Source organism: Hylobates moloch, unplaced genomic scaffold, assembly GCF_009828535.3.
Source record: "Hylobates moloch isolate HMO894 unplaced genomic scaffold, HMol_V3 SCAFFOLD_22, whole genome shotgun sequence".
Taxonomy (NCBI): Eukaryota; Metazoa; Chordata; class Mammalia; order Primates; family Hylobatidae; genus Hylobates; species Hylobates moloch.
In genome coordinates, this window is record NW_026652297.1 from 16,157,437 (window position 1) to 16,228,047 (window position 70,611).

The 70,611-nt window shown below is 49.8% G+C and overlaps 1 protein-coding gene and 1 pseudogene across 4 annotated transcripts; both read left to right on the forward strand.

Moving 5' to 3' along the window:
- The first annotated feature begins 22,437 nt into the window (after window positions 1–22,437).
- On the forward strand, window positions 22,438–41,020 carry AMOTL2 (angiomotin like 2). Of its 4 annotated transcripts, none has more exons than XM_032143638.2 (10): window positions 22,438–22,560; window positions 25,359–26,153; window positions 29,045–29,351; window positions 30,424–30,568; window positions 30,961–31,053; window positions 35,084–35,379; window positions 36,503–36,801; window positions 37,395–37,615; window positions 38,179–38,358; window positions 39,129–41,020. In XM_032143638.2, exons 2-10 carry the CDS (start codon window positions 25,420–25,422, stop codon window positions 39,185–39,187), a joined length of 2,334 nt encoding a protein of 777 aa, XP_031999529.1. In that variant the 5' UTR covers window positions 22,438–22,560; window positions 25,359–25,419; the 3' UTR covers window positions 39,188–41,020. The 4 variants fall into 4 exon arrangements, with proteins under 4 accessions (XP_031999529.1, XP_031999532.1, XP_031999530.1 ...); XM_032143641.2 differs by having other exon boundaries at window positions 38,182–38,358; XM_032143639.2 differs by lacking the exon at window positions 22,438–22,560 and adding an exon at window positions 23,119–23,218.
- A 3,783-nt stretch (window positions 41,021–44,803) lies between these two features.
- On the forward strand, window positions 44,804–45,282 carry LOC131382322 (putative ribosomal protein eL39-like 5; annotated as a pseudogene).
- The last annotated feature ends 25,329 nt before the right edge of the window (window positions 45,283–70,611 follow it).

Sequence of the window (70,611 nt, forward strand, 5' to 3'; positions counted from 1 at the left end):
CAGGCGTGAGCCACCGCGCCCGGCCAAGACTGTTTTGTTTTGTTTTGTTTTGTTTTGGAGACGAAGTCTCGCTCTGTCACCCAGGCTGGAATGCAGTGGCGCAATCTCGGCTCACTGCAAGCTCTGCCTCCTGTGTTCATGCCATTCTCATGCCTCAGTCTCCGGGGTAGCTGGGACTACAGGTGCCCACAACCAAGCCCGACTGATTTTTGTATTTTTAGTAGAGACGGTGTTTCACCGTGTTAACCAGAATGGTCTCGATCTCCTAACCATGTGATCCGACCGCATTTAAAAAATACCCAAGAGCACACAAGGGGTCAGTGGGGAAGCCAGGGTCCTTACCAGATCTCCAGAGCTCAGGAGCACAAGCTCAGGCCACGGTCATGGGCTGCCTCTCAGATGGCCAAAGTCTGTTGGCAGGGGCTGTGTGTGAAAACTATGGATGGAATAGCTGGAATTCTTTACATAAATGCCAGGAAATCCAGGGGCTTCTGGGTACCATATGAAAATATAGGAGAGAAAAAGAGGCTCATTTTGTGAGAAAAATGAAGGATACTTTGTGGGGTCATGGGACCATGGAAACAACCCTGCCAGCCCTTCTTCTTGGTGCTTGTTGGGGCTGGGTGGGTGTTGGGAAGAACAAACCCCAGTTCTGCCTGCCCTTTCCAGACAGGGTCTCACACAGAAGCAGTCCATGGTGCCCACTGAGGCTGGCAGGAGGGCTGCAGGGGAGAGGGGCCATCCATGGGCATCCAGGGAGATGAGGCTCAGGCTGCACAGAGGTGCAGGGCAGCAGAAGCCCCAAACTCAGAGACGTGGGAAGTTACACAGTTGGGCGGAGTCAGAGCAGGAGCACAGAGGTTCCCCTGAAGGAGGCCAGTGTCACCTGCAGCTTTCCCTAGTGCCCAAGCTGAGGTGAGGGTGTTCTCCACAAAAGCAAGCTATTCTTGGCAGGTAAAGACACACTCATACCTCACACAGCTACCCTGGCTGTGGGCATGGTAGCAAATTGACTGCTGGTTCTGCTAACCAGTTCAAACTCTGTCAGCAGAGCTCGTCACTTTGTAACCCGGCCTGGACCATATTATCTACTCCTTCCATTCAACGGATATTTATTGTGCCAGGCATTCTTGTAGTCTCTGGAAATCCTGGCCCCCGGAGCTAACATTCCAGCGAGGAGAACAGACCATGTGCAAGACAAATAAGTGAACATACAGTGTCTCAGGTGTCGGTAAAGCGTGGTGGAGAAAAATAGAGTTGGGACAGGAGACAAAGAGAAAGGAAGGGGTATGGACAGAGCTGGGAGGGACAGGGAAGGAAGTTGCACAGAAGTTCTAGTGTGACACTGCTCTTCTTTTGTCTCCTATGATGGTTTTCCCCTAATCTTGTAGCCGACAACAAAGAATCAGGGTGCACTTTGTTGCTCCCCTGCGGTATCCAAGAGCCCAGAGATGAGCTAATACCACCAGAAATGAGCACTTTCCTCATCTCCCTTCCAAAAGCCAGTCCTGCTAATCCTACCTCCTAACCTTAGAAAGGTCCTGTCCAGAAGTCTGTCATTATTCTACCTTCTGTGTATTCAGCTCTACTTCTCCACACATGATCATGCTTCAAAAATTCCCATGGCCCTGCTTCTTCTCCTGCGTTCCTCACCTATCATGCCCTCCTCCTAGTCAAACACTTCACACTCAAAGGTGAAACTCTAATCCAACCATTTCCAGAATCACTCCTTGCCCACATCAGCCCTGTGGACCTCTCTTCCTGATCTCTGATAGCACAGTATGTCTGAGCCCCATGATTGAGGCAGTGGTCTCCCGACTGTTGATTTTGTGCCTGCAGCCATCCTGGTTGTGCCTCTTGTGTTTTTATCTCTTCTGTGTCCCTGAAATGCAAGTTCATCTGAGCAAACAAAAGGTACACCACAGATATAGCTCATTTCTCCCCTAAAAACAAGGCTTTGCTTTGTCTAAATGTTCTCCTCTCCATCTGAGAAATGAAAAAGGTTTGGAAAATTCCAGCATGGGAGTGTTCAGCCTTATTTGAGTTGTGCAAGTGGGAAAAAATGTGCTTTTCCCAAAATTAAAAAAATTTCCCCAGCCTTTCCTCTGAAAGCAATTCACAAACCTCTGAGCCCAGTGTGTAAGCTTGCCAGTTTCTTCACCTCTCTGAGGAATGAATTGTCCTCCCACTTGTATGTCATGGGCATGCATGCATTTGTGGGCAAAAGAGGAGAATGGTGTCAGAGTGGAAGTTAACCAATCTTGAAAATGAAGCATGTGACAAGTGGAAAAGGCAAGCTCTTTGATGCCCAAGTCCCCTGGCTTTCCAGTGTACAAAAGAACTCACCACTCAACAGCAGTAACCCCTGACTGTTTCTATTCTTCCTCTCCATCTATCCCATTGTTTCTTCTTTCTGATGAAGGCAGCTGCCATGTTGTGAGTTGCCCTGTGGAGAAGCCCATGTGTCAAGAAACTGAGGGTGAGCTGGGCATGATGGCTCACACCTATAATCCTGGCACTTTGGGAGGCCGTGGCGGGTGGATCACTTGAGGTCAGGAGTCCAAAACCAGCCTGGCCAACATGATGAAACCCTGTCTCCACAAAAAAAAAATAATAATAATAATACAAAAATTAGCTGGGTATGGTGGTGCATGCCTGTAATCCCAGCTACTCGAGAGGCTGAGGCACGAGAATCACTTGAACCTGGGAGACGGAGTTGCAGTGAGCCAAGATCACACTGCACTCCAGCCTGGGTGACAGAGCAAGAATCCATCTCAAAAAAAAAAAAAAAGAAAAGAAAAGAAAAGAAAAGAAAACGAAAAGAAAAGAAACAGAGGGTGGCTTCTGGCCATTCAGTGAGGACCTGAGGCCCTCGGTCCAACAGCCTGCAAGAAACTGAATCCTGTCAACAACCATGTGAGCTTGGAAGCAGATACTCCCACATTTGAGTCTCCAGATGAGACTGTGGCTGCAGCCAGTGCTTTGCTGGTAACCTTGTGAGCGATGCTGAGCCGCAGGACCTAGCTAAGTGGCATCCACATTTCAGATCCATGGTAACTCTAAGTTAGTGAACATTGTTGTTTTAAGCCATTAAGGTTTGGGGTAATTTGTTATGAAGCAATAAATAACTCATATGCCAACTATGTGCCAGGCACTATTCTTGGCTCTGGGGACACAGCAGAGGACAGAACATACAGCATCTTTGTGCTCACATAGCCGACATCTAATGAAGGAAGGCAGATGATAAATACAGCATGTCGACCACTTTAGTGTCCCCCAGAATTCATGTATTGGAAACTTAGTCTCCAATACAACAGTACAGGGAGGTGGGGTCTAATGGGAGGTGTGTAAATCATGAGGGCTCCACCCTATGAGTGAATTATTGCTTGTAGGCTGGGCGCGGTGGCTCACGCCTGTAATCCCAGCACTTCGGGAGGCCGAGGCTGGCCGATCTCGAGACCATCCTGGCTAACATGGTGAAACCCCATCTCTACTAAAAATACAAAAAATTAGCTGGGCGTGGTGGCACGCGCCTGTAGTCCCGGCCACTAGGGAGGCTGAGGCAGGAGAATTGCTTGAACCCAGGAGGCAGAGGTTGCAGTGAGCTGAGATGGCGCCATTGCACTCCAGCCTGGGCTACAGAGTGAGACTTTGTTTCAAAAAAAAAAGGCTTGCTGATGTGGATTCACTCTCTCTCTTGCCCTTCTACCTTCCACCATATGAAGACATAGTAAGAAGACCCACACCGGAAGCCAGAGCCTTGATCTTGGACATCCCAGACACCAGAACTGTGAGATAGTAAATTTCTGTTCTTTATAAATTACCTAGTCTAAGGTATTCTGTTATAGCAGCACAAATAGAGTAAGATAGTGACAGAGAAAAATAAAGCAGTGAAGGGACCTGGGGAATTGCCAGGGTTTAAGGGTGAGTGGTGAGGTGGGGGTGATAGTGGTTGTAGCTTTAAATAGCGTGAAGAGGGAAGACCTCTCTGAGAAGGTAGCATTGAGCAGAGACCTGCAAGTGAAGGAGTGAGCCACAAGCTATCTAGGGAAAGAGTGTTACAGAGAGAAGAAACAGTCTAGAATGAGTTTTTGTTTTACTTAGCAAAAAAAAATTTAGAGAAGGAAACTGTCTTGGCTCCTCTGTTGAGCCTGTAGCAAAAAAATAACTAAGCACTAGCAGTTCACCAAAGATGCATTCTAACTTCCCTCCTGCCCACAGAAAGAGTCAGAAGTCAGACAGAGATAAGCTGTGTTTCTGTTTTCTTTCTTTCCTACGTCCTCAATACAGGCAGGACCTCTGTGATTTTGAGGTGGGGAAAGAAGCGTCTAATGCCTTCTTGTCCTACCATTTACCTTGGTGCGGTTTTCCTGCTTGAGTTGGAGTAGAGAATGTAGGGATCGGGGAGCTGGGGCCACAAGCTACAGGAATACCGGCAGGAGAAGCCTTGCATGGCCCAGCTCACTCTGGGATCCTTGGGTCCACCCATTCACATTGGGCCAGACCCCAAGAGGGGTCTAAGAAATCCAGCCAGGACCGCTGTGGCTGCCCAGACATGGTCGGAGCCAGGGACACTGATGACCACTCACTTCTATCCACACAGGCCTGAGGCTTATCTGAGGAATTCAAGGAGAGAACAGTTTCCAAATGAGTTGCCCTTTGAAAAACATAGGCCTAAGAAAGTTATTCTGTTGTGTAAGTGAGAAGGGAGAGTTTGGGTTGGCCCACTGGTCCTCCTTCTCCACACCACTGTGCTCAGAGTGAGGCTGGACATTGAGATTCTGACACCACAGCTGCCTAGGGGAAAATCTGATTTGTGAGAGCAACAGCCAAGAGCAGCTCCCCTTCAGAAACTGGACCAGAGCCAGATCTGACTCTCTGGCCTAAGTCAGAATCAAATAGCTGCCTGTGATTTCTGCCAAACACTGGCTTGACTTGACGCCTCTCAGGCCCAAGAGAAAAGGGATGTGAACATTCCATCCAGCTCACTTCCTCCAGCTCTTCACAGTGTCCTACCTTGGAACCCAGGATACTCTGCTTCTTTGCAAACAGCAGAGAAGGTTGCAATAAAGACCTTTCCCAGCCAACAAAAATGGGAAGCTTTTGTTACCATCTAGATACAGGAAACACTCACAGAGCAAAAGGGAAATGACCCCAAATGGAAGCACGGAGATGTAGGAAGGAATAGAAAGCAATAAAAAGGGTCAATAGATGAGAAATTCCAAATGATTTACTCATTATAATATGTAAAAGAACAGTAATAATATTTTGTGAGGTTTAAAATATATATAGAAGTAGGCCGGGCGCTGTGGCTCACACCTGTTATCCCAGCACTTTGGGAGGCCAAGGCTGGTGGATCACTTGAGGTCAGGATTTCAAGGCCAGCCTGGCCAACATAGCAAAACTGCATCTCCACTAAAAATACAAAAATTAGCCAGGCATGGTGGCGCACTTGTAATCCCAGCTACTTGGGAGGCTGAGGCAGAAGAATCGCTTGAACCTGGAAGGCAGAGGTTGCAGTAAGTCAAGATCATACCACTGCACTCCAGCCTGGGTAACAGAGAGCAAAACTCAGTCTCAAAATAAAATAAAATAAAATATATATGGAATTAAAATACATGACAAGAACAGAAAAGATGGGAGGGGAGTGAGTTAAAGGGTTCTCAAGTCTTTACATTGCCCTGGAATTGGCAAAAGTGTTAATTTACATTAGACTTTTTGTTGTTGTTGAGACAGGCTCTCTGTCTGTTGCCCTGGCTGGAGTGAAGTGGTACAATCACAGCTCGCTGCAGCCTCCACATCCAGAGCTCAAGCAATCCTCCCAATTAGCCTCCTGAGTAACTGGGACTATAGGCACGCACCACCACATCCAACTCATTTTTTATTTTTTGTAGAGACGAGGTCTCCCCGCGTATTGCCCAAGCTGGTCTCAAACTCCTGGGCTCAAGCAATCCTCCCTCTGTGGCCACTCAAAGTGCTGGGATTATAGGCGAAGACTTTAATAAGTCAAGGCTACATGTTGTAATCTCTAGAGTGACCATGGAAAAAAATAGGAAAACTATAACTAATAATCTAAGTGGGTTGGAATAGTAAAAATACTTAATCCACAAGAAAGCAAGAAAGAAGGAAAACAAAATATGTAAAATCAATAAAAGACAAACGGTAAGGTAGCGGATTGGAACCCTAGTATATTAATAATTCACTAAATATAAATGGGCTAAAAGTCCCAATTAAAATCAAAGATTGTCAGACTGGATCTTTTTTAAAGGAAACTAACTCAGGACACCCTTTTGCCTGCTCCGCTTAACCTTAGCCCTCTTACTGCTTGAAGGCTGATTTGATAGCTGGAAGTGCAGTGGTTATCTTACAACCATCAGGCTAAGTCTAGAAGCTGTGGGCGAAGAAAGGAGGAACAGAAAGACAAAAAGAGCCTGGGACACTAAAGATGCCATGGAGCTGCCACACCAGTCCCAGTACCCACCTGCAGACTTCATGCATTATGGGAGAAAAATGAATCCCCGACTTAAGTTTAGGCCACTCTTAGTGCGGTATCCAATACTCATGGCCAAACATGATTCCTACTATACAAGGCTTAGGACATTACATCTGCAAAACCCACTGATTGTTTGATACTAACCTTACTCCAATTAAATCAACCAGGTTGCGTTCCACCTACAACTGATAATAATCACCGTGTGACCACACTGCAAGAGATGAGACCACTGGACCAATCAGACCACAGAAGAGTTTAGCAGACTGGGACCAGCCGCACGCATATCCTGTGAGTGCCCACTTCTCAGACTCAGAGGGATATTGCTAGGGTACTTTATAAGCACCTTAAATGAGTTAGGGGGGAAAAGTGGCTTCCTGTAGGCAGCCACCAATCAAAAAGTTATATGGATCATCCCATGACAAAAACATCCAAGAGTTAATTTTACTCCTTCAGCAAATTTTTATAGAGCACTTACTATATGTCAAACATTGTTCTAGCCATCGGGGACACAGACACAAACAAAACAGGAAAAACTACTGTTTTTTTGTGTGTGCTGTTTACATTACAGTGGGGAAGACAAACAATAAAAACAACAATAAATAAGTGAGATAAATAATAATGTAGAATGGAAGTAAGTCAGTGGAGGAAAAAAAAATGGGAAAAAAGGACAGGGACTAGAGTATGTTATAATTTAAATAAGGTGATCAGGGAAGGTTGTGCTAAAGGATGATGTTGATAAAAGACCCAAGGGAGTGAATAATAGACAAAGACAGGGACAGAAAGCTTCAATCTTCTCATCCCAAAGCAAGAGGAGAGATTCCCAGAGAACATGACTCATCCTCATGAACACCTTTGGCAGAGGGTGCTGCTGGCTCAGAACTGCCCTTGAGTCTTAGTGAGGGAAACCTGGCACATGGGAGGTCCCACTGCGGTGGACAGAGGTGAGAATTTAAAGAACTGCTCCATGAGAAGGTAATTATTGAGCATGTGCTGGACACCATTAGATATACAACAACCTTATCTATGAGCTAAGTTCTACTACAATGCTTATTTTGCACAAGATGAGAGTGAGGCTCATCTTTTTGTTCTAGGTGGCAAAGCCAGTTAGAGAGGAGACAAGTTTTCCTGAGTTGTTGTTCTCAGCACCTTACAATCCCCCACCCTAGCCCCATCCCACCATCTCCAAGTGACTGCTTATCAGCCTAACATGCAGGCAATAGTAGGAATAGAAGAGAGTACCTTCAGCTCAGAAGTAAAAAGAAAGGACCTTAAGAAGAGTTGGTTCCTCTTGGGAGCCCTGGGCTGAGCATTCCTCCTCTTCTGACTATGCCATTGAGAGGGGCTGTGTGGGCCCGGGGGTGGGTGGCAGCTGCAAGTGTCGGGGAACATGAGCTGGCCAGGTCTCCAGCATTAAAGGCTTTGCAGCTGCAGACACCAAGGGCTCTCTCCCCTTCCCCCACCGCATTCTACCCCTCCAACTCACTCTCCATCCCAGGACCTTCCTTCCTTAGCCGTTGTTCCTCATGGAAACGAGGCGGCAAGGAAAATGCTGTCTTGGCACCACCTCCCAAGGGAGCAAGTCTGGAATGTGCTGGGGGCTTTAGATCTCCCAGGGAACCCCAGCTGGAGTCTGACTGCTCAGCCACTCCAGTTTGCTGGCTATAAACAGGACAGCCACCAGTATGGGGTGGAGACTGGACCCCAGCATGTGTCAGGACATGAAAACATACGACTAGGGCCTATCCTGGGTTTCAGATGCTCCCCAGGGCTCCAATCTCCTGAATGGCGGGGTGGGAGGGAGAGCAAACGAATTCCCCAGTAAGTGTGCAGGGAAGAGGCTGTGTTCTCTCTCTCTTTCTCTTTCCCCATTAATCATGTGCTTTTTTAGTGCCTGGCACCAGGATAGTATTTACATATGTTATGTTGTTTCATCTTCATAACAGCCCTGTGAGGGAAAACCCATCTCATAAAGGAGGGGCTGCGGCACAGAGAAGTGAGTGATCACACGCTCTAGATGACGCACCACCAGGGTTGACTGAGGCAATGACCCTGGCTCTTAACTACTGTGGTGGAGTCTTTCTCTCTCGCCTCTCCCTCCATTTGCCCCTTCCTGATCTGTTATTCTTCCCTCCATCTTCTTCCTTTCTTCCCTTTCTTCTCTTTCTGCCTCCCTTTCCTCTTTGTATTCATTGATCCAATAAATATTTATGTCAATGTTACATGCCTGGCACTGTGCCTGGCACTGGGAATAAAGCAAAGTCCCTCCTGATCAAGTTGACATTCAGTTGAGGGTAGATTGACCATAAAGAAACAATCCCACACATAAATAATTAGTTGCTGATGAAATGACTTGTTTCTATGCAGAGAACAGGAAGAGTGGTGTGCCAGAGAGTGCCTGAGGCTGGGGATGTTTTAAGCTGGGTGGTCATGGGGACCTCTCTGAGGAGGCAATGTGTGAGATCAGACATGAAGGAAAAGAAGGCACCAACCACGAGAAGATGTGGAGCCCGACTTCTAAGGGTGGGAACAGCAGGTGCAAAAACCCTGGAGTGGGCAGGATCTTGGCAGGTTTGGGGTCCAAAAGGCCAGTATGGCTGGAGCCCAGTGACCAGGCAAGAGAGCTGTCGGAGCGGTGCAGAAAAGGGTGGATTCTGGATGTGATTCCAAGAGGCTTGGGAAGTTTTTAGGAAGAGGAGCAGTATAATCTAAGTCATGTTTCTGAAAGAGCACTCCAGCTACAATGCAAAGAACAGGCTGAAGGGTGGCAATAGTGGAAGCAGGGAAATGAGTGAGGACACTATTGCAGTGGCCAGGAGGGAGAAAGTGGCGGTTTGGACCAGGGTGGAGACAGTAGGGGTGGAGAAAAATGATCATTTACTGACAGCTACTAAGTGCCGGGTGCCAAGAGATGAGAAAGGCCCAACCCCCTGTCTTTGCAAGGCATCTAGTAAGAAGTTGTTCAAGGAAACAAGATCACTGAAGTCCTGTCCTGGTGTGAAGATAGAGGTCTGCAAGGGCACAGGGGACCCAGTCGGGAAGGATTAGCTCCATTTCAGGAGGGAAGGGAGATTGTGGAGAGAGCTTAGTCTCTTCTGAGCCTCCAACTACTACAGATGCAGATGACATTCCTGCGGGTAGCTTCAGGGCCATGCTGGTGGATCGTACCCATGAGACCAGTGGGGTCCTACAGAATGAAAGTTAGTGTGTGCGAAGAGAAGTTAGAGAGGAAACCAAACCAAGAACAAGTTGCTAAGGGTATCCTTACCACATTTGCAGGCTGTATGCCCAGGGGTCTCTGCTCTGTCTGTGGTCCCTGATGAGTCCAGTGGCACATTCTTTCCACCCACAACCACATCTCCATATGGCTGCTTCTTATGGCTGCTTACGCACATAAGGACACTTCTAAAACTAGCTTATTAACACACAGAGCCTACTATGCGCCAGCTCTAAGCTAAGGGCTCTCACATATAAGTTTTTGTTAAATTCTCACAACAAAACTTGGAGGTGAACATTATCATCCCCAGTGCCCAGGACAGCACAGAGTAAATACATGCATTAGCACGTAGTAAGACCACCAATAAACAGACCTCAAAATTTCAGGGCCTTAAAGACAAGAAATGTATTCCTTTTTCACCAAAATCCTGGGGGAGAGTTGCCTGTAATGTGAAAAAACAGTTAATATAATCTTGGCCACTGTATTAATCAGGGTTCTCTGGAGAAAGAAAACCAATAAAATGGGGAGAGAGAGATTTTAAGGAATTGGCTCATGTACTCGTCGGCATTGACCAGTCTGAAATCTGTAGGGCAGGCTGGCAATTATATGTACGTATACATACACGTATATATTTCACTTATTTATATATACATAATATTATATATAAAGAGTATATATAATATTATGAGTAATAATACTATAATAAAAATAATAAGAGTAATATATTATATATATTATAAAGAGTAAAAAAATTATATATATTTTTATATATAAAGAGTAAAAAATGTTGTGGGGGAAGAGAATAGAAATACAACTTCAAGGAGAAAAAGAACTAAGTAGAATTTCTGATTCTTATTTAAAAAGAACTCCTTCATGTATTGTTTTTCTAAAGCATATGGATGGGTATTAAATTGGGATGATATTCAGATTCCCTATGATACATTTAAAAGAGCAATTGAACAGCCTTATTTTTAAATGATTTTACTAAATATTATATCATTTGCAATGATTTAAACTTCTGAAATTTACTTATTCCAGTGACTTTCCAGCTTAAAATTTAGAGGCAAATATTCCTTAAGAGGATATCAACTATCAATATTTTCAAATGTTGATAAGCTATTACCTCACAATTTCTGCCAATTTATAATTTAATATTACACCACATACTCAAATTGTCAACTTTTCACGGCACATTACCAAAGTTATCAGGAAAACTGGACTACCATGACCAAAGATGTTACCGAGCGCACACTATTCTGACAGGGAGCGCCACCATCAAGGAGCGGTTTTCTTTAACAATTCTACTTATAAACAACATGGGAATAGAAGTAATTTAAAATGTTTAAAAAGCATTAAATGCACGACTGTGACTGCAAATTGCATTTTGGATGCTTTGTATTATAGGGTATAAACGACCCATCCCCAACTATGGAATGTTAAGCTGACAACCAAGACAGTTAAAGCCCTCTGTAATCAATATGACACTATTATCTGGCCATACCAAAAAATAAACAATCAGCAAATTACCTTAAAAAAAAAAAAAAAAAGCATTTACACTTAGAAGTTGAGTGAGAAGGGATTCCCTCCTTCTTAAAAATGTTTCTGGAGCTGCTAAAAAACTTGCATTTATAAACAATAGTTGATAAAAATATTCCTCTGGATTGTACAAGAAGAGGGACGGAGACCACTGCTAGGACAGGGAAGATATCAGAGTCAGCTTCTTTCTCCGCGCTTCATCAGAGCCTGGACTCTCCTCATTTTTTTAGTTCTTCGTTTTCTGCAGGTAAAGCTTCTTTGGCTTCCTGGTTAGCCACCTCATCCTGTTTTCCCTTTTGTTTGTTCTTTTTTGTCTGAAGATTTATCCTTTCCTGCTGCCTTTTTGGGCTTCCTTTCCACTTTAGGGTTAGCTGACAACCTTGCAGGTCTTCTCTTGGGCTCTTCCTTCAACATCCTTTGGCTAAGCTGAGCTGACCTTCTTCTTAGGTGTCTTTGTGGCGGAAAGGGTGCGTGCCAGGTGCCTGCAGCGAGCGGTGCCGGGATCCTTGGCGACGCAGTGCTGCCTGGCTGCTGCAGCTCCTCTGGCTGCCTGAGCTGCTGGGACCCCTAAGAAACATTTTAAATTCTTATTTTACACATGAGGAAAACAAGGCTTAGAGAAGCTAAGTTGCAGTCACTTGTCCAACATCGCCCAGAGAGTAAGTGGCCCATCTCCAACCCAAAGGAATAGGCAAGCCACAGACTGGGAGAAAATACTTGCAAAACATACATCTGATAAAGAGCTTACATCCAGAATATAGAAAGAACTCTCACAATTCACTAAAAACGAACAAACAACTCAATTTTTTTTTAAATGGGTAAAACATTTAGACAGATACTTTTTTTGGTTTTTGGGATCTTTTGAGACAAAGTCATACTCTGTCCTCTAGGTTGGAGTGCAGTAGCACGATCTTGGCTCACTGCAACCTTCACCTCCCTGGTTCAAGCGATTCTCCTGCCTCAGCCTCCTGAGACTACAGATGCACCGCACCACACCCTGCAAATTTTTGTATTTTTTTTAGTAGGGACAGGGTTTCACCATGTTGGCCAGGCTACTCTGGAACTCCTGACCTCAAGTGATCCGTCCATCTTGGTCTCCCAAAGCACTGAGATTACAGGTGTGAGCCACCACACCCGGCCTGGACAGATACTTTATAAAAGAAGATGTGTGAGTGGCCAATAACCACATGAAAAGATGTTCAGTATCACTAGTTATCAGACAGTTGCAAACTAAAACCATAATGAAACACCATTACTTACCCACTAGAATGGGTAAAATTTAAAAGGCTGACAATATCAAGTGTTGACAGATGGGAAGCAACTGAAACTCTCACACATTATTGATGGGAATGTATAACAGCACAGCACTTTGAAAAACCGTGTGGTATCTTACAAAGTTAAGCATACACTTTCCACATACCCAGCAATTCTATTCCAAACTATTCACAAAAATAAATGAAAACATAGTCTGGGCCGGGCGCAGTAGCTCATGCCTGTAATCCCAGCACTTTGGAAGGCCGAGGTGGGAGGATTAGTTGAGGTCAGGAATTCAAGACCAGCCTGATCAACATGGTGAAACCCTGTCTCTACTAAAAATACAAAAATTAGCTAGGCATGGTGGCACGCACCTGTAGTCCCAGGTACTCGGGAGGCTGAGGCAGGAGAATCGCTTGAACCTGGGAGGCAGGGCCGGAGGTCGAGGGAGGAGCTTGCCTGCAAGCATAACTAGGAAACTTTTAAATAGATGGAGAAGCTGGGTGCGGTGGCGTACGCCTGTAATCCCAGCACCTTGAGAGGTGGAGGCAGGTGGATCACTTGAGGTCAGGAGTTCAAGACCAGCCTGGCCAACATGGTGAAACCCCATCTCTATTAAAAATACAAAAAAATCAGCTGGGCATGGTGGTGCATACCTGTAATCCCAGCTACTTGGGAGGCTGAGGCAAGGGAATTGCTTGAACTCGGGAGATGGAGGTTGTTGCAGTGAGCCGAGATCACGCCACTGCACTCCAGCCTGGGTGACAGACCGAGACCCTGTCTCAAAAAATAAAAATAAAAAAATAAATAATTAGATGGAAATGATCTAAGTCTTGATTATGGTTGTGGTTATACAATTGCATACAATTACCAAAATTTCTCAAACTATACACCCAAATGGTTGAATTTTATTGTAACCTCTTATATTGTTATATCTTACTAAAAATGCAGGTACACCACCATCCAAAAATATTGATAATTGCGGCCGGGCGTGGTGGCTCACGCCTGTAATCCCAGCACTTTGAGAGGTCAAGGCTGGTAGATCACGAAGTCAGGAGTTTGAGACCAGCCTGACCAACACGGTGAAACCCCGTCTGTACTAAAAATACAAAAATTAGCTGGGCATGGTGGCATGTGCCTGTAGTCCCAGGTACTCGGGAGGCTGAGGCAGGAGAATTGCTTGAACCCAGGAGGCAAAGGTTGCAGTGACCCGAGATCGCGCCACTGCACTCCAGCCTGGGCGACAGAGTGAGACTCAGTCTTGAAAAGAAAAAAAAAATACTAATAATTGCTGTGACTCAATGGTCCCTGCCTTTCCCACCTTCCTGTGCTCTCATCCCTGCCTAGCTTACGCATCTCTGGTACTTCCCTCTGACTCCTAGGAGAAAACTCTCTGAGTCTCTCCAAGGCCAACCCCTTTGTACAAGTGCTGCTGGATTCCATTTCTCCTCCTGCACCAGTCACTTTGGATTTGTGCTGGGGTGAGCAAGATGGGTCCTGCCAAAAAGGTCTGAGAAAGTAAGCTGGGGAACCAGGAAACACCAGACCCTCAACAGAGTTTAGCCAATGACTGTCCTAACTAAGACTGCACTATTCATGGTCTTCAATGCTGGAGCCATCTTATTCTCCACTAGGATGTTAGGCTCCATACTCCAATTTGTCCCTTGCCTGATACCCTTTAAGATCAGTCTAATTTCTTTCAGCCTGTCTTCACTTATGTGGGTGCCTTAAACAAAATATGTGGTTTCTTTCCTGCAGGAATTTTCAGGCTCTTCATAGAAATCGATGCCATTGTGAATCTCTAAGGAATAACACTGATTATGGAATCTCCCTGGCATTTTAAACCAGTGCCCACACAATACACCATGAGGGCTTCTGCACAAAATAAGCAGACATTATCATATCTCCCAAGAGACACTCCAGCCCCAACCCTGCCAGATCAAACAACATAACTTTCCAAAGGGGCTGAAGGGCAGCTGTGCCCTCAGGAGGCAGCAAAAGGTGGGCCTGGAGGAGGCAGAGTTCTCTCCCACCGCCTTCTCCTATGAATACAAAGAGGAAGGGTTACCCGTTTAGACCCAAAGGCAGCTCTGTGTCAGTCTTTTCCTGGATAAGCATCCCCCTGGGGTCCTAGGATCTAGGATTAGCCCTGGGCCTCTGCAACCCAGGACCTCAAGTTTTTCTTTGGAAGGTCTTGGCTTTGGCCCTGGAGTGCTGGAGCACAGAGTCCTCACACCATCCAGAGTACTGCCTTCACAGAAGCATCCCCACCCCTGGGTTTATCCTTGGCGGATGTAGGGGAGCCCAGCCCACAGCATGGAAAGCAAGCCCTGAAGTGGTAGAACCAGATGAACAACCCTGAGCCTGCCAGCTTCCTGGCCCAAGTGCCCATACCAGTCCTGACAAGGCCTGGAATGAGCCGCCTCAGTGGGAAAAAGGAAGAGGAAGCTAAACGGAGGAGTGAATATCTTCACCCTGGCTCCGCCCCAAACCCCGCCTGCTGGATGGCAAGAGATAAAAGAAAAAGCCAAACCCTTCAGCGAAAGAAGGCAGGAGAGGAGAAGCAGGAGAGGGATGTCAACAAAATTCTAGAAAGGGGAAAACAGAAAAATGAGATTCTTTCCTTTCTCCCTGCTGAGCGTTTGGGGAAGAATCTCCAACAAGCTTAGGAGGCACCAGACACCTCTATGAAGTGAGCCAGGGTGAGATCCAAAACAGGACTGTGGGTAAGAACCTGAAGAAGGGGAAGGGGAGCACTCTCCAAGATCCCCTCCCTCACTTCATAAAGGGAAGATCAATCCCCTTACCCCGTATCCCTCCTCACTCTCCTCACTGCCAAATTGTAGAGTTATCATCTGGAGAGCCTAAAGGCAGGGATGGCAGTGGTGGGGTCCTGGTCATGCTTATTCCTTCCAACCCCCTTCATCGCCCCCTCCTCATTCTGCTCTCCCAATGCTGGCTGCCAGCCTCCAGGCAGGAGGCTCAGAGGATCCTTCACTGGAAATCTTGCTGGCCCATGGGAAATGACCTACATATTCTGCTACTTTGGGGTCCCCAATATTAGGACCAGAATCCTATCCCACCCTTTTTCTGTGAAACCCTCCAAGAATCCAGCTCTCCTCCCACACAGGGCTTCCATTAGCTGTTAACTGTCTCACTCTTAAATAGGATCAGACAGGCAAGAATCAAAGTCATTTGAGGGAAGCCTTAACTACGAAAAACAGAAACCAAAACAAACAAACAGAAAGAAATGAACTTTAAGGAAACAGAGAAAATGTGAAGATCAGAATAAGAAAACAATTTTCATTATGATTACTACCCCTAAAGGGATAAGAGAAGATAATTAATTCATGAAACAAGAAGATGATGTTATAAAGAGGAACCCTGGACAAGAAACAGCTCTTGAAAATTAAAAATGACAGCTAAAATATAGAAGGGTTAAAATTAAAAAGGGAAGAAATTTCCCAGAAAAGAAAAGATAATAGGAAAAAAATTAAAAGTTGGAGAATCATTTGGGGAGTTCTAACATCCAAATAATTGAAGTTCCAAAAGAGAGAACAGATAAATTGGAGAAAACTAACAACTAAATCATCTGAGAAAATTTCCCAGAGCTTAGGGACATGAGATGCCAGACTGAAGGGCTCACCAAAGACTCAGAATAAAAGACAAAAACATATCAAGGCACATTACTGGGAAACTTCAGAACATCGGGCATGCAGAGAAAATCCCGTAAGCTTCCAGAGAAGGAGAAAACAATTTATATCCAGAGATCATCAGTCAGAAGTATGTTATTTTTCTCAATAGCAACACCAAAAGCAAGAAGACAATGAAGCAACTCTTTCAAAATACAGAGGGAGAATTCTTTTTCACCTAGAGTTTTATACTCAGGCAACTATCAACAGTGTATGAGTGGTTTTTTAAAAATTTGCCTCTTGCAGATCCATTCTCACAAAGTGACTAGACAAGTAAACCCAGAAAGAGGAAGAAAAAGAACCCAGGAAATGAGGGACCTCGCAAAAGAGAATTGAGAGGAAGGGCCACAGTGAAGATGGAGGGCGATCTCAAGATGAAAGCTGTTTGGTAGGACCAAAGAGTGTATCATCCCAATTCTCCAGGTGGGATGACCAGAGATAGACCTGATACAACACCACTGAGTCTACAGTCATTTAGGGAAACTTAGAGTTATGCGTGTCCATTTTGGCACAACTTAATGCTAAATATGTAGAACACCAAGCAGATGAAAAATGAGGCAAAGTTTAACTTCAATCAAAACAAAAGTTGTATAAGAAAGAAAATTTAATCACAGCACAGTGTATGATTCTATTCTTAACAATATTTACATAGTCACAATAATATAAACATTGGATAGTAATTTAACCAAAAATGCCATGTAGCCGTGTCAAGAGGATGAAGGAAAGAAGTGTGTGTGGCATACAATCCTAATCTTTCATAGTAGGGATGAGGTAGATAACACCTAAAGCAGAAGCATAATGAGAGAAGAAAAACAAGAATATTATATAGAAATTCAAGGGTAAACATGGAACATCTTTAAAAGTTTAGGCCAGGCATGCTGGCTCACACCTGTAATCCCAGCTCTTTGGTAGGTCAAGGTGGGCAGATCACCTGAGGTCAGGAGTTCGAGACCAGCCTGGCCAACATGGCAAAACCCCATCTCTACTAAAAATACAAAAATTAGCCGGGCGTGGTGGTAGGAACCTGTAATCCCAGCTACTCAGGAGGCTGAGGCAGGATAATAGCTTGAACCAGGGAGGCGGAGGTTGCAGTGAGCTGAGATCACGCCATTGCACTCCAACCTGGGTGACAGAGCGAGACTCCATCTCAAAAAAAAAAAAAGGTAATAAAAATAAAATTTAAAAAACGTTTAAAGCGATTGTCTCTTTGAATGGAATTTGGTGGGGGGAAGAGTAAAACAGGGAACTGCTTTCTTACATTGTAGAACTATTTGACTTTTTTTCCCCTTTTTCTTTTGAGGTATACTTAATATATAATAAACCCACCTATTTAAAATGCACAGTTTGATAAGTTTTGTCATAAGTACACCACAGTCAAGAGAGTAAATATATCCAACACCCTCCACTCAAGTTTCCATGTGCCTTTGTAGTCCTCCTTCCCTCCAGGATTACTCCTAGGGAGGGACATATGGATGGCTGGAGATCAATGGCCACCCAAGAATGGTTCAACAGTTCCTGCCACTGTTTTAGTGAACCAGGGGGTCTGTGCTTCTAGTGCAGGTTCTCCAGATGCCAGCCTGGGGAAGACATCTCACTGTTCAACTTGGCCTTCAGCACTCAGCTTGAGAAATATCTCCTCCAGGAAGCCAGTCATGACTGCCTCCCTGTGCCCATGCTCCCTTCCTTCAAGGTGTTACTCTTCACTTTGTAGTGTACTTGCTTCTTTTTCCCCTGTACCCAGTGGCCTGAGAGCCCTGCAAGAATGGAAGCCCCCTTTGACTCATAGGGGCTGGCTCAGAGCAGGTGCACGGGGAATCTTTGTTGATTGAAGGTATGAAATACATGACAGAATAGATATGTGGAAGGGTGAATGGGTGAGTGAATGCAAGGTGTTTTCCCACTCCAGTGATATGAGGCTGTTTGTGTTAAAGATGGTATCCCTTTAAAGACCATGTGAAAGCCCAGCAGAGGCTGAAATGGGAGGAAAGCACAGAAACACAACTGGAGCCATGAGTCCATTCTTGGAGAGGTCTGAGAGACACCTGTCCCAGGATGAAATCCTGTCCCAAACATCTCTTCACCTCCCCCTCCCCTCACCCCCAACCTCAGACCCAAGACCCACCTAGGGAGCCCTGGGCTGCGCTGGCCCCAGCAACTGGAGATGTGACTCACTAGGGGGCACTCTTCCATCACACTGGCCCTGCCCCAGCAGGCACAAACCCTGCCCTAGGCCCTTTCCTGCAAACTCAGGGGCCTCTTCACATTCCCTGCTGCCTCTTGCCAAGAGCAGAGGATCTTTCCAGGCAGCAATGGCACATCCACCAAATCAGTATTCACTCAGTATAAGGTAGCCTTGCAGAAAAGGCAGGTGTCTGCGGTTACGTTGATATTTCAAAATGGTCTTCCTTTATTCACTGGCCAGAATGTGCCCATTCTTAGATCCCCACCCCATTCTTTCCCAGTCTGAGGGCTACCCACACAAAAATAAACTCAAGTGCGCGCTCCTACAGTTCATCTATGTATTCACCAATATCCAGACACGTCTTCCATGCAGGACTGGAAATTGTGAAGGCTCTGGGTAGTTACACACCCTAGAAAAAGGGGAGGAAATGGGAGCATGGTTCAGAGCTCTCTGCCCATTGTGTAACCTTACCATTCACAGGAATCCTCTTAGCCCTGGGCTGGCAGGGGCACCAGAAAGAAGCAAAGGGCCACAGAGGAAGGCCAGGGGCTCAAGGAATGTGTGCAGTCTGGAGAGGCAGGGCTTCTTCTTCTTGTTTTTTTTTTTAAACAGAGTCTCACCTGTCACCTAGGCTGGAGTGCAATGGCACTATCTGAACTCACTGCAACCTCTGCCTTCTGGATTCAAGCTATTCTCCTGCCTCAGCCTCCTGAGCTAGGATTGCAGGTGTCCGCCACCATGCCTGGCTAATGTTTGTATTTTTAGTAGAAACAGTGTTTCGCCATGTCAGCCAGGCTGGTCTCGAACTCCTGACCTCAGGTGAGCCACCTGCCTTGGCCTCCCAAAGTGCTGGGATTACAGGCGTGAGCCATTGCACCTGGCTGCTTCTTCATTTTTTTAGGACAACACCCTCTTACCTAAATCATTGTGGGGCTAATTTCATAAATCTCCAACTCTGGAGGATTTAACCCCCAAAGACACAGACCCCGTAGGCCCTTTGTGCTTAACGGAGATTCCAGACCTGAAGCATGAGAGTGAAAGGGAGAGGGGGCAGCAGTGGAAGGAGAAGACTTGGGGGAGAAAACCTAGAGGCAGTGATGAAGAGAGGGGAGGAGAAGGGAGTGAAGGGGGGACAGGGGTTTGCAGAAGGACAAAGAGAAGAAAGTCCCCCACTTGGGTCTTCTGCTCTTGGAACTGGAGCACTGGAACTTCCATCCTAATGTTCAGATTCTTCCTATGAATTTGCTTCATGCTCCAGATTCCGGTAGGCTTCCTGTTCCCATAACCTATCAGAGGGAGTGTTCAGGGGAAGCTGGAAAAGTGAATTTCACAACTAACAGTCATCCTTTGATCTTGCCACCTGCACCCTGGAGCTCTCCTCCACTAAGCAACCATTTGGGAAGTAAGGGGAACATTTCCTTCCCAGCTCCATGGGAGGAGGCTGCTAGGGTCCCACCAAGAACTCACTTTCATATTCTGGTTGGGTGCAGTGGGATGCAGCTGCAGGGCCAGACTGAGGCCATAAAACAGGCACAGACCCAGGCCTGGGCTAAGGAGAGGCGACGGTGCAGGTGCCTGGATCCCTCGCTAAGCCCTGTACACACCTATGATGCAGCCACACCCCAAGGAGCCACACTTCCCAGAGCAAAGGCCTCCAGCCTGGCTTACTCTGGGAATTAGGTCACCTCCGCATCTTTCCTGGGTAGGATTCCTGACCCAGCCAGCCACACTGTCATCTGGGAAGAATCATACCCTGCAGGAGGAAGAGAGGAGGTAAAGGAGAATGGGACAAAGTAGACTGAGACAAAGGTGGAAGAAGAAAGTACTGGCTCACTAAGAGAGCCTCTCTCCCCTCTGCTGTAAGCGAAGATTCATATGCAAGCAGGCTGGCTGGCCCAGTGTCCCCTGTGCACATCTGCCTCTGGCACATCTGAACGGTGGTCACCTTCTCCACCAACCACCCTGCAGAGCTGGGGTGGCCGCCAGCTTAGGCAGGCTCCACCGCAGGCCGTGCCTGACAGATCTTGCCCTCTGTTCTTTCTGCAGAGAGTAAGGGAAAGGAAAAATAGGAGTGCATGCACATTTCTCATTTAGGTTCTGGGATCCCTCTCCCCCTTCTGTCCCTTTGGGGACAGAAATTAGCAATCATGGGGGCCTGTGTGGCTCTGCAGCAGGCTTGTCCACTCCAAGATGTACCTCCTTCACTCTAGCTGCCTTGAACTGACGCCTTTCTGCAACCATCTCAAGAATATTTGTCAAACATTTTGTCAGGTATCCTCCCAAACGCCTGAAAGACAGGACTGTACCATGTGGTCTTTCCCCCGATTTTACAACCCCAGAGTGCACATGGCCACAACCACTCCCCTGCCTCTACCAATTATGCTGTCCATAAGGTAAGGCCACTCAGAGACCTCTTTCCTTTCACTTCAAAAATTCCTACCTACAGTGGTATACTGATCACAGCTTCTCTTTGTAAGGGGATCCTTGGAAAGACAAATATCCTGTAGCTTGGCACAAATGATCCATTTTCCCAATCATCTCAGATCCAATCACTATTTGAAACACAGTATTTGGCTTCCAAGTAAAACACACATGCGCGCACACACACTTTTTGTGAGTTTTATTAAAAATTAACAATGTCCCTGGCAATTAAGCTTGCAGAGTTTCCTTGTCCTTGTTTCCCTCCAGTGAATTTGGGACTTGCAAACTCCATGCTGATGGGAGGACCCAGCCAGGGGTAGAAATCAGCCCTGACTCTCCGGGTGGACAGGGGACTGACTGCCCCCACCTCACCCCAACTGACTTGTAGAGAGGTCTTGTGTGGTGGGGAACGGGGACAGCATGTATCAGAGCAGGCTTTCTGAAGAAGGGGTTTCCATTTAGCAGTGGAAGTGTCCTGGGGGCAGAGGAGAGGATTCCATGCAGGAGCCACAGAAGTGGGTACAGGGGAAAGCCCCTGGCTGGCAGGGGTGTAGGAGGAGGTAAAGAAGAGATTAAAACAAGGACAGGGCAAGTGGAGAGAGGAGGGCTCCCAGCGTCTGCCCTGTCTATCTAGGGAGCCTGGATTCTGATAGCCAGGGAGGGGTTTTGAGAATGAGAAACCAAGCAGCCCAGTGGTTGATTACCTGGTTCTCACTGTGTGTGACTCTGGGCACGCTGCTTAAGCTCTCTGAGCCCTGGTGTCCTCATTTACAACACGGGGGTGATAACAGGACTCCGTTGGAGAGTGCTTGGCAGGGCTGAATCGGATGACTGGGCGAAAAGCCAGCGGTGGCACACCTTGCACTCTGCGTAAAGGGGCGCCTATTATCACCTTGCGGAAGAATTGGACAGAGCGCCTGGCGGCGGGTGATTCAGTTGGGTAGGTGGGTCAAATTGACCGGATTTTCCAACCCAGATTCACACTTCCTGTGGAGACGGGTCGTAAAATAGCTGGCGAAGGTGTTTGTAAACAAAAGTGCATTCAAAGGTTGCCGCTGGGGGTGAAAGCAGCGGGGGGTTAGGGGAAAGAGGCTCGGTGGCTGGAAGCATTCACTTCGCCCGGGGCACTGTCCCAGCCCAGAGGATATGGATGTCTTTGCAGTCCCTCCTCCCTTTCCCCCCTTCCCCGGTACACACACACACACACACACACACACACACACACAGCCGGAGCCCCCTCCCGCAGCAACCCCAGGACACGCGTGGTACAGCCCTTGCTGTCGTCCCGTCGATGGGTTTAGGGATGAAGGGTGGGAGTGGAGGCGATAATGGGCAGAGTTGGATTAAATTGTCTCCAGCAGCTCCGAAGGCAAAGCAGGGGGCAGGGACGGACACACCGCGGCTTGGAGGGCGCTGGGCGCGGAGGAACGGAGCTCGGGGGCCGGCCCGGCGCTCAGCCAGCAGCGCCGCCTCCCCGGAGGAAGGCGGGGGCCGGGAGGAGGGAGCGGGAGAAGGCGGAGGGCGGAGGAGGGCGGTGCGCTGAGAGGTTATTTGTGGTTCGCTTTGATCCCGAGGGGGAACCTGAAACTCTCACATTCCTGGCATAGCAGCCGCCTCCGGCGCGGGCCGACCCTGGGGCTGCGCGCTGGGGCGCGAACAGCCAGAGCGTCGGCGCCACGGCTGAGAACACATCTTCGCCGCCGAGCTGAGCTGGGCCGAGCCGGAGGTTGTGGTGTCTGACTGCGCCGGGCACCCTCGGGCCGCAGCGGTAAGGAAGGCCGCTCGGCGCTCGGGAGAGCGCGCGAGGCCCCAGAAACGTGCCCCAGCCAAAGCTGGAGTCTCGGCGCAACCCGGCCTTTTCCGGGAGTCGGAGCCTCGAGGATCGAGCGTCCTTGGGGCGCAGTGCGCCCTTTCGAGGCAGCCGCAGTGCCGGGCAAGGGCCGCTCCGCCCAGGGAGCCCAGTGCCCTGGGCTTTGCGGGGCTCTAGAAGCGCGCGGGTCTCTTGGGGCTGGGGGAGAGGGGAGAGGGCCGACTCCGGAGACAACAGCCACGGTGTTTCGGGTTGCAGGTCGGCGGGAGTGGGGGGTGGCGGGGGACAGGGATGGAGGCGCCGCTTGGAGCTCAAGTTGCAGGGTCCTGCGGGCTGATTTGGTTAGGTGGGGGGTTACAGGTGCCTTTGCCCCCAACTAGTCCAAGAATTCCTCTTTGTCTTCTTTGGAAAATCCTCTCTGGAGCCACGAATTGGCTCTCACTTAGAAAGAATGCAGCCTGCTGTCCAGCCCGGTGACGTCAGCGTTAGAGTATTTGGAAAACAAAGAGGGCTCGAGAGGGAGGGAGGCGGACCCGCGATGCTTAAAGACCTCTCCGGGCCTCGGGCTACCCTCACCGGCTCGCCCCAGGCGTACCAGCGGCCACCAGTGCTCCAGGTCCGTCCGGGCTCGTGGTGGGTTGGGAGCCCTGGCTGGGGTGCCAAAGTCTCCTAGCTTGGAGACTGTCTTTGGTTCCTTAGGCGAGCAGGAGTCCAGGCCAAGGCTGGACACGCGCGCTGGCTTAGAAGGTGGCCTTCAGAGAGCGCAGCGGGCGAGTGCAGCAGAGGTGCGCGGCCGGGGGCGCGGAAGCAGGTTTTTGTAAAGGCCCAGGCGTTTGATGTCTGAAAGGACGTGAAATCTGAGGGGCTTGGCCGGGACAAATTCGCGATGAGAGGCCTTGGAGGTATTCCTTGCTCCCAGTCCGGGCACACTATGGAGCGCCTGGAATCTGTCAGGAAGGCTCCGCATTCCTTCCTGCCGCTCCCCTGCCTTCTCTGTGGGAGTCGGCCCAGAGAGTGATTATCTCAGGAAATGCCCGCAGATAAAACTCCAGGGCGAACTGAATCCCATACGAATTGAATCCCATTTGCTTGCTTTGCCTCGGGTAGCTCTGGAGTCTTGCATATCTACCCGTCGTTGTGTGTGGGGGTGCATGACTGGGTGCCAGGAAGGATGGGTACAGAGGTGCCCTCCAGACTCATCCCCCACTCCCCAGCTCTGGGCAGCCGGAGTCCTGGGGTGGGGAGAGGGAAAGGATTGGGAATGGCTGCTCTGCCAACATGCCATAGCCCAAACTGAAGCAGGACACTAGGGCTAGTTTAGTGGCAGAGGAGGGGCCACATTCCTCCCACCCACCCCCCAACCCCTGCCCATACACACAGGACCTGTGGCAGCGTGGATTCTCTTTAGTTTTCCTTGGATCCCAGTTTGGAGATTTGTATTGGAGGAGGCTGTGGAAAGGAAGCTGGGTGAGAGAGGCTGGCAGATTTCCAGTCCATGAACCACTGGGAGCCCAGGCTTAGAAGGGAACTCCTTTCTCCGATATTATCTCCCAGCACTTTAGGCTCACAGTCCCCTCTCCCCTGCCCCAGGTCTCTCAACCGACAGCCTCCCCTTACTTCTCCAGTTGGCCCAAGTCAAGATGGGCTTCCTTAACACTGATGTCAAGAAAGATGCTGAGTGCCCATCCCTTATGTGCCTAGAGGACCAGTGGGGGCTTTTCCAAGTAGCAAGTGTGTGTGTGTGTGTGTGTGTGTGTGTGTGTGTGTGTGTTGGGGAGGATAATCATAAAATCAAAGACATCATGCCATCCTTTCTTTTTCCTGGAGCTCTCTCGCAATTACTGTCAGCACAAAGACTGACCCACTAACCTTAATGGGTGGCACGTTTTTGCCTCATCTTACAAAACCATTGTCCTCTTGGAGTATTTTTATTCATCCCTTATTCACCAGTTCAGGTGCAATTCCTCCTTCTTCCTGTTCACCTTGTGGAATGACTGCCAAGGTCATCCCATGACAGGGAGCCCCAGATTTATTCTGTCAGCAGCACTTGATGAAGCAGAGCCCAAGCCCATCCTCCAGGAGCTCTCTTGTTCAGCGAGAGTGGGAAAAGTGGCCAGGGGTTCAGCGGGCTAGAGGGTGGTAGGTTGACTGTGCCAAGGCTGGGCTCTGGCATGCCTCAGTCTAGAGGGTCCTGGGGGCCTTTTGCCTAGGGCTTCTACTGGACTGCATGCATTCTTTATCACCTGCCAATAAATTAGGGCCCCATCCACCCCTAGACTGAATAGCTAAGTGGTTAGATCTGAACTAGGCCTGCCTTAGAATTGCCCATCAGGCTGTTCGATGTGTAACTGGCTGTACGGGTGGTGGTTCCTGGTGGGTTATCTTCTGGTTTCCTGTTGTCTCTCTCCAGGAATAGTAAGTCTCCACGAATGTTATCATAGTAATCGTTTACCAGGATTTTCACTGTGCCAGGAGCTCGTAGGCCACTGCCTCTTTTTTTTCTCATCTCCATGAGTCAAGCAGAATTCTTTGCATTTTTCTGATGGAGAAACTGAGGCTCAGAGGTTAAGTAACTTGTCTTAATCAGTAGATGGCAGCACTGGTACTTGAACCCAGGCTTGTGTGAACCGCCCCACCCCTGCTCTTCACTTTTATGCTTTCCACTAGAGTAATAATGGAAATCCTGGAAAGCCTTCTCCTTTCCCATGGGTTCCCTCTGATTGCTTTTCTCTCTCTCTCTCCCCACCCCCCTCCAGGTGCTCTGGGGCCAGGTGCCACCGGCCATTGTCCAGGCAGCTGTGTGCAAGCCAAAGAAGCATGAGGACACTGGAAGACTCCTCGGGGACAGTCCTGCACCGCCTCATCCAGGAGCAGCTGCGCTACGGCAACCTGACTGAGACGCGCACGCTGCTAGCCATCCAGCAGCAGGCCCTGAGGGGTGGGGCTGGAACTGGGGGTACAGGGAGCCCCCAGGCCTCCCTGGAGATCCTGGCCCCAGAGGACAGTCAGGTGCTGCAGCAGGCCACCAGGCAGGAGCCCCAGGGCCAGGAGCACCAGGTCGGTGAGAACCACCTGGCAGAGAACACCCTCTACCGGCTATGCCCACAGCCCAGCAAGGGAGAGGAGCTGCCCACCTATGAGGAGGCCAAAGCCCACTCGCAGTACTATGCGGCCCAGCAGGCGGGGCCCCGGCCACATGCGGGGGACCGAGATCCCCGTGGGGCCCCTGGAGGCAGTCGGAGGCAGGATGAGGCCCTGCGGGAGCTGAGGCATGGGCACGTGCGCTCGTTGAGTGAACGGCTCCTTCAATTGTCCCTGGAGAGGAACGGCGCCCGGGCCCCCGGCCACATGAGTTCCTCCCACAGCTTCCCACAGCTGGCCCGCAACCAGCAGGGCCCCCCATTGAGGGGCCCCCCTGCTGAGGGCCCAGAGTCCCGAGGACCCCCACCTCAGTACCCTCACGTTGTACTAGCTCACGAGACCACCACTGCTGTCACTGACCCACGGTACCGTGCCCGCGGCAGCCCGCACTTCCAGCATGCTGAAGTCAGGTAACTCTCCCCACCCTGGGCTTTCCAACTCCTGGCTTTCTTCCAGCACAGGTCTCTCAGGGAGGAGAGCCTCAAGATCACAGCTTGTGTCAGAGCTAGCAAGATCCACCCCACCTCCAACCTTTCTGAGAAGGGAGAGCTAATGCCTGGCAGAGAAGAGGGACTTAGCTGAGGTCCCCTAAGGAGTTAGTGGTGTCCCTTGCCTTAACTCAGAGATAGGCACCATTGTCTGCTTAGCTGTAGCATTCAAGTAACTAGAGTCCCCAGAGGACACAGATTGCAGCAGGGGGTTAAAGGTTAGATTTCAGAAAGAACTTCCTAAAGGCAAGGTTGGGAATGATGGCCAAACTGTTTCCAAGTTAAGTAGGAAGAAGGTGGGACCTCCTTCTCTGGAGGTTTTTTAAGAAAATGTGAGCAGCTTGCTTTCTCTGATTATTGGGAGGCATTCCTAACTAGAGGCTGGAAAGGCCCAGTGGCCTCATTAGAGACCTCTCAGCATCTTACACCAGGGCAGGAGCTTACTTGTCTCTCCTCTTCATTTGCTGCCATAGGCTCCCTGCGTCTGCAGCCTGCAGTGGGAAAGGATTCTGGGTCCAGGTGGGCCCCTTTCTGAGAAGGCTCAGGAGAGGCTGCTGGGCCAGGGTAGGGACTGAGAGTTTGATTCTGAGTGTGCTGGGAGGCCCTCAGGGGATGTGATTTGGTTTACCTTTTCTAAATGCTCTCTCTGGCTACATGCAGAGCATGGTCTGTAAGGGGCCAGAATGGAAGCAGGAAGACCGGGGGAGGCAAGAAGTCTAGAGAGTTTGGATAAATGAGTGTTCCTAGAAACAAGGCCCTGCCTCACGCTTCTCATCTGGCCCAGCATCTTTTCCAGAGAAGCAGACACAGCCATCACTGCTGCATCTCCCACTATGGGCATCCAAGAAACCCCAGCAAGGGACCCCAAGGATTTCAGACTCTTCTTCTGGTGGCCCAAGGTCAAAGTCTGGTTCTGTTCATGCCTGCTGAGTGTTCCTTTAGTAAACACCCACTTTCCCACCGTCCGGCTTTCCTTGCTCTCGAGAAATGAGTGACATGATGGGGTTGGTATGGCAGAACCAGAGGATGGAGCCTCATAGTTTTTCTCCAGCCCCCACCCCCTCCAGACTCGCACCTTATCGCCCCTCTCAGGGCTCGGTCAGGAAGAGTTTCAGAGGCTGAGTGGTGGTTTCTTCTTTTGGACCAGCCTTATTGAACTCTGTGAGGAAAAGATAGTGATCACAGCAAGGAAGTAGACTGTTTGCAGGAGAACAAAAAGCGGGGGAGGGAGAGGACGAGGAGAAAGGAAAGCAAGTGTGAAGGGAAAGGAGTTGCTATTCTTTCTCAGAGCTAAGTCATCCCCAAAGAATGCCAGTTGTGTCTGCCTGGCCCAGTGCAGAGGGGAACAAGTTCTTGAAGCAGCCTTGAGAATGGCCATTTTAGCAGGGGAATGGAGAGTTTGAGCACTCCGGTGGGGATCCTCTTCCCAGCTCTTACTGGAAGCCCCACCTTAGGTAGTAGGAGAAATATATCTGCCCAATATCTCCTTTCAGATGATCCAATGAAGATTATTTGTTAGGAAATAGGGGCTAGACTCCTAGCCTAGGGTCCTGAGAAGAGCAGGGGGGCCATGGGCTGTATGGCAGCAAGAGTCAGGGACAGGCTGGTTGTGCATTAGTGCTGAGATGATGCACCCAGAAGGGGAATTCGGTTTTTGCGGGGCTTCTGGGACTTGGAAGGTTCTTTGTGAAACTTAGGCAGTTGTGACACTGGGAATCACAAGGCCCCAGAAAGGCCCTTGGACTCCCCATGCCTCTTGCCCTTTGCTCCTTCCCTCAACATGGAGCCCTGGGGGTGATGTTACACCAGTGCCAGAGGCCAATAAAACATTGTCCCCCGAACTCAGCGACCACAGTAGTCCAGAGGCAGCCCTTACTCCCAAGGAAACCAAGAGTTTGGGCCACATTTATTCTCTAAACTGAGGGTAAACTGAGGCTCCTACTAGAAGAGATGGAGGATGGGCCACCACTACAGGAGCACCTGCCACCCGCCCAGCACTGGCCCAGCACTCTGCCAGGCCTTACATAGCATCATCCTCAACGAATCCCGGCGAGGCTGGAGACCCTCATGATGCGACAGAGCAATGCCCAGTCTGTGGGGCTGAGGCACTCGCCCAAGGTTAAGCAGCTGGAGCAGGGATTTGAACCCCTATTTGTCAGACTCTTACCCTGACATTTGTCTCACCGCTCTAACCTTAACTGGAGTCTTCTAAAAATGACTCTGGGTGAGTGGGGGGTGGGGGGTGGCAGGACTTGAAATAGGAAGGAGAAAACGAGTGCTGCTTTGGCAGTCTTGAAACTGGCGACTTGTGTAACAGACACAAGGTTGCTGCCGGGGCCCAGCCACCAAGTTGTCCTGGGGCCTGGAAGGTTGTATGCTCAGTCATGATTGACATGGCCTCCAGCCCCAAAAATAACCTTCCATTGATTAGAAGTGTCAGGGTGCATTTTTTAAGATGACGTATTTAAGCATTAGTCGCTTAGGAGGCCCAGGATTGCTCAGGCTGATCCCCAGGGCCCCAGCCACTGTGAGGCGGGTATGAAACAAGCATCCTGACATTAATCCCCTCTAGCCCTGCTGTCTGACTCTTGAGAGCCTCAGACAGAAACATTTGGAAAAGGCCTTCCCCACTGGTCCCTGCCTAACACTAGAGGGTTGAATAATTATCTGCAGTAATTTTAATAATATATTGATTATTGATAATAATTAACCATCTTCCCAGTATGCCTAGGAGTGGGGTGACTCCGGGCTGCTCTGGGTGGGAGCCATGAGGGTCTGTGCTGTCTCTGAGCACCGTCTCTTCTGTTCCCCAGGATCCTGCAGGCCCAGGTGCCCCCTGTGTTCCTCCAACAGCAGCAGCAGTACCAGTACCTGCAGCAATCTCAGGAGCACCCCCCTCCCCCACATCCAGCTGCTCTCGGCCATGGCCCCCTGAGCTCCCTCAGTCCACCTGCTGTGGAGGGGCCAGTGAGTGCCCAGGCCTCCTCAGCCACCTCAGGCAGTGCCCACCTGGCCCAGATGGAGGCCGTGCTGAGGGAGAATGCCAGGCTGCAGAGGGACAATGAGCGGCTGCAGAGGGAGCTGGAGAGCTCTGCAGAGAAGGCTGGCCGCATTGAGAAGGTAGGCCCCGCTGGGGCTTCAGAAGGGCAGACCAGAAAGAGACCCCGAGGGGCTACCTGGGGAGTGGGTAGTCCAAGGAGAGGCAGAGGAGCCTGAAAACTGGTTGGCTGGATTTCTCCCTATCCCTCTGTTTTCCACCTCCCTCACCCCTCATGCACCCTCCTGAGCTGACTCCAGACAGCTGGGGAACAGCCGAGAGGCCGGCAGAGCAGGCCTGGAGCATGAGCAGTTGCTGGCCAGTGGTGATTAGAAAGAGCCCATTCACCAGCTCCTTGCACACTCGCACCCTTGCCCTGCACACACCCCCTCCCATGGACACCTCCCACAGAGAGCCCTTTGTGTCCCCCACACAACAGCAAGTCTGTTCCAGGCCAGCTCTGGCCAAAAAGAAAACTTCTCCTCTTCGAAAAAAAACGAGCGACTTGTTGGAATCACAGGCCTGCTAAGAGCACGTGCGGAACCCGCCAGCAGCCAAGTGGGAGGGGCAGCCGGGGCCCAGCTGGCCCTCTGGGTGGATGGTGATGCCTGGGACACCAGGCAGAGGCGGCTCAGGCTTAGGCCTGGTGCTTGCTTCTTTAGTGAAGGGTTACCAGTTTTCCGCTGAGGCTGTTTTAGCAGATGGCCTCAGGCCTCCCTTGACTGTCCTGTGGTGTCCAAGTTAGGTCAAACCACCCCAACATGGCTGGAGTCTTTTGGTGCCCACTTCTGGCCAACTGTACTCAGTTTCTTGGTGGAAGCCAGCCAAGAGTAGAATGTTTCCTTCTGGACATTGGGCACAGGGAATCTGTGTTCAGTCACCCTGCAGGCAGTTACTTCCAAAGTAGCTGGCCCTGGGTTCACTCAGCATCTGGTCCCTGGGGCAGCTGATGGGACCGTTGCTTGCTGGTCCCAGCAGTCTATTCTACTTCTGGAGGCTACAAGCTTCTGACCATCCCACCAGTCACCTGGAGGTTTTGCTCGTGTTTGGTGGCCTCTCATCTGTCACCTTTTCTGATGGAGAGTAGTGGGTCAGCCTCGAATCACTCCCTGGGAGCTCTCGCCTTCCTTCAGCTCTGCTGTCTGCCTCTTGCAGCTGGAAAGCGAAATCCAGCGGCTCTCTGAGGCCCATGAGAGCCTGACCAGAGCCTCCTCCAAGCGTGAGGCCCTGGAGAAGACCATGCGGAACAAGATGGACAGTGAAATGAGGAGGCTGCAAGACTTCAACCGGGATCTTAGAGGTTAGAGCCAGTCACACAGGTGGAGGTTGGAGAACCTCTGCAGAGGGCTTACTTCTTCTGTTCTAGAGAAAAATTGGGAATCTATTCTCTGTCAAAAGTGCAGATGAACTCAGAGAGCCAGGCTGAGACCCCTTTGAAGCTGCCCTGATAGATAGATGCTTGTCTCTATGTACTGGGCCTAGGATCCCTTCAGGGAGCTCCCATCGTGTGGCCCAGATGATGGCTCTTGACAGAGGAGGCTCCCACCCATCGGGCCCTGAGCTGAGCCGGGGTTTCCTTATGAGCCCATCCCCAATATGGAGGATGCAGCCCCATCCTGATAGGACGTCAGGAAAAATCCCAAGCTGGCAGCTTCACCTGACACTAAAACATCTTTCCTTCCCTTGAAACAGAGAGATTGGAATCTGCAAACCGCCGCCTGGCAAGCAAGACACAGGAGGCCCAGGCCGGCAGTCAGGACATGGTGGCTAAGCTGTTTGCTCAGAGTGAGTAGGGACCCCACTAAGAAGCCTAGCCTGTGTGCAGGCAATGGGACTGGTGCACACCCTCTGGACCAGGAAGATTGGCCTTCCCCCTTGCAAAGTAGTACTTTGGGAGCAGGTTTACTGCCTCTGTAAGCCCAACACTGGACTGGATCTGGGCATAGTGGGGATAAGTGGCTTCCAAAGAAGAGCGGGATCTAGTTCTGTATCTTTTAAGAAGATCAGTTGACACAAGAGGGAAAGCCAGGGAGCAGTGATTTGCTGAGCTTCGGTGCTGACTATCAGTGCAGTGCATTGGGCATTGCGGGAGGCAAGGTAACCCTGAAGACAGGTGAGGTGAAGGAGAAGGAAAGGTCTGAGAGCTTCCCAGGGAGTTCCAGGCAACAGAAAGGTTGGGAGTGTGCAATAGGAACGTGAGAGGCAGGGGGGCATGGTGGACCTAGGCCATAGCAAGCCAAGTGGAGGCACCTAAGACAGCCAAAAATGGAATCCCAGACCTTAACCAACAGATGTGTTCTAAACGGGGTGGTCTAAGCATCCTTGAAGAATGGGCAAGTTCACTGACTAGTCCATTTATTCATTCATTAGCAGATGGGTTTTAAGCAACTGGCAGATGTTCGAGAGAGGGCAGCAGGCCCAGGAAGTTACCATGGCAGGGAGGTCAGGAAAGAAGTGGTAAGCTTAAGAAAGGAGCAGGTTCCCACAGATGCAAAATAACAAGGGGAGTGGTCCTAGAAACTGGTGATTAGGAGCCCCGGTGGCCTGAGAGAGAGGCTCTGTGGGGACGGCAGGGGTGGAGAGCCAGCCAGAGGTGAGGGAGCTATTGGGTGGTTCAAGAGGTACATGCGGTGGGTGGCAAAGGGAGCCCTGAGCTCAGCAGCAGGAGGCTCTAGCAATCAGAAGACTAAGAACAGTTATTTATTGAGCCCCTACTAGGAGCTTTAGTGCTGTTCAAGGTGTTTGCAGAGAAGTGGAATGGGAGTGGTTGGTAGCTGGGTAAACATGGCTTTGAGGCTTCACAGGAACCCTACTGTGAATGGCACAAAGAGTAGTGTGGGGTGCAGAAATGGAGGAGCAGCTTGAGGACTTAGCTCTGGCTGGCAGCACCCCTATCTTCCTTCAAAGAGGGTTCAAAGACTAGGGCAGGGAATGGAGGAACACAGCACTGAAGGAATTGACAGGGTGCGGCAGGAGGTAGGCTGGTCTCTACTGGCTGGGTGGGGTGAGATGGCAGCGGCTTAAGGTCTCTGGGAAGGAGTCAAAGGGAATGAGGGAGAAAGGGGAGGGGGCAGCCCTGGGGTTTCCCTGAGGAGTCTGGGGAGGAGAAGCTGCAAGGGCAAGGCAGATTAGGGTGCCTGTGGAGGAAGGCGGACTTCTGGGGCCTGACTCTGCCAGAGAAAGGAAGCCATGGGGCGGGTTTCTGGGAGCTTGCTAGGGGATGAGAAGAGGGGGGCCGGCCGGGAGGCGTTTCCGCTCCCCGGGGAGCGAGTGAGCGCCGAGCTGTTCTTGGCTCCTCGCTGGAGCCATTAATCTCGCAGCCGCGGGTGACCTGGATGCCTGGCATTCCAGAGCCGCAAGCTGTTCCGCTCCCGGCCCGCCCCCCGCCGCTCCCTCCCGTGCGCGCTGCCTGGCGCCCTTCGCCCGGCTTTGGGAGGAAGGAGAGTGAGCACAAAGGGAGCCTGGAACGTGGAGGTGGGGGCTCGCTCGCTGCCCAAGGCGCATCCCGGGTCCCGTCGGCGCCTCGCCTGCCTTCCTGCCCGTCTCCGCTGGCCTCCGGGCGTCTTCTTCCCACCTGCACCCGGGCCACTTATTTCTTATTGAGAGCTCTTCCCGAGATCCCGCAGGCCCAGGGTTTTATCAGGGTCCTGTTGGCAGAGGATGGCCAGAGCCCAAAGCCTCCCAGCCCCCACCAGGGCCTTAGAGGTTGGACAAGGCTGCAGGAAGTTTCTGGAAGCCGAAGGCTGAGTCCTCCGGCCCCTCCTCCCCCAGTGCTGAGGAAACCCAAGCAGCTCTTCCTTGCTCCGTAGTAGCTATTGCAAAGGCAGGAAAGATGTGTCTGATTGACCTCCCTTTTATCTGGGGTCAGTCAACACTAAGAAAGTGTGGCCATTATCACCAATGCCATCTGCTTTTCCTCCTAGGCAAGCCACGCAGCCCCCCAGCACTGCCCTTCTGGCCCCTCAAGGCCAGCAGTGCCCCCTGGAGATCTGGCCTTGAGGCCTGAGGCCTGCCTGTTAGCTGCACCCCTTTGGGAATGTTTCTTCTCTCCCTGCACCTCAGATTCTCCAGCTATAAGATGAGACAGAGTCCTTCCCCACAGAGTCATGCTAAGGCTGAAATGAGATGCAGGCCCTGGGCAAACTGAACGCACAGGTGGACTAGGGGAGGGTCCTTCCTGCCTGAGTCCAAACCTGGCTGCCTCTCCTCAATGGATGTTAACACCCCACTCAATGGATGTTAAGCCGGCGACATATGAACACATCTGTTTCAATATTATTGGACTTCCCCGTATTTTCCTCCATGCCACAGAATGATACCATCCTGGGCTCAGCCTTCAAAAATCCAAAATGAGCCAAGAGCTAACCTGAGTTGCCTCTGTGTCCTCCCTGCCTCGCCCCAGGGCCCTGAGTAAATGAATCCTCCCTTCCACATGCCAAGGTCTCAAGCCTTCACTCTTCTGTTCCAGAACTTGCACTGTCCTATATGATAGGTACTTAGCTACATGTGACCCAAAGATTGAAATTAATGAAAATAAATTAAATTTAAAATTCAGTTCTTCCATCTTACTAGCCACATTTCCAGTCCTCAGTAGCACGTGTATCTAGTAGCCACTGCATTGGAGGGTGCGGTATAGAACAATTCCACTCTGGCAGAAAATTCCACTGAATCGGAATGCTGTTCTAGAGCCAGCGCCTTTAGGCTCGTTATCAGAGGCCCACAGCCCTGCCCGCCTCGTGCTCTCCAGCAAGGCAGGCAGCTGACCCACTCCTCAGGGGGCAGCCTGGGACTCTCAAGGAGCAGGTGCCTGGGAGGTGGATTCAAGGTTAGAGCATCAGATGGAGGGCTCTGTGGTCTGGTTTGGGCCTCTCCTGACGGCATGGAGAGGGCCTCTGAGCAGAGTTTCTTTGGGCAATTAACAAAACGATTTAAAAGTCAGGATAGGGTCCAGCTATCCTATATCCAGCTGGACCCGTACACACTAATCTTTGGGCCATAGTCGTTTTCATTGTGCTGCAGACTTTGCATTTCTTTCTGAGCCTGGTTGCTCACATCTCAGTGGTCTTTTCAGACCATGGAAGGAAATGTAGCCCTCAACGGACCTCTCGGCCTGGGTCTGCAGAAGGAGCCCCAGAGCTCTGGGTGGCCTATAAGTACAAACGCCTCACCATGTAGCCAGAGGCAGCCTGGGCCTTTGTAGTATGGCCAACTGGAGTTTCCATTTGGCGGCACCATTCACCTCCTATGTTTCTCCCCTGTAAGTTGGGGATCCCAAATCCTCCCTGGAGGGGCTGGAGGGTTCGTGGAATAAGATGTGTGAGTGCCTGGTGTGCGGACAGCGGATGGTGGTTCTGTTCCCCCTTCCTTCATTCTCCCACTGGAAGGAGGACCATGTCACAGCCTACCTGAGTCTCTATTTTCTCATCTGTACATGGGCATCACAGTTCCTACCTCAACAGTCTCTAGCCGTCACAAGGATCAAAGGATATTGTGGATGTGTTTTAGACATGGTGGCCCCTGACACAAGTGGATGGTGTTTCGGGCTGTCCCATGGCAGTATGTCCCAGTAGAAAGGCAGGTAGCCCAGTTGTTACTGCAAAGGGTCCTGGAGTTGGGCTCTGTCATTTACTCCACACTTAACATGAGCCTTGGTTTCTTCTTCCATGAAACAGGGTTAATAGTGGGACCTTATTCCTGTTATTTTTGAGAGAATGAGAAGCAACTGTGCTCATCCGGTGGTCAGCACAGAGCCCAGGAGGCAATGGGGCCAGCCAACATGGTCACTGTCACTGATCAAGCCTCTCTCTCCCTACAGGCTACGAGCAGCAGCAGGAGCAAGAGAAGCTGGAGCGAGAGATGGCACTGCTGCGCGGCGCCATCGAGGACCAGCGGCGGCGTGCCGAGCTGCTGGAGCAGGCTCTGGGCAACGCGCAGGGCCGGGCAGCTCGAGCCGAAGAGGAGCTGCGCAAGAAGCAGGCCTATGTGGAGAAAGTGGAGCGGCTGCAGCAGGCGCTCGGGCAGCTACAGGCAGCCTGTGAGAAGAGAGAGCAGCTGGAGCTACGTCTGCGGACTCGCCTGGAGCAGGAACTCAAGGCCCTGCGTGCACAGCAGGTGAGCTGAGAAAGCCTCCAGGCTAGGGCAGCATCTGAGGATGTCGGCTTCCCTTCCTCCTTGGGGACTGTAGGTTTGGAGGCCAGGGCTGAGGCCCTGGGAGCCCCTGCTTAGATCTAGGCTGCAGGCCCGTTGGAAGGTGGCAAGGATGATTGCTGTCTGCTCCACCTTTGCTGCATGCTCCCTTCTACTCGTTGTCTTAGCAGAGGCCCTGCCACCTGGCCCACGTCCAGCCTCGGGGACTCCTGTCCTCAGCAGCAGCAGGGCTTATTGTCCTTTACCTCTAGAGAAAGTAAGTCAGGAACCTGAATATAGAAGAAGGCCAGCGAGCCTTTTTTTTTTTTTTTTTTTTTTTTTATTGAGATGGAGTCTCATTCTGTCGCCCAGGCTGGAGCGCAGTGGCGCGATCGCTCACTGCAACCTCCACCTCCCAGGTTCAAGTGATTCTCTCGCCTCAGCCTCCCGAGTAGCTGAGACACTACAGGCGTGCACCACCATGCCCAGCTAATTTTTGTATCTTTAGTAGAGATGGGGTTGCACCATATTGGCCAGGCTGGTCTCGAACCCCTGACCTCACATGATCCACCAACCTTGGCCTCCGGAAGTGCTGGGATTACAGGCATGAGCCACTGCGCCCGGTCACCAACCAGCTTTTATATGCCTCCCCGAGATTGGGAGGAAAGATGGTTGTCCAGATCCATAGTGCTTAGCCTCACTTTGGACTTCTGTGTAAACAACTCTTGGTGTTTACAAACCAAATAGAGTTATTTCTCCACTCCCAAACCTACCCCTGCCACAGAGGTAGTGTGACTGAACCCCCTGGTTTACCCAGTTCTGTTCTAATTTACACCAATTTTCCCAGTATAATTATTGACAGCACCCCCTTTGCCAGTTTGGAGGATTATCTGTCTGGTCTCTGTGCCCTTGGCCATAGGATTCAGGGCAGGGGTATGGGGACCTGTGCTGTACCCCCATTTCGGTAGAGGAAGGATGGGGAAATGTATGCTGTGTATGGCTGAACACGTACATGTACAAGTGACAGTCCTTGTGTGGAGGCAAAGACAAGTGGCTGCCACACCCCAACCTGCACCCTTGACCGCAGTCTCCACTCCTTGCTCTGCAGAGACAGGCAGGTGGTAGCAGTGGCAGTGGTGGGTCCCCAGAGCTCAGCGCCCTGCGGCTGTCAGAGCAACTGCGAGAGAAGGAGGAACAGATCCTGGCGCTGGAGGCCGACATGACCAAGTGGGAGCAGAAGTATTTGGAGGAACGTGCCATGAGGCAGTTTGCCATGGATGCTGCTGCCACAGCTGCCGCCCAGCGTGACACCACTCTCATCCGACATTCCCCCCAGCCCTCACCCAGCAGCAGCTTCAATGAGGGTCTGCTCACTGGTGGCCACAGGCATCAGGAGATGGAAAGCAGGTTCGGCATTGCAGGCCAGGCACCTGAGCTTGGGGGGGCGGGTGGCAATGTCCAGTCACTGCCCTGCCCTTGATCCCTGATAAACAGGCCCCTTTCCCCACACAGCTCAGCAGTCCCTCCTGCTTCTGAGCTGAACCTGCATGCTTGGCACACCAGGCACTGTAAACATGCATTTGCCCAGAAATACGGAGTCCTTGGTCTGCCCAGGAGACTCTTACTGTGGAGGTGTTGGGTGCCATCCAGAGCTTGGGCCCTGCCTCCCCTCTCCGGAGTGCAGGATGAGGGCTGTGCCGCCACTATCATCTGATGAATCTGGAACCCACCCTTAATGGCCTGCCTTTGCTGGTGTGAGAAGGGCCCAGGGCCTTATGCACTGGTGGTTTTCAGAGCCTGAGCTCTAAGAGCATCAAATTCCAGAGCTGTGGTGCCATTTCTAAGCCCTGTCTAGGTCCCTGCTACAAGCACAGAAGGATCCAGCCTGGCAGGGTTGGGGGAGTGGGGGAGGCTTTTCCTCTAACTCCTATAAGGCAGGAAGGGTGGAGGCTGTTGGATCTGTGGGTCTGACAGTGTGGGCATGGCCTCTCACCCCTCAGGTTAAAGGTGCTCCATGCCCAGATCCTGGAGAAGGATGCAGTGATCAAGGTCCTTCAGCAGCGCTCCAGGAGAGACCCTGGCAAGGCCACCCAGGGCTCCCTGCGGCCTGCCAAGTCGGTGCCATCTGTTTTCGCGGCTGCGGCTGCAGGAACCCAGGGCTGGCAAGGGCTCTCTTCTAGTGAGCGCCAAACAGCAGACGCCCCTGCTCGGCTGACTACAGGTAAGAGGAGGCTGCTGCTGCGACAGATTGAGAGGTAGTTTCTTCTGGGCCTGAACACAGATTGCCAGACCTTTCCACCCAGAACTGAGGCTCATAGGAGCCAGGGCTTCCTGACCCTCTCCCAGGGGAGCTGGCTTATTCTCTGCCTCTAGTGACTCTACAGCACACGGCTCTCCTGCCAGTGTGAAGAGGGGTACTTAGTCCCCATCACCATAAATTCCATCATGCTTCAGCCCCAGCCACTGAACTAAGAAAAATAGAGCTTCCTGTGCAGATACACCTTCTATGAAAGCCCCCTCCACTCTTCCTTCTAAACAGATGCCACAGAAACTCTAGAAGATTTAATCTATAAGGAAGGGTCCCACCACCCAAATCATTTGGAAGCCAATCCAATCTGGTAGTTAATCTCATTTGAAAATAGGAACATTTTTAGTCTTAAAGTTCTTGCAAATCAAGAGCAGCCCACTCCACCTTGAATCCCCAGCAGGGACAGTTAACTTAGACTGTCCTTTACCAGGGCCACATCTTACAGCACGGCAATAACCATCCACCTACCTTTCCAGCAGACAGAGCACCCACAGAGGAGCCAGTGGTCACATCTCCCCCTGCTGCCCATGCCAAACACGGGAGCAGAGATGGGAGCACCCAGACTGACAGCCCCCCAGACAGCACCTCCACCTGCCTGCCTCTGGAGCCTGACAGCCTTCTGGGGTGCAGTGGTAGCCAGAGAGCAGCCTCTCTGGGTAAGTCCTCCTGACCCCACTTCTGTGCTAGGTAGGGCCGAGGGGGCACTGGTGTGTGAACTGGAACACCAAGGCCTTTTCTTCCCAGCCCCCCTCCGGGTCGTTGCCTGCACTCCATGGGGAGCCGTGCATAGCCAGAGGTGAGCAGGGTGCCTGGCCCACCTCAATGTGAACATGAGGGATAGCTGGTTGCATGAATAGGGAAATTGGAAACCCTGATTAGAGGCAGATCCAGAATTCAGAAGGAAAGCAATCAGATGGGAGGCACTTTAGCTCCTCTTTCATGGTCTTCCCTACATTTCCAATTTGATTATCCAAGAGAATGGAGCCCGCAAGTCATGCCGATGGCACTCTGGAAGCCTATTTAAAGAGTCCGGGAAGGAGAAATCTGAGAAGATGCCATTTCTTTTTCCACTCCCCTTTCACATTGGCCTTTGCATATTTGCCTGTGCCTCATGATCTCAGAAAACCACAGGCATGAAAAGAATGCTGCAGCCTCCCTCCCTCAGGGCTCTCCATTGCTCTCTCTAAGCCTTCCAACCAGTTCAAAGTTAGAAACAAATGCATCCTACACATCGGAGGTTGATGGGCTGGGCTGAGCACTGAAAGGGAGCAGAGCATTGTGCTTGGTTGGCCGAGTTCTGGGAACCTGGGCAGCAGAGGTGGGAAAAGTTGGTGAAGAATGATCTTTGTCTTTCAAATGTGCCAGGATTTTAAAAGCAATCTAGTAACACTCATTGGCATGTGCCTGTGTTCTTGTCTGTCTCCAGACTCTGTAGCTACATCCAGAGTCCAGGACTTGTCGGACATGGTGGAGATACTGATCTGAAGGAGGTGGTGCTTCAGGACTCTGAGCCATTCTCTCCCCTCCTCTGCCCTGTGCCACTCTCAGCCATTTCAGCAGCCCCGTCAACTGCTGCTCCGTCCCTTTCCCCAGCCAGACACTCATTCGCATTGACCATCTGGTCCCAGGAGCTCAGGAGAAGGACCCCAGGGGAGAGGAGAGCTGTGAGAGCACCGGCACCCCCAGAAGACTCTGCTTCTTAGCCCACATTCCTCCGGGCCTTATGGAGAATGAGGATTCAGCCTTGACTTCTTGCCCAAGGCCTGCTACTGGGGTAGCAACTGACAGCTCAGAAAGGAGCTGAGCTCCCTCTGCCCTGCCAGTTGTCAGTCAGGCAGGGAGGGAGGGGCTGCGTTGGTTTGGGGAACGAATTTCCAAGGACGGCTGCCCGTGGACACCAGGTGAACTGGTTCACTAATCAAGTCAGCCATATTGTTCTCTGGTTAAGTTTGGTTCCAGCCAACCTCATCTGCTCTTCAGTTCCTCACTGCCTTCTTGGGATACTAAGACTTGAATCTTTTGGGGACTATTAAGGGTGTTAGTCTTGGAGAAGCCACAGCCTCACCTTCTCACTTGCTGTGGGTTAGGGGCCATTTAAGTGGACTGGGAGACAGTGCGCAGTTTGTATATAATTCCCTTTCTTGTGGAACAGAAGACTGAGGCCTGCAGGTTCCGATGTGTCTCCATGGGCTGTGCTCCCCTCTTCCTACTGTCAGTTTCTGAAACTTCTGACTGGCCTCCCAGTTATGCCTCCTCCTCAAGTTCCTGGCCCGTGGATGTTAAAGCTGCTCGATTCCCAGGATCTCGGCTGCCTTTTCCTCCATCTTGAGCCCTATAAACGCCCACGGGACCCCCACTACCAGCCTCTTGAAGTGGCTCCACAGCTCCTGTCCCTGGAACATCCTGTCAGTTTGGTCATAAACCCTGAGCCAGATGAAATGAGCCACCGTGAACAGACATCTGCCATGCATGCCCCCAGGGGGGCTTCGGTGGGCCTACCCGTACCAGTTCTCTCTGAGAAACTGGAGAAGTCTTGTTAGCATGATTGTCTTTGTTCCCACCTGGAGGGTTTGGGAGCGGAGCAAAGCGGTTGAAAACTAGTTAATGAGCTAGAAGAGTCAAATAGTCCTCTGAATGGAGCCCCCATCACAAAACAGTGCCCAGGAGGCTGGCTCCTCAAGCTACCCATGCCCAGCGCCCTAAAGCAGGACCAGATGCTTTGGAATTGGGGTGAAACACCCACATGGCAGCCTGCTAGCAGCAGTGACTTTGACTTCTGGTCTTAAAGAGTCCCTCACTTCAGCCCCAGGAGCTATTGGTGGGTTTTAGCCGTTTTGTCTTTACCGTTTTTAGTTCTCCTTGATTCTTTGTTTTCTTCCTTTATCGTTTTTAGGTTTGGTATGTGTTGTTTTATTTCCATGGTTCCTCAAGTTTCCTTTTTAAACATTTGCATTTGCTGGACAATTGCAATTTTTAAAAAAATTCCCCTACCCCTGTTTAAAGCTGAAAAATACATTTGGTTCATGTGCATTGTTTACAAAGCAAAAAGAAAAAAGAGAAAAAAAAGGCAAAAAATATTGTGAAAGAAAAAAAACAACTTAATATATTTTGGATTAATATTTGGTATTTCTTTTAAAGTATTTTTTGTGCTGTGAACATTTTCTGCCAAAGACCATGATGTGTGTCTGTATGTTTAAGTTATCGTAAATATTTAAAATGTAAACATGGCTGTTTTGTTATGCCACCCTGTACCAGGATTGCTGCCGCATTCCACTGGGTATAACAGTATTTTAATTAAAAAATAATAATTAAAAGTGATGTCTTTGCACAGGTGACACTTTGCACTGAGGGAAGGGAAAGGGTGAGGCTTTTGGGGGGCCACCCAAGTCATAGTCCAATCTCTTCAAAGACCCAAGATAGAATCTAGGAATTTTGTGAAGCTGCATTAAGGACAGAGTTGGAATGAGGATGTGGCTGGCATTTTTCCCTTTTCATAGATAACATGTCTTGAAGGCTGGGAGGGGAAGGAGGGCCTGGCAGATGGCAGCCTCCCCAGGTAGCTCTGTTCTAATTAGCTTTGTTTGGCCACACGCTGTGGTTATCCACAGTGGGAGTAGGTGTCCAAAGATGACTTTATCCTTCCCCCGCTCCTTTTCCCACTCCCACCTAGCACATAAAGTTTTGTCCGAAACCATTCAGAAGGCCAGGCACCATGCAGAGGACATTCAAGGCTGTGCGTGTTCTTAGCCACCGCCTCCCTCCTTTGCTGTGACATCACCACTCTTTCCTGATGCTCAGGAAAGCATATTGCTCCAATTCAAAAATAGAGAAAGCCATTCTCAGTCTTGCTTGTTCTTGTATCAGAAACAAAATACCTGCCTTGTGCTTCTGTAAGTGCGTTAGGACCCTGAGGTTCCCAGTCAGCATGTGGCCAGTAGTCAGCTGGCCATGAGGCAGCAGCAGGCTACCAGACAGCCTACATGACCTGTGACGGGAACGTTCCCCACCATGGCCGTGAGTGAAGTGTCTTCAGGGCCAATGTGGGAACTCGGGAGCCATGTTGATGAGTAACTAAGTTGAGATCCTAGAGAAGGTGTCTTCCCGAGCCGGCCTACCAGCCCACAAGTATGGAGACAAGCAGGTGGAAGAATTGGAAACATCCAAAAACTTTTCTAGCAACTTTGCAGATGGTGATGGGCCCCACTGGATGAGGAGCTCTCCATGCAGAGGCATCAAACCCACCCCATGGCCACACCTCCACCCAACCCTCCAGCCTGCCTCCTGCCACTGGGGCACTATCTATGCCAGCCTTCCTCCCATTGAGCCCTGAACTAGAGGCAGCTTTGCAAATAGGTTACTCACCTGACATGCAGGCCTAGTGCATGGAGGCGGCCTGAACAATAGGGCTCCTTCTCACCCTCCCACAACTGCTCCTTCCTGGGCCACAGCAGCCCATGGCTACATTTGCTGACTTGCTGTCCAAAACAAAATGCCAGTCCCTGTGGCAGGGAGTTCCAAAGGACAGCTTGGCAACTCAGACCTGTGAACAATAAGCCCTGACAACAGTGCCATCTCACCCCAGTACCTTTGGCCAGGGGCTTCCAAAGCATCTGCACCTTCCGTGAGATCCAGTCTGTGGAAAGTCACTTTAATGTTTCCTTGGCACAGACGAGGAGGAATAAGAAATCGGTCCCAGTGTACCCAGCACATGTACGTGCATGTGCATTTGTGTGCACGTGTGCACATGCATGCCTGACCATGTGTCCCAGAGAAAGGTGTGAGGGGCACCAATATCTTCTGGCTAGTGTCCCTGCAGGGCATGGGTGCTCTCCAGCCACATGGTGACCAGTGCATCTGAGTGACATTTCCTCTCGGGAAAGGGGGTGAGTGAGCTGCTCGGTGCCCTGTGAAATGCAGTCTAATGAAGTTCCAGAACTAGTGGAGCTGCAGGCTGTGGCAGGGATGGTGAGGACCTGTGGGGGGAGGTGTTTGCCTTCTGTGTCTAACACCTGTGAAGGGGTGGAGCCTGGGCCAGAGCCCAGGTGGCTCAGCGGGGCCCTTTGGAGGCCAGGTTCCTCTTTGAGGGGCAGCCCTAACCTGCCTGCCCTGCCTCCACCCAGTGCCTCCACCAACAGGGCTGGGGATGTGGCTCAGGGGGCAGCCCATGGCTCCAAGGGCGGGAGGGCAGCCTATGAGTGGCTGCCCCAGCCTCTCTCCCTTCTCTCACCTCCTGGTTAATTGTTAACTCTTCCCCTGGCATAAGTATGTGCCAGGCTCAGCAAGCTTGGTGAAAATATGCCAAGACAAGGGCAGCAAATCGGGGCCCAGTCACCCAGAGATAGCCAAAGCCACTTTACTGCCCCCGAAGAACTCCAGCTAGACAGGAAAGTTGTTTGCAGTACCACTCTGCCATCTCCTAGCACAAGTAAGAGGCTGGCCAGGATGAAGTTGTCCCTGATCAGGCCTTGCTGGGAGTGACTGACCCCTCTGGAGGTGGTCCAGAAACCCCCGCAACCAGCAGTGCATTCCTGGACGTGCCATGCCTGGATCTGACACATGGGAGAAGTGCCACAGCAATTGAACCCTCAGCATCTTTTTTTTTTTTTTTCAAACAAGATAGAATTCACATACCATAAAATTCACCCTTTTGAAGTGCACCATTCAGTGGTGTTTTGTATCACAGCATCTACTTTAAGCCAGCGGTCAACCACGGGTCATCACCAAATGCCCCACCAGTGAGCCATATGGACACAATTAGAAGTGTTATTGGATCTGCTGCCTTCACACTTGTCGGCTCCTCTTTCCTAGGCTGACACTTTGAACTTTTTATTGCAGAGAGTCCCCTTTCACCCATGCTGGGCCCAGCAGCCCCAGAGTACCTCTGCTGGGCTGCAGCCAGGACACTATCTGCTCTGAGCTGGAACCTCCCACATTTCATTCCCTAGGCTGCCAGGGTGGAGGTCCTGAGGTTTGGAAAGGAGGCCCGTGAGCCCTGAGCCTGAGGCACCCATGTCTGCTAAGGTTTTCCAGAGTCAAGGAGCATTGGCAGGGGTCAGTCCAGTTTTGTGAGGCCTGAAGCTTGTATAATTTGGAGGACCCTCTTTAAGAAAAAGAATGCAAAGTGGTGAATACAAAATTAGGTCTAGAGTTTTGGAAGGGGCCTGTTCAAGTGAGCACCCCGAGGTACAAGATTCATTAGCTTCACAGTAAATCTTTCTGTCTAGGCATTGGGCATTGTGTTTCCCTGATGGGAATGGAGCTCTGGGAAGTGCCCAGGACTTGGGTTCATCCTTGTCTCTCCCAGGTGAGACATGGATCTGGAAGTCAATGAAGTTGCAGTTTTTCTTCTGCAGATGAAGTGGCTGGTTCTGGATATCCACTAAAAACAGCCCCTTCTGTAGGGCGGAGGTACCCACAAAGGGAGCCTGGCGTCCAGGCGCAGGATGGGGGTATCACCACAGAGCCTGGACGAAAGGGCTGACCGGTTTGCTGAGGACCAAACTGTAAATGACCCTCATGTGCACCCTGCTGTCACCCACCAGCCAAACCTCCAGCCCCCAGCAGGAGTGGGAGTGGGGCACATCTGACAGTTGGCTCTCGGGGTGCCCGGGAGAGCCATGCCACTTGCACTTGATTGCAACAGGGACACATTCTACTCTACTCTGTGGGCCCGTCAGCTTTTGATTCTGAGCCAACCTGGTGTCGTGATCTGTCCTGAGATAAATGCCTCTTGCAAGCCCAAAGGCTGCTACCTGGGGGCACATTCCAGGTGTGTTGGGCAATAATTTGGTTATTTCCCTGCACAGATTTGCCTCTTCTTGCATCAAGTTGGCCTTCTTCTGAAGCTTCAGGAGCCTTGAAAAGAGCCCTGCCCAGTCTCTTCTGAAGCCTTTCTTGCTCAACACAGTGTGCTATGAAAATCTCCACAGCATATTGCATTATGGCAAAAATACCAAAATCCCAACCATAGAGTGACTGCAAAAACCACAGCTGGGTTTGCCTTGAAAATTACAATAACCTTTTTTAACTTAAAAAGAAAAACAGGCCCCTCTCTCTTCCTTTCTCCACCACTGTACTGTGTGTTTGGCTCCGCCTCTCGCCATGTCTTCTCACAAGACTTTCAAGATTAAGCAATTCCTGGCCAAGAAAGAAAAGCAAATTGTCCCATTCCCCAGTGGATTCGGATGAAAACTGGTAATAAAATCAGGTACAACTCCAAAAGGAGACATTGGAGAAGAACCAAGCTGGGTCTGTAAGGAATTGAACACGAGATGGCACATGTATTTATGCTGTCTAAAGGTCACAATCATGTTACCATCTCAAGCTGAAAATGTCACCACTATCTGGACAGTTGGACATGTTTTTTTGGGAATATACTTTTTCTCTCTGAATCTGTTAGGAACATTCTGGTTGACTGGGTTCCGTAATAAATATGTGAGACCTTTCATTTCAAAAAAAGAAAAATAGGCCTCCTTCCCAGGGGCTCCGGATTTCATCAGCCTTCTGTGCATGCGCAGCCATACAAACCGTGCAGGGATGGCTCCAAGTGCACCGTGGCCTCTTTGAACCGCAGGCCTTTGCACATCCCAATCCTTTTCCTCGCAATGCCTTTCTCATCTCTTTTCTCCTCCAGCTTGAACATCACTTCCTGCTGGCAGCCTCCCCCCTCCAGCTTCCTTTCTGCTCCCACAGGACCATGATGGGGAGGACAGCTGGGATGTGCAGAATGAAGGAACTCTTGCTAGCAGACATTAGTCTGTAGCTCTTCTTGGGTCAGAAGGAGCCACAGGTGAAAAGACATAACCGAGCTTTTTAATCATACAGGCGTTTACTCTTGTCCTTGCGCTGGTGTCACAGGTGGCCCTGCTTGATCAGTAGCCCTGTGGGATATTCTGATCAAAGGTCCCAAGCCCTTCCTCCTTGGCCAGGTGCCCATCCCCCATCGCCATTCACTGAAAGTGGGAGAGGTGGGAGAGGATAAAAGGGACTCTGTGGGTGGAGTCTTCAGGTCAGAGAAGGAGAAGCTGAGCCCGAGGGCTTGGGGAGCGGAGTGAAGGAGCAGGTGGAGGTGGAGGTAGGTGTGTGAGCCCAGAACTGGCCCCACCAGATGGCTGGTCCCTGAGTCAGGCCCAGGCGCTGACTGCCACGTGGGCAGTAGCCAGCCCCAGCCATGGGAACAGCAGGAGGAATCAGAACTCTCTCCACCCCTAGGAGGGCTGCACCTGCCTGGAGCTTCTCCTGCCTGGCCCTGACAGCCCTAGGCTCCCTCTGGGAGAGGATAGGGGCAGGGGCAGCAGCAAGGGTAGGGTGGGGTGGAACACTTGTTATCAGGGCAGCAGTTCCCAGCCATACCTTGTAGTGTTTGGGTCCCAAGAACAACTCACAGGGGTTGTTGTTCAAGGCCACAAAGATCTGAGCCAGGCAAGGTCCAGGGAAAGGCTTCCCCAGAGCCTCCATGCCATCCCCGGGTGCCAACCTCCCACCCCTTCCTCCCTGGAAGCCAGAGCACCACAATAAAGGGAGGGGGAGAGGTTGGTGATGCCTTCTGGGGAATGGAAGCATTTGTCTCCCAGTCCCTGCCCCTTCTGTTCCCAAGTTCATGGGAAAGGAGGACCTGTCCTGTGCCACAAGAAAGACTCTGGCCCTCACACTTGTCAGTGTACCTCTACTTGGGGCAGCATTTTCAAAGGCCTGTGCTCAAGGCCTGTGTCTCTTTCCTGCAGCCCCCAAGCTGGACCATCAAGGCCTGGTCCTGGGAACAGCGTGGTCAGTTCAGGGGCCTGTGGTTGAACTTTTACAGCCATCCCACCCTATGTCCAGTGAAAGATATTCACCTCTCAGACCTCGCCTTGCACATGTACTCACTCAACTAATAGCCATTAAGGACCCAGCATGTACCACACCCATTCTAGATACTGGGGGGAGTCAGTGGGGAATAAAGCAGACAAAATCCCTGCACCATGGAACTTCATTCTAGCAGGAGTGGGGTGGGGGAAGACAAACAGGAAACTAAACTTTATAGAGTATGGGAGAACAATAATTCTTAAACTCTCTGTGGTGAAAAATCAGTTGATTGTTTTTCAATCTGCATTTGGATTTCTGAGCAATATCAAATTTAGAGATCCCATAGCTAGAGATGCTATAACATAGAAGCTTCCAAATGCATCCCCTCAATTTCTGTATGTGTGTCCTCTTGCAGTGCTGGTCCACACTGTGTGCCAAGGTGACAAGAGCTTTGGGGGAAAACAGGGAAAGACAAGAGGGATGAGGAGTTTGAAGCAAGGTGGTAGGACTGCGGGAGAGTTGCAGTTTTAAAGAGGAGTTATTAAGAAGGTGACGTTTGAGCAAAGATTTGAAGGAGGTAAGGGAGTGAGCCATGTGTGTAACTGAGTAAGGCGCATTCCAGATAGAAGCTTTAATAAAAGGAAAGAGAATTTATAAACTTGGACTTTGACTGGTTGAAGCCCCGCTGAGGGGCAAGGGGCAGGAAGCAAGGGAGCATTGTAGGAGGGACACCTGTGAAGGAAAGGCCCCCAAAATCACCCCAGGCCCACCAGCATCCTGAGTGGGGCCACAGTTACATTCTACCTGGTCTCTTCTCTCCTTTCAGGACCTTCTTTCTTTACAAGCCAGCTCTCAACACCTGATATGAGGGCCACTCACAACACAGGCCATTCTTTTAATAAAATGACATGTTTTCTGTGCTCAGTGCATCTACCTCCAGCTTTGAACACAAGAGGTGCTTTAACCCAGGAGGTGGTCTGAGCTCTGCTTCTGCATCTATAGGCACAGGGCCATGACTGTGTGGAAGTTTCCATCCATCTGACTGGCTTCTGCATCTGAGCCCAGGTTATATGGCACAGGAGACATGTGGCAAGATGAAGGTTCCTTCCTCCATTGAATGCACTTCCACACCTGCTCATGCACACCACATGCATACATACACTTTCACACCAAACACACAGGCATGAAATACACTCATGGGCTTGTACACAGGCCTACCTGCCACAAACACCCATCATAAGCCTACAGGTAAACAATATGGGCATGCGCACTTATACATACACTTGCACACACATACACATTTTTGGAGGCTTGAACGCACACCCACGCCCAACACACACCCCCTCAGGCAGGCACACATGGGTCCCCTAAACATGGACTCTGTCTTCCTACAGGAGAGTTTCTATTCTGAGCAAATACCCAGCATCTGCAGTCAATGGCAAACAGATGAATGGGACAAAATTCACTCATGTGTCCTGGTGGCCCCACCAATACAGCCCTGAAGGAGTAGGCAGCAGGCTTGTCTCTTCACCACCAGGCCTTCAGAAGGGCAAGACCAGGGTGGGGGTCAGGTTTGGGCAGGAGTACACTCAGAGCTTCTGGGTACTGACTCAAGGCCAGGAGCCGACAGCCTTGTGCATTCCTGACAAGTAGGTCACCATGACAAAGAGCACTGGCTCACATGCTGGGACCTAAGGTTGACTGGAAAAGACTTGGGGAAAATCCAGCTGTTGTAAGACAGCTAGTGTTAGTAGGTGCTGCCTTCCCATGCCAGTGAGTTAGGTTGGGTCTATGCAGCACCGGAGCTATGGAGTGTGTGTCAGCAGCAAGGGCTCCTGCTCAGCACAGCAAAGACTAGGAGAAGAAGAGGGCAGTGGCTTAGGAGGGACTGTAGCGCTGGGGAGAATGGGTGAGGCAGGGGACACATTATGAATAGTGTTAATTTTTGGCACACCAGTGTGTTAGGCACTGTGCTGGGTGTTTTTCATGTATTATCTTGCAAGATACAGCCCTGCAAGTTAGATTTTATTGCCTCCATTTTACAGATGAGGAGACTGAGGCTCAGAGGGCTTAAATAAATTACTCTAGGTCTTCAGCTAATAAGGGCAGAGCTCGGATATGAGTCAAGACTTGTCTGACTCCAGATCTCAGACTTTCTCAACATCTTCATGTTGAAGCTAAAACTTGCATTTTAAACTATCAAAAGCAAGAGGGACCTAAGGAGACATGGCAACTAAAGGTACTGTGGTATCCTGGCTGGGATCCTGGGACAGAAAAAAAACATGAACTTTAGTTAATGACAATTAACTGTGATACATGAACAATTAATTGTGATACATGTACTTTACTAATGCAAAAGTGTTAATAATAGAGGAAACTGGGTGCAGGGTATACAGGAACTATTTATACTATCTTAATAATTCTTCAAATCTAAAAGTGTCCTAAAATGAAAGACTTATTTTTTAAACTTTGCATTTTTGCCAGCAGCAGGAAGCAGTAGATAACCAACATTCCAAGGTGCAGCCTGTGTATAAGGCCTGAAGAGGCCAGGGTCCCTGGAAAGTTTCTCAAAATAAGAGGCCATTCTGGACTTTGTACCACTGAGTTCCCATCACCTACATAACTTGAAATAGAGACATTAATTGCAGGGCTGTGATCTCAGCCAAGGCCACCTTCCTAAATGGGGCAAAAGGGCACTGAAGTCAGGCAGAGCAGCTGCAAACTGGCATGAATTCCCAAGGCTGTGGCAGAGAATTCTTGCTGGGTGTGCCTGTACCTCCCTGACAATGTGGCCTGGCCAAGCTGATGTCCCTCCATTTTCTCAACTGTTGCCACTAGAATGTAGTAGGAACAATGTATAAGTCTTACACTTCTTTTATTAAATTTATTCTTAGATATCTTATTCTTAGTAATACTACTATAAATGTAGTTGCTTTCTTGATTTCATTTTCTGATATTTTATTTCTAGTACATGAAAATAAAATTCATTTTTGTATATTGATCTTATGTTTTGTCACCTTGCTGAACTTGCTTATTAGTCCTAACAGTTTTTTAGTGGATTCCTTAGGATTTTCTATATACTGCAAGATTATGGCATCTACAAATAGAGATAGTTTAAGTTCTTTCTTTCCAATCTTGATACCTTGTATTTCATTTTCTTGCCTAAGTACTCTAGCCACCAGCTTCAGTACAATGTTGAATAGAATTGGTGGGAACAAATATCCTTGCCTTGTTCCTGATCTGAGGGGGAAATCATTTGATTTTTCACCATTAAATATGATGTTAAGCTGTGATGTTTTTAAAACAAAAAGAAAATAGTTGCCCTTTATCAGACTGAAGAAATTCCTTTCTATTCCTGGTTTGTTGAATGTTTCCATCCTGAAAGAGTGTTAAATGTTTTCGAATGCTTTTTTGGCATCTATTGAAATGATCATGTGGTTTAGTCATTAATTCTATTAATATGGTATATTACGTTGATATCCAGATGTTAAGCCAACCTTGCATTCCTGGGATAAATCTCATTGAGTCATACAGTATACTCCTTCATATATGTTACTAACTTCATTTTGCTAGTATTTCACTGAGTATTTTTTTCACAAGAATGTGATCCAGGAAGGAAGGGCTGCATATGCCCCACTCACCACATTGTCCCCATTCCCTCTAGCAATGCTAGGCACAGAGAGTCCTCAGTGAACCTCAACAAATGAATGAAAAAGTCAATCTATAAAACACAGGATCTCATGGGCCTCCAAAGAGTTCACACTAGGAATAGTGACCATCATATTATCACAAATGTCTAAGTAAGCATAATCCACATAAACTGTAGAGTCAAGGGAGGTTATAAAAAACCCAAACTTAGAATGAAGCCCTTGCTGAGTGAGGGGGCATTGGGTGACTTGCTCCACTACAGTCAAGGGTGTCTCACTTTAGGTTCCAGACCAAGAGGCAGAAGCTTATGGGGACTTGGGGCCCTCTCTCCACATACAGGTCCCCCCAGCCTAAGGAAACATGCCAGGGTCTCGGGTGGTGATATATGATCTAGGACTGCTGTGAGCAAACATAACACAGATGAGTGGCTATGTTGTGGAAAGCAGGGTCTTATCTACTGTGGTCTGGGTAGGGATCTGTGGACCCTGTGGCAGTCAAGCTTGTCCTTGTTGACAGTTATGATCTTAATACAACTTCTAAGCAGGTTTCTTAAGCTCATCCTGAGACCACAGCTATTAATCTAAACTCTGGGGGCTGACATGAGGATTAAATGAGATAATGAATGACGACCCCTTAGCATGATGCCTGGCATAGACTAAGTGTTCAGTAAATGGGGACATTATTGTTTTATGCTAACTTTTATTATTGTTTTATGCTTTTATTATTCTTACAATTATTTTAGAAGGATGTCCACTGACAGCCAGACTCTGTTGTAGCTTCTTTTTATTCATAACTTCAAAAATCTTGCAATCTCTTCCAGTAGGCACCACTTGAGTCAATCCAAGACCCAAAGAGCACAAGGTGCTCCCCAAGAGCAGCTGGCTGGGCACCACCCTCACCTGCTACCTGGACACAGATGAGGGGTGCTTCAAGACAAACAAGAAAGAAAGCTTTTCTTTCTCCCTGAATAAAAGCCCTAGGGGCAAGGGAAGTTGCCCTCCCTCTCACCCTCTGTCCCCCTACCACATTTCAGGCTGGTTGTTTATGCCCACAGTAAGGACAGTCCAGTCACAACAGAAAGGCCATGGCACAAGAGGGCACCATAGGAAGAAAGCTGGGCACAGCCAGAGAGCTGAGTGACCTGCCTGCCAGCTCTAAGAGGATCCCTGGTTCTTCTCTCCTCTGTGGTGGGAACTCCTCTCTGGATTCTGGCACCAGACTTCTAGCTCTTCATCTCCTCCATACCTGCCTTATCAGAGCAAGGCAGACTACAGCAAGAATGTATTTGCTGGTCTTTTAGCAACCAGTGTGCTTGCTGAGCCAGCCTCAGGCCCTTCCCTTCCAGGAAGCAGAGCAGGAGAGCCAGTCAGGCCAGGGCTTTGGCTTGAAATGCCCCCATGACCAATCAGCTGTGCTCTCAACCCAGGTGAGCTTCTGTGGGACCACAGCCCAGATCACCTCATAGACTCCTTACTAGTGATACGGATTCCATTGCAGCCATAGGTGGAGTTGACTAAGACATTGAAGGAAATTGAAAAGAACAGTTAGAAAAGTAGAAGGAGAACTGGGGCACCAACGGGATGTGAAGACCTGTAGGGGAGGAAGGGGGAAAGTGGATGGGGCCTGAAGAGGTCATAGGGTCTGGCAGTTGTGAGGCCACAAGTGGCTGCCTGGTGCAAACTTTCATAGCTAGAGAAGGTGTTCAGGTTGTCTGTCCAAGGATGTTCATTCAGAATTGTTTATAACAGGGAACCATCAAAAGTAACTTCAAGGTTCAGCCCCAGGAGACAAATAAATAAATTGTGGTTCAGCCATGCACAGGTAAAAAAATCATTAGCTCCCAGGTTTTGTTTGGTTATGAAGGAGAAGGGGATTTTTTGTGAACATTAAAAAGACTGAGAAGTTTTATGGGAAAAAAAATACAGATGTCCAGCTTCTCTTGAATATCAAAAACTCTGGTAACACTAGACCCTCATTTCCACTTGATGTGACTCTGGCTGGAGCAAGAAGCAGCTGCGTCCTTCAGATGAGGAAGTCCCTCCAGGTGGCCAAGGTTTCTACCCACCCAGTCTCTCATGCAGTTTCATGTCAGTATCTATCAGCTATGGGTAGAGATCTTGTGCATGTTCTTCCCTGAGCCTGGAACATTCTCCTCTTCACCCACAACCCTGTGCCCCGATGAGTCCTTTTGATTTTTCAGAAATTAGCATTAACATCACCTCTTCAGGGAAAATTTCCCCAACTACCACATAGTGAGTTGGGTCATCCTGCTTCGGGTTCTCCTTGCATCCTTGTAAAACTCTTCACCAGTGTCACTAAAGAAGTGTCTGTGACAGCTCTCTGTTACAGAAGAAGTCCACTCAGTGAATACAGAAGGAAATACAAAGTCACCGTTAGAATACCAGATGCCCCTGAAGGCAAGATCCACCCATGGATATTAAACTCAGTGGGTGAAAGTTTAAGAAATATGATATTTACATAGTCTCAAAATATTTTCCCCAAAACAAATTTTTATTAATTACAAAGGGGAAAATAGTAACTTGAGAGTGAAGAAACCTAGCAGATTTCACTTTAACCAAGTGACCAAAGTTAACATCACCAGTAATAAGTTGTGTTGACATCCTGTATCCCTTGATAGGAGGCACTGAGAAAAGCATGTCACTTCCGTGGTATCCATCCCAATAAAGGCATAACCTCAATCTAATCATGAGAAAACATCAGACAAACCCAAACTGAGGGGCATTCTACAAAACAACTGCCCAGTACTCAGAAAAGCCTTAAGGTCATGAAAGACAAGGAAAGACTGAGGAACTGTCACAGACTGGAGGAGATTAAGGAAACGACAACCAAATTCAAAGTGAGACACAGGATCAGATCCCAGAACAGGAAAAAAAAGTAGAAAAGAAAGTCTGTACTGAATGGCATTATGCCAATATTAATTTCTTAGTTTTCATAATTGTCATACTGTATAGTTATGTGAGATATTAATCTCCAGGGAAGCCTTGTGAAGGGTATGTGGAAGCTCTCTGAATCATTTCTGCAACTCTTCTGTAAGTCTGAAATGATCTCAAAATTGAACAAAGTCAAAAAGGTATGTGTGTAATTATTTGCTAGATGCCTGTGTCCCCTCCTGGGAGCCTATAAACTTCATGAGGATATGGACAGGGACTGTGAATACACTATCTTTATTCATGATTGCATCCTGGCATTATGGAAAGTGCTTTACACATAGTGGGTATTCAATTAATATGCGCTGAATAAACAGATTCATAGTTATTGACACAGAAAAATGCCCTTGGCATATTATTAAGTAAAAAACCTAGGATACAAAACAGCACAGTGGGATCAACAGTATGATCCCATTTTTTGCTTTGAAAAATCATATACCAATATTTGTATAAATGAAAAGACTATAACGATTTAAAAATGAAATGTTGCCGGGCACAGTGGCTCACACATGTAATCCCAGCACTTTGGGAGGCCAAGGTGGGCGGATTACCTGAGGTCAGGAGTTCGAGATCAGCCTGGGCAACACGGTGAAACACCATCTCTACTAAAAATACAAAATTAGCTGGGCGTGGTGACACATGCCTGTAATCCTAGCCACTCGGGAGGCTGAGGCAGGAGAATAGCTTAAACCTGGGAGGCGGAGGATGCGGTGAGCCAAGATCGTGCCAATGCACTCCAGCCTGGGCAACAAGAGTAAATCTCTGTCTCACCAAAAAAAAAAAAAGAAAGAAAGAAAAAAATGAAATGTTGACAGTGGTGGTTATCACTGGAAGATAAAGTTATGGGTATTTTTCTTCTTTTTACTTTGCTATATATGTATATATCTTGAGACAGAGTCTCGCTCTGTCGCCAGGCTGGACTGCAGTGGCGTGATCTCGGCTCACTGCAACCTCCACCTCCCGGGTTCAAGTGATTCTTGCCTCAGTCTCCCAAGTAGCTGTGATTACAGGTGCCCACCACCATGCCCAGCTAATTTTTGTACTTTCAGTAGAGATGGGGTTTTGACATGCTGGCCAGGCTGGTCTTGAACTCTTGGCCTCAAGTAATGTACCCGCCTCAGCCTCCCAAAGTGCTGGGATTACAGGCATGAGCCACCACGCCTGGCTTACTTTGCTATATTTTCTAAGCTTATTTAGATTTTCACAAACTATTTTTATGTGCAGAAAAAAATGTGTGTATATACGCATACATAAAGAATGCCCTGAGCACTCTGCCTGGGTTCCTGTGTGTGTGCAGACGTGGAGCCAGACCCCTAAGGGCTGGGCAGAAGATGTAGGTGTCTGAGCCCTGGGAGATGGTGACCCAGCAGCATGGTGACTGAAGTCAATGGAGAGGCGAGGTGCCAAAAGGGCAAGTTAATTATCCTCCACTCCACAGCTTCTCCATTCAGCCAGCTGGCACTTTCTGAACAAAATTCTGAACTCGTATATTAATTTTCTTGAGCTGCCGTAACAAATGGTCACAAACTGGGTGGCTTAACGCAGGAATGTATTTTCTCACAGTTCTGGAGGCTAGCAGTCTGAAATCAAGGTGTTCACAGGGCCATGCTCCCTCTGAAGATGCTAAGGGGGAATTCTTCCTGGCTTCTGATGGCTCCTGACAGTCCTTGGTATTCCTTGGCTTATAGGTGAGTCACTTCAATCTCTACTCTTGTCATTACATGGCCTTCTTCCCTGTGTCTCCTCTGTGTCTCTGTATCCAAATCTTATAAAGACATCAGTCATTGGATTTAAGGCCCACCCTAATCATGTATGACTTCATCTTAACTTGATTACATCTGCAAAGACCCTATTTCTAAATAAGGTCACATTGACAGGTATCAGAGGTTAGGACTTGAGCATATTTTTTGGGAAGAGGCAATTCAACATACTACAACTAAGAACTACCCTGTGCCCATTTTTTATTACTGTGTAACACACCACTTCAAAACTTAGCTGCTGAAAACAACTATTTTATTTGCTCATAATTCTGTAAGTCAGCAATTAAGGCTGGGCTCAGCTGAGAGATTCTTTCGCTAGTCTCCCCTGGGCTCATTAGTGGGGCTACAGTCTTCTGTTGGCTTGACCGAGGGCGAAGGTCCAAGATGGTCATATTTATGTCTGACACTTGGTGCTGGCTGTAGTGAGTTGGTCTGGTGAGCCTTAACTTGGATGGTATTTGTCTACTCTACGTGGCTTCTCATGCTCCATCAGGCAAGCCCAGACATATTCACATGTAGACTGGCAGATGCTAAGAGGACAAGAGCAAAAGCTGCAAACACCTCTTGAGGACTAGGCTGGTCAAAGCAAGTCACAGGCAAGCCCAAATTCAAGGGGTAGAGAAAGAGACTCGACCTCTTCAAGGAAGAAGTAGCAGAGTTATGTTGCAAAGGGGCATGCACATAGGAATGGGAGGGGTTACTGAAGCCATCTTCGCAAACCATCTACCATAGACTTCAAGTTCTGAGAGGATAAGATAAACGGATCCAGGCTTGACCTGAAGAAGCAAGTCTAGCCCCCTGACTATGAGGCACTGCAGCAAGTGCCATGTGTTAGAATAAAGGCACAGGAAAAAGCAGTGAATTCCCTGGTGTGTGTGGCAGAGAGCTAGTAGGAAGTGAAAACTGAGCTGCCCATTTGCCCTCTAAGTCCCAAGTCAGGGGCCTCTCATCTGTGTCTGGTTCTGGGTAATGACCTCCATGTCCTGGGCCCTTAGGGCTCCAGATGCAAGCTAAAATAATCATAGTTTAACCCTAAAGCAAAGATGGCATGGTCTCAAATCCCCAAAGAAGCAGTTATGTTCTCATGCTGACTGAGGCAAGAAAAGGTTTCCTAACATGAGAGTTGGTGCAGAAATGGGCTTAGAGCTAACCCTTGACAGAATCCCTTTTCCCTCCCTCACAGACAAACACTTGTCCTCTTCTCCAGTGACTGCTCAGGAGAGGTCTAGCTGCCCACACTTCTGTGGGAGGAAAAACTCCAAGTACACACATCTAATATGCCATCAGGGGGTGGAATCCTGGCTGCATTTTTTTCACTTGTAACTTTGACCCTCTTTCCTCATCTGTGAGATGTGGGTTCATAGGGCTACAGTGAGAACCAGTGAGAATTCTTTGCAAACACTGTAGAAATTGTGCCATTATCTGTAAGGACATGTGTAGCTCTTGGCTCATTCATTTACTTAATCGTTCCTTCTTGTCATGTTTAACTCCATTTTGTCTGCCCAGAACAGCATCCTCCATGTCCCAAGATCCACTCTTCACTCTTTTCTGACCATGATCTTTGAACGGGAAGTGCCATATTCCTGGATACCCTCTTCACAGTGATTGGTCCAAGGTTGAGTAATTGGCTCAAGTTGGGTCAGTCAGCATTCTTCCCTGAAATTTTTCAGTGTGAGAATGTAGAGAAGTAGCTTATTTCCCCTGTGGATTTGGAGCCAGAAAGTGCTGGAGCCATTTATAGTCAAGTCCTTCACCATGGGGAGGAACTGGAGCGAGGGCAGAAGGTGCAAGTGAATTCTGGTGCGGTGTCAGTCCTTGGTTCCAGCTGTCTCTGAGGCCCACCTACACCCTTCTCTTCCTGCAGTTATGAGAACTTTCCCAGAGAAACTTCTTTTTGCCTAAACTTGTAAGCAAAGGAATCTTGACTAAGACAGATACTTTATTGAATGTTTATTGAGCAATTCCATCTGCCGAGCCCTGGAGATACACAGAGAAGACATGGATCCTTTCCTCTGAAATGTCATAGTGGCAGAGAAGACAACAGGCAGGTGATGGGGGCTGCCACAGTCGTAGTGCAGAGCAGGCATGCTCCACTTTGCTTAGGGGAGTCCACAGACGTCTCATAGGAGGAGGAGGTGCCTACCCAGAGCCTTAGGTAAGACTCCCTAGTGGTGGGGCGGGGGTGGGTGGGGAAGTGCAGGGCTGTGGGGAGTTGCAGAAGACTGTTGGGATGTGAGGGATAGACGAAGCCCTAACAGTGTGTATAAAGGCACAGGATATGGATTGATACAACCCTGCTGGGGAACAGAGCATTTCCTGGGGGCTGGGACTCAGGTGGAGAAGGAGACAGGGTCAGATCAGACGGGCCTTGTGGACCAGGCTTCAGAGCATGACAGTAGTGGGCAGTTGCTGAGGAGCTGGGTGCAACCAGGGTCATCATACTTGTAGGAAGAGGTGTACCAGGTGAGACACAGGCACTGGGAGGGCTGCTTACGGCATGCTAAGGCAGTTACCTAGTTTCTACCTACAGCCTTCACCCTGCACCTTGGGACACTCACCTGCAGGGGGTTGGCAGGTGCGAATAGAGCTCCCTCATGCAGACAAACTCAGCCTCCTCCCAAAGCTGGTCCTGTCATCAGGACCATGGGATCAGGCCAGCCCCTCTGCACATCCTGCCTGCCCCACTCAGCAGCAGGCAGAGGCCAGCAGTCCCACAGTGGGTGCTGTAGGCACCATGCCCTCTGCTCCTGTGAGATCCTGGAGCAAGCTGCCCTGGCAAAAAACATCTGCTCACAATTTTAAAAGCAGCAACAACAAGTGAGCCCTTTGGTTCACACAGGAGGAAAACAGAGCATTTAGAGGAGGAGGATCTCTGTGGAGCCCCTCTCAGCTGCGCAGGACCAGAGGTGGCCTCCTTCTAGGGATCAGAGCCCTTCTTTCCTCCAGCAGTCCTTGAGTGACAGGCACCCTCTTGGGGGCTTGGTACACCAAGCAGAAGGGCCCCCAATCCAGGGGCAGTCAACAGGTCAGCCCATGTGGAGCCTGTGAGCTGGACACAAAAGCAGGTGGTCAGCTCAAGGTGAAGGAGTTTCTTGGACACTTGTACCTAAAGCTGTGGTCAGAGATCAGTGAGCGCCACAGAGGCTATCAGGAGGTGGTGTGAACAGGTAAGCAGCTGAGGTCAAATAGCTGGAGAGTTTGCAAAGTCTCAAATACATATTCCCAGATGCTCTGCCAGACAGAATCCCATTTACCCGCCATCCTCCACAGCACCTTGCTCTGTCTCCTGCAGTGACAGGTAACATGATTCTGTGAATTGTTTGCCTACCATGCTGTAAGGCTCTGAAGACAGGACCTGGCTTGTTCACACTGCAGTCCCAGCTCTAGCCTAGGCCTGGCGTGGGGCAGAGGCTGCAAATAGGAGCTTTTAGTGAATAAATGACCACTTGAGGAGCTTTCACCAGCACCCTGGGACAGCAGGTGCATGTTGGGGGGAGGACAACCCCAGAGACTGGAAGAGAGGATCTCAGAAAAGGGCCACAGGACAAGCAGTAAACTCAGATCCAGAGGGCCTGATCTGAGACAAGCTCAGGGAGAGGGGAGGAACAAGCTGGGCCAGGCGCCCTCACCAGGAGTGTCCCAGCAGAGGAAGCCAAGAGCAGGGAGGACAGGGATGCAGGGAGGTGATGGAAAGAACCCACGGGTGAGGGGACTCAGGACAGAGAATAAGGACTCAGGGTCCCTCATAATCTCAGCAACAGGAAAGATCTCAGCACTGGCCTGGAAGTCGCCATAATGCCCACAGTGACCAAGGCCCCACACGTAGGCTCAGTGAACCCCCAGGACTGGGGGCAGCCAGGACTCACACTTAGGAAGGCTGGATGAGCTGGCAGCTGGCAAAACAGGGTGAACCCTGTGACCAGACCGGTGAGCGTGAGGACCCTGCAGGCTGAGAAGGAAATTGCTGGGCAGAGGTGTTACTATGATACCCTCAGTGACTTGTCAGGAGTGTTGCATCTGGGCCCACTCCGTGGTACACTGGGTTGGCAGGGGAGAGGTGGGAGCTGTGGGGCTGCAGGCAGGGAGTGAGTTCTACTCTAGTTGAGAGTCAGGGTCACTTCATTGCTAGAACAGCAAGGGGAGGGTAAGCAGGACTTATCTGGGTGCTGGGTGGCCTTTGAGTACCAGATCCAAGCACTCAGGCACCCAGGACAGAGAGAAATGGAAAGTGACCCACCAGATGGAGAAGAGGGAAGGATGAGGTTGGAGAGGGAATTGAGACCATCCAGGAGGGCTGTGTAGGCCAAGGCCAGAGTTGAATGCTGTCCTGAATGCCTGCAGGGTGCCAGGGAAGGGTTGCAAACAAGGAGTGGCAAGGTGAGATTAGCATTTTTGGAAGAATTGTAGACTCACCCTGTCTTCCCCACCATCCTCCACTCCAAGGCCTACAGTGCCATGCCCTGTGGTATTTCTTTGGCAGCTATGACCTTGAGCTCTCAAAATGACCTACAAGAGGTCTGGGAGAGACAGACGGGGTGGGAGCAGGGAAGTTGCCCATGGGCAGCTCCACCCTGGGGCCTCACTCCAGGAGGTTCCCTGCTGGGCAGTGACCATGGCAGGGATCAGGCCCAGGCTTGCTTAGACTCAGAATCCCTGGGCATGGGAGGAAGTGTGGCCACCGCATCTTGGGCCTCGCCCAGAATGAAGTACCCTTGAGGAGCCCATTGGCTTCTCAAGGTATTGGGCCTGGCCTGCAAGCCTTCTCCACCTGCCTGGCCCTCCCAGCCCCGGCTTCTCGTTGGGCTGGTCTGGCCAAGCTGGAAGGCCCCAGGGCCACATTTTGGGCCCTGCCCTCACCTGTACTTGCGTCAGTGCTGCTGCCAGCCTCCTACCTCAGGCTTAAGGAGAGGGCCCACCCTGGGCCCTGGCTCCTCACCAGCTATCCGGGACTCTCCCGTCCCCATTGCTTGTCAGACAGCCTGGATTGGGCTGTACTTCTGAGTCCCCTCCTCCCCATCCCCACCACTGCCCAGCTCAGCATCTTCCAGGGATGCTCAGGTTCCCAGGCCCTGCCTCAGGTGAGGGCCACATTGCCACTCCTTTGCACAGCTCCAGCTGGCAGAAACCAAAAATGTGCACAGGATAGGGGCTGGGATCCCTAACCCTTCCCCGCTTGTACAGGCACCCTGCCACCCCTCACTTGCTCCCTATGACCACACCAAGCCATAATCTATGGCACTTCTCCTGTACTCCTGGGAGATTTTTTACCACGTGGGTACTTGGCGAGAGGTGATTCATTACTTTCAACAACAGAAGGATGATGCGATCTACAGATCCCCACAGGAGAAGGGAGGGAGGGGAACACCAGGAGCAGGTCCAGGGGACAAGAGGGAACAGATAATCATATGTCCAAACATTGTTTTTAGCCCCTCCTCTAACATTGTGCTGGGCACAGATGGTGCAGCACCTCTGCCTTGGAGGAGCTCAAACTGGCTGGAGGTAGATGACAGGAATTTGATAATATATGGAGCTGGTGTTTATGAAGCAGGAAGCAGAGGTTCCACAGGAACAGAGACCTGTGACCTAGGGGCAGCCAGAAAATCTCAGAGGAAGACCATCTCAGCTGAGGCCTACAGGTTGAGTTGGCCAGTTAAAAAAGGAGAGTGAGGCTAGAAGAAGGATGAGCCAGGGAGACATGAGGGACAGGAAGGTACAGGGAGGACAGCAGACATTCTTTTTTTTTTTTTTTTTTTTTGAGATAGGTCTCGCTGTGTCACCAGGCTGGATTGCAGTGGCACGATCTCAGCTCACCACAACCTCCTACTCCCTGGTTCAAACAATTCTCCTGCCTCAGCCTCCCGAATAGCTAGGATTACAGGCATGCGCCACCATGCCCGGCTAATTTTTTGTATTTTTAGTAGACACGGGGTTTCACCATGTTGGCCAGGATGGTCTCCATCTCCTGACCTCGTGATCCGCCTGCCTCGGCCTCCCAAAGTGCTGGGATTACAGGCGTGAGCCACCGCGCCCGGCTGGCAGCAGACATTCTACATGGCTAGAGAGTGGAGGGTCAAGTGATACAAGATGGGCCTGGAGAGAGAGTGGCCAGGATAGCATGGGCTCCAGGAAACGCCTACTGCCAGGCAGGGTGCCTTTTAGTGAGATGTCCATTGGCTGGATAGGGGGATGCGGCTCCTGCCGGTGTCCTGGGTATACAACCCAGAACAACGCCCTCCAAATGGCTCACTCCTGCTTCTGTCCTGTGAGCCCTGGACCACACTACATAGTTAGAACCACAAGAGTGTCCTATGTGAGCTATCCTGTCCTCCCAGGACCCCAGCCAAACCAATGCTTTGCTTTCACTGACCACATAATAACTTATTTTGCAAATAGGCATCTGAGATTCAGAGCAGCCAAGGAACTTGACTGAAGTCATGGGGCACACCAGAGGAGAAGGGGGTTCAAGGCTGTCCAATGCCAAAGCTTTGGGCAGCGTTAATGGGTGTCACATGCTACACAGACAGGCACTTTTCTGCAGGACTTTTCGGAATCTTTAATGTAACAGTGGATGAAAGGCATCTATAACACGGAGAGATGCATTTTCTCCTTTTGTCCTGAATGGACTCCTTTCATCCCCAGTGGATCTGCTGTCTCCAAGGAGCCTATTCTGGGGCCTGCTGTCTGAACTGTAGGGTCAGAGACAGGATTTTGGAGGCCTCCCTGCTCTATGCTCTTTGTATGTTGACTTTAGCACTGTCCTTTTTTGATCTTCCGATTGCATTTGGGAAGATTGGCTTTTAATTGGAGGTTTATGTGAGCATGGGTGAAGGAGAATGGGGAAGCTAAGCTCCCCTGACCTCTAGCCTTCACAAAAGACTTCTTCGTTCCATGCATATTACCCGAGGCCTTGGATCACCTATGTTGATGTGTCTGTGGCTCAGGAAGGGACACTCCCAGAGGAAAGACCTGCTCTGGGTCACCAACGGTGCCAGCATGTTTCAGGAAGGCTTCCAGGAAGTGGTAGTGTTTTATTGTGAAGGAAAGGTGGGAAAAGAACAAAAGACAAGAGCAAAGGCATACAGGAAGGAGCCACAGTTAAAGGAAGTGCAGGGATCATAGGGCCTCAGGCTTGGAATAAGTCAAGAAAGGAAATCAGTACTGGTGGGAGAGGCCTTGTAGTCAATGAGGGATTTGGACTGGGATCTGGGGCTGTCAGAACCATAGAAGGTACTCGAAACAGGGATGACTAAATCAAATTCACAAACAATTCTAGCCTGGATTCACTGCCAGCAGGAGGGATTCCAGGCATTTCTTCCTCCCTGTGAGCTCAATTCACTCTTGCTGCAATGTGCCAGCTCTGACACAGCCCATGCCACCTCCTGCCTTGGCCACCCTTCCCACAGCCTCCTTGGCCTGGCATCTCTGTCATCTCTGCTCCCCTGCAAACTCCTAAGGACAGCCTCACATTGTCCTCGCTGAGAACCTTGCACCAGGCTCTTTCCATTGTTCCTGTGCTCACTGCAGGCTCCTCAGCTAAGCCATCTGTGTCCGCCATCTTTCTGCTCACCAGGGACTGTCCCCAGTGCCTTTAAAGAAGGGTGGTGCCTCTGGGGCACAAAGCAGTGGCTGGGGCATCAGGAAAATGGTGGCAGGTGCCCCCCTACTCCAGAGAACACAGGATGACAGGCACTGTTTCCTTAGTGCAGTCTGCTCTCCATCCCAGCTTTCCTGGAGTCCGTCCCTGGTTTTTGGGAAAAGGACACATTCAACCAAACCAGAGACTAACCCTCAGGGTTACCCTGACCAGGATACTGGATGCTCATTTCACTCCCAGTAGGCAGATGCCAAAAGCTGCCTGGAGGAGAGTGTGGAGACAGAAGAAAGGAGCCTGACTGGCAGCATTAGACCACAATAATCTGCCGCCCCTACCCCATCCTTGGGACTGTGAGGGATCCAGATGGCTGGGCTAAGGCTGCTGTTATCTCTGCCTTCTGGGCCGGGCTGGGACAGGACTGGCTTCCTTCAGGGCTCTAACTGACACGTTTTCTTTGATGGGCTAATTCTTTGATGTAGTTGTCCTTGGCCTCAGAGTGGTGACTTTTCCCATCCTTGCTAGGATCCTGGGGTTGGGGTCGCTGTGATCAGCCCATGACAAGCACTGCCCTCTCCAAATACCTAACATGCTGTAACATGCTCTTGGAATTCTCTCTCCCTTGGCTTCCGTGAAGGGTCAAAAGCCTCAGAATCTCGTGAATCTGCTGTTTAACTCCCTGCTGGCATGTTAGGTATTTTTACAATTGTTCTGAAATCCCATTATCTCAGCCTTCTGAACAGGCTCAGTGTCTCGTGCTGACTGAATACGTGACTGGCCACCAATCCTCCCCTGCCGACCTCACTCGGGGATGCCAGAGAGCCCTGGGCTGCGGGCTCCCCAAAGCCTGCTCCTCCGACTTCAACACAGTCTCTTCTCCTGAGGCCAGGGCCGTGGGAAAAGCACAGTGATCGCAAAAATAGAATGGAATGGTCTTGGCCACACTGGATAATTGTAAACACAGAATGATGTTTCAAAGAAAAACAAAAGTAAAAATTATAGAGTTGATGAGCTGGGAGGAGCTCAGTTAATTTTACTCATTCTCTGTAGCCAGCACTTCCCACAGGTGTAATTTTACACTTACCTGTGTTATTATTTGTTATTATTTGCTTAGTTCATTCAACAAATATTTATTGAGCACCTACTATTCTAGATGCTTGCACTACATCCATCATCAAAGCAAAGACCCTGTTGTCCAGGGGCTTCCATTCCAGAGGATTGGTGGGGGAGGTAGAGGACAGCAAACAATTGACTCATAAATCTCAAAATGACAGAGCATGTAAAAGGTAATAAGGGTGGCTGGGCGCAGTGGCTCACGCCTATAATCTCAGCACTTTGGGAGGCCAAGGCGGGCGGATCACCAGGTCAGGAGTTCGAGACCAGCCTGGCCAACATGGTGAAACCCCGTCTCTACTAAAAATACAAAAAAAAAAAAAAAAAATAGTCAGGCATGGTGCCGCGTGCCTGTAATCCCAGCTACTCAGGGGGTCTGACACAGGAGAATCGCTTGAACCCGGGAGGCGGAGGTTGCAGTGAGCCGAGATCACGCCACTGTATTCCAACCTAGGGCGACAGAGTGAGACTGCATCTAAAAATAATAATAATAATAATAATAATAATAATAATAATAATAATGTGTTAAGTGCTAGAGAAACAGAAGCCTAAGAACAGGTAAAGCATTGCTGGGGAGTCGAGAGGTTGTAGCTCTCAACAGAGTGAGCAGGGGCAACCTCTGTGGGGAGCATTCCAGAAGGAGCAACTAGCAGAGGCCTGTGGGAGGAACAGGCAGGAGCCAGGCAGCTGGAGCAGGGCAGAAGGGAGTAGGGGGGAGAGCAGGGCAGAAGGGAGTAGGGGGGAGAGCAGGGCAGAAGGGAGTAGGGGGGAGAGCAGGGCAGAAGGGAGTAGGGGGGAGAGCAGGGCAGAAGGGAGTCGGGGAGAGGAGGTCAGGCAGGTACCAGCCTGGTCACTGGCTCACTGTAAGGCCTTGGACTTTTATGAGAATGAAACGGGAGCGCTGCAGGGAATGGGAGTGGTGTCCTGCGAGAGCCCTGGGAGGGTAGGGTCTGCAATCCAGTGCCTAGAACAGGACATGGCACCTGGCAAGAACTCAAAAATTCCACTGGAATGAATGAACGAATGAATGAATCCAAGCAGGAGACTATGCCCACACCTCCCCAGAGAGATAGGACTGTAGGTACATTTGGACAAATAGACTTCCAATCTGGTCCTTGTATCTGAATCAGAGCTTCATACCCTTATCAGCTGGGGAGTTTTCTAAATCCTTATACCCAGGCCCCTTCCCAAAACTCTTAATTATCAGGCTTGATGAAGGAGGGTCCTGAGAGGGGCCCACATGAGTATGTGATTCTCATGTGTGCCCCCTCCCTAGTGAGAAACATCAGTCTCAACATTCTCAGCTATTTCCAAATACTCAACACCTGGCATCGTATCAAGTCCCAGGGCACACATTTAATGAATGAACAAATGTTTGTTGACTGAATTCATGGACATTTAAACTTATGGACAGAGCTAATTGACTGCCTTTTTTCAATTTTCAACTCAGACGTCTGAGATTGCATAAATAAATAGCATTCCAGAGAGAATGGGAATGGGAAGCCTGAAGCCGTTGTTATCACTGTCCCTCCACCCCCATCCCCCCAAAACATGCCATTACCTATTATCTGGGTCTCTTCTGCTTTTTTGACTTCGATTATATTTGCCCTGAACAAGGGGCAGCATAGGGGATTCAGGGATTCTGAAACCAACTCAATGTATTTCTGCAGAGCTCTGAGCCAGCAGGCCTCTCCTTAGATGAGAGAGCTGCTGAGGAATGAGGCTCTACTACTAGACAGCCCAGTGCTTCCCCCCCAAAAAAGTATTCATGAGTCTGGAGAGCCAAGGAGTGGGGTGCCCAGAGGGACAAAGGGAGGCAGCCAGTTCACTTCCCTTTCCATGCGAGAAGGGCTCGCCCACATTCCAGGGTCCCAGATGAAATTCTGCTGCAGGAAATGCAGGGGCTTTGAGGACAGTCTGATCCACCCCTTCCCTTCTCACTTTGCCTGGCCCAGCTGCCCCTCTGTGGAGCCTGGGGCTCCAGCTTAAGGTGCCTGGGTCTCACAGATTCCTGGCCTCTTGCTTGCAGGTGCTGGCTGCCAGAAAGTTTTGCATATAAACAGTAAAGAGCTCCTTATTATCTTGACATACTTGGAATAAGCACAGCCATTTTTTTTTCTCTTCCCAGAATTCAATAAAGGCCAGAAATTCCACAGGGCATCTGACTCAACTCTATTTTCTCCTTTCTCTTGTTTCCCAGCCCCCTCTCCAACACCATAACCTTGAAAGGGCAGCCCCAGGATCGGGTGCTCTGTAGCTAGGCACCTGTTGCCCGGGAGTCCCCTGACCTCAGTGAGGCCAGGGCCCACTTGTACACCCCACTGAGGTGTCACCTGTACACCCCACTGAGGGGTCAACTTTGTACTCAGGAGAGGGGGAAATGAGCAGGTGAGGGCCTGGGACAAAAATCAGGCTAGGGTTCAAATCTGCTCCTCCACTTATCTACTGTTAGCAAATGAGTTCCCCTCTCCGAGCCTCAGTTTTCTCATGCCTAAAAGATGTGTGGCAAAAGTTTCTTCCTCTTAGAGTGGATGTAAGGATTGAATGGGTAATGCGCAGAGAGCACTTCATAAACGATAGCTATAACAATTGCATCTTCGTTAGTGCTGAGCACTTGTCCTATCCAATTACTGTATAAGAATCCAGGATCCTGAACTAAATTAGATATGTGCCAGGCCGTCAGAGACCACCTCAGCAAGGAGACAGACAAGGAAACAGGAGGCTTTGGGATTTGCATGATTAAATGCATGATTCAATTAAATGTGTGATTCAAGATAGAGAGGAAGGTGGGATTAACCCTTTACAAAGAGATCAAGACGGTTTCACAGAGGAAAGGACCCCTAAAAAGGCTATCAAGGTTGAATAGGAGTCCTTCAGACAAACAAGGAAGAAAGGACATCACAGGTAGAGGGGATAGAACACTGTAAGACTCAGAGGCCCAGCCATCAGGCTCAGTTTGGAAGTCCAGGGTTCTGGTATCTAAAATGGTAAGAGACAAGGGTAATGGGAAGCTGGAAAGATGAGCAGAGTCCATCCTGGAAGGCTTTTGAGGCCTCCCCAAGGAAAGACCTAAACTTTTCCCTAAGGTGACTGCCCTGTAGTGAAGGATGCAACTGTCAGGGTTTCCTTCTAGGCAGACCTCTCCGGCCATAGTGGGAAGAGGACAGGGGCACACTCTGGAAGAGATCGAGGCTGGGTCAGAGTTAGAAGATGGATGTAAGGGGATAGGGCAGGCGCCCCACCCTTCAGTCATTCCCCTGCTCCTTCCTGATCTATCAGGGACCACCCGAACCATTTCTTACATAGCATTTCTCTTTATGCTAGTTCATTTTAAAACCATTTTATGTTGCTTCTATTGTACCATTATAGCCACCACTTCATTTTTTCCCTAATATATGCATAAAAATGCTACAATCTTAAAAGAAAAGTGTAGGCAGCAGTGGCTCATGCCTGTAATCCCATCACTTTGGGAGACTAAGGTAGGCAGATTGCTTGAGCTCAGGAGTTTGAGATCAGCCTGGGTAACGTGGCAAGACAGCGTCTCTACAAAAAATAAAAAATTAGCCGGGCGTAGTGGCATGGGCCTGTAGTCTCAGCTACTGGGAAGGCAGAGGCAGGAGGATGGCTTGAGCCCAGAAGGTTGAGACGGCAGTGAGTGGAGATTGTGCCACTGCACTCAAGCCTGGGTGAGAAAGCAAGACTCTGTCTCACAAAAAGAAAAGAAGAGAAGGCTGGGTGCAGTGGCTCATGCCTGTAATCCCAGCACTTCGGGAGGATGAGGCAGGCGTATCGTCTGAGGTCAGAAGTTCGAGGCCAGCCTGGCGAACACGGTGAAACCCGGTCTCTACAAAAATACAAAAATTAGGCCAGGTGCAGTGGCTCATGCCTGTAATCCCAGCACTTTGGGAGGCCAAGGGGGGCAGATCATGAGGTAAGGGGTTCGAGACTAGCCTGGCCAATATGGTGAAACCCCATCTCTACTAAAAAATACAAAAATTAGCTGGTCATGGTGATGCACTCCTGTAGTCCCAGCTACTCATGAGGTTGAGGCAGGAGAATCGCTTGAACCCGGGAAGCAGAGGTTGTAGTGAGTCAAGATCGTGCTGTTGTACTCCAGCCTGGGCGACAGATTGAGACTCCATCTCAAAAAAAAAAGAGAGAAGAGAGGAGAGGAGAGAGGAGGGGAGGAGAAGGGAGGGGAGGGGAAGGGAGGGGAGGGAAGGGGAAGGGAAAGGAGGGAAGAAAAGAATATGTCCGTTTGCCATTGGTCACGTCTTTGCCCACCAGTGGCATGTGACTCAGGCCTGGGGAACCATGGATCCTGCTAGTGATAAGAGGGTCTGATTTGGGAGGGATTGGGAACATGTTGGTCAAAAGATACAAAACTTCAGTTAGGAGGAATAACCTCAAGAGATCTATTGTACACTATGGTGACTACAATAAGAATGTTTTGTATACTTGAAAATTGCTGAGAATAGATTTTATACGTTTCCCCTCTGCCACCTCCCCCGCAACACAATGATTAGTATAAGGTAAGGCATATGTTTATTAGCTCTACTTGGCCATTCCACGACGTATACATATTTCCAAACACAATGTTGTTTACCATAAATATATACAATTTGTATTTGTCAATACAAAAATAAAATTTTTAAAAAGAGAGCTTGAGTCAGGCCATGGTAGCAGAGCCAGGAAAGGGCTCTGCTCAGTGTGGTATCTGTCAGGCAGCCTCCCTTACTCCTGCTTCTACCTTCAAGGCTTTCGTGACTTTGCTTGGGCTGGCAATGCACAGCACTGTGGCTGCTCTGAGAGCAAGGACCAGCCCAGCCTCCCCCTGCCAATCCCACCCGGACTGTTTCATCATTAGAGGCCCTCCTCATCCACAGCTCTGCTTAGGGCAGAAACAGGCAAATGCACCTTCCCTAGAGCAAAAGAGATTTAAGCAGACCCAAGGATGACTCAGCTGTGGAATCCTTTGTGGGCAACTGGATTGTGCAGTATTAGTGAAAAATACGTGGAGAGAGAGAGGAGGAAGAAAGGAAGGCAAGAAGGGAGGAGATGCACAATCAGATTCATCTTCACAAGAATTTTGTAAAGCAGGAATTACTGTACCCATTTTACAGATGGAAAACCAACCGCATTTAAGCTACCTGTCAAGATCGTTTCTAGTAAGTAAGAAATAGATCTAAGCTACTAGTCCAGATCTGTCTGACTGTAAAGCTGCTGCTTTCTTTTCCAAGAATAAGGTCCCTAATCACACCACTGTAGCACAGCAACTGTTATTTTTTAAAATCCCCTTCCAGTCTTCTCTTGTTCAGGTGCCGTAAAGGTATGTATCTTCCTTTTGTTCGCTTAATATTATATCATAAACACTTGCAATATTGCTAAATAGTCTTTATAATAATCACTTTTACATAATATTCCACCCTGTGGACATGCGGTGACTCACTTAGTCATCACTAAATATTTAGGTGGTTTCACCGTCTCAGGATTGCAAATCCTCCCTGCCCCCACCCTTCCTCTGTCAGGCTCCCCTGACATGAGTCAGGGCTCCCACTTGCCCGATGTCTGGAAGGTTATGTAGGTCACTGGGACCTGGTTATGCCTGTCATAGTGCAGCAAGGCATTCTAGAGTTTCTCGGAAGGCTGAAGCTACTGAGAAAGTTAAGTCCTCTTCCTCTTCCTCTTCCTTCCCACTGCCAGGCTTGGCGTGGACTCCCCCTGCCACTGCCTCCACCCACCCAGGCCACAGAATTGCAGCTGGTGCAGACTGGAGATGCCAAAGGCTGGTTGAGGTGGGTTCGGGCTCTTGCAGCTGGTGAAGGCAGCCCCATGCCCAGATACCTCAGGAGCCAAAGGGCACCCAGGTGACCCCAAGGACTGGTCAGCAATGAGTCCAGCACTGGGATGGGAACCGGATCCCTGAAAAGAGCCCACAGTCTGCTTGGTCCCCATTTCCTTGAGAAGCCCCTTCCGGAGAGTTTTCTGTGTTTTGCCTCTCAGGGAACATGGCCACATCCCAAACTGGCTCCCCAGCAGCTCCAGGCTGGACTGTGGAAGCAGAAACCCTCCTGGCAGGCAAGCAGACGCCACAACTGCCTAAGGTGAATGGCCCAACAGCACATTTTCAGGATGCTTCTCTGTTTTATCTGTTTGCAAAGCAGATATTTGGGGAGGTTGGGCTCAGAATTGCTTCATGGCTTTGCCAGTCCCATGGGAAATGGTTCGCATTCTTAGCATAGTTGGAGGGCTGTGAAGCAACAGAGAGGACGGCTCCGAGGCCTCTCTGGGACCAAGGAAGATGAGCCACTATCTCGGCATCCTCTCTCCTTGGCTAGGTTCTGGTGTGGGAGACACTGAATGTTGTTTCCAAGAGGGCAGGGTGGTGGGATGTCTCTAGAGGGGCTCTGTGGAGAGTCATCACATTACTTATGTAAGCCCAGGGCTGCGAGTGCTTTCAAGGGTCATGTTATACCAGCTCCTGCCCGGAGAAACACACACTCAGTGCCAGCAGAAATGGGCTTCTTCAAAGGCCCGGAAAGCATTAATGATAGTGGTTTTCTCTAGCCAGTGGTTTTCCATTTCTTCTGGGTACATTGCTGTTTTTTTTTTAAATAAAGAATATGTATCATTTAAGAGCAAACTCCCTAAAGATGTTTTTGAATTAATAACTAAATGAAAAGGCCTCAAGAGCCAGGACATTTTATCTCCTGACTTGACAGTAAACCCCCGAGTGGAGCAATCTTTCTTGCCAGAAAATCATGTCAACCCTTCGTCCTCTTTCCTGCAGCTGATCGGATGCCTGCTGCACTGCTGAAGAGGAGGCAGAGTCGTGGCCTCCGGAGGGGCTCAAACCTGTGACTGGTGCATGTTCGCCATTAGACACAGTGGCTGGGGACCAGCAGCCCCACCTACAGAATTCCCTGGAATGAGGAATGGCACTCCTGAGACCACTCAGCAGAGACTGCCTCAAAAGGCGAGCTGGACTTTATTCAGGCCCTGCTCAGTGCCAGGAAATGCAGCGAGAGAAAAATCTCCTTCTGGTGCCACCTCTGTGGCCAGCAC

Bases quoted from the DNA above. Each gene is read 5' to 3' on its own strand.
- AMOTL2 (XM_032143638.2), top strand. From the start codon at position 25,420: ATGAGGACACTGGAAGACTCCTCGGGGACAGTCCTGCACCGCCTCATC. The intron at 31,054-35,083 runs GTGAGTAGGGAC...CTCTCCCTACAG, and splicing joins GGCTAAGCTGTTTGCTCAGA to GCTACGAGCAGCAGCAGGAG. The intron at 38,359-39,128 runs GTAAGTCCTCCT...GTCTGTCTCCAG, and splicing joins CCAGAGAGCAGCCTCTCTGG to ACTCTGTAGCTACATCCAGA.